This window comes from Lonchura striata, chromosome 24 (genome assembly GCF_046129695.1).
Source record: "Lonchura striata isolate bLonStr1 chromosome 24, bLonStr1.mat, whole genome shotgun sequence".
Taxonomy (NCBI): domain Eukaryota; kingdom Metazoa; phylum Chordata; class Aves; order Passeriformes; family Estrildidae; genus Lonchura; species Lonchura striata.
The window spans coordinates 3962559-4033251 of record NC_134626.1 but is presented as its reverse complement, the minus strand read 5'-3'; the positions used below and the strand labels follow the sequence as shown (position 1 = coordinate 4033251).

The following is a 70693-nucleotide window of genomic DNA, read 5'->3' as shown; positions in this document are numbered from 1 at the left end:
GCTGAGCCAAAGGTACCAAGGGCAGGGTTTCAGCAGGAGATGCCAAGGATGGTTCTAAAATTGCAAACCAACCAATCAAACTAAGCTATAACAACAAACCAGCCCCAGAAACAGCTCAGTGATCTGTGACTGGCCACGGCAGCAGCTACTGCAGAACATCCTGGAAATGCCTTCTGCAGGAGTGGGGAGGAGAGGAATCCCTCTTCAGAAACATGAAGAACTGCAGGGACTGAGCTGGATGAAGCAAACCTTTCACCGGGGCCATCGATTATTTGATTGTGTGTGGTTGATTGCACAGCTTTGGTGTCTAACTGCCACACATGGCATCCCCCTGGAATGGCATTTGGCTGCCAAAAGAATGAACAGGAGCCAGAAAAAAAACCCAGCTCAATCCAGATACTTTTGCCTGGTTATTTTTGATTGTCCTTCCAGTCTGCTTGCAGACCCTGTGGAGGAGGATAGGCTTTTTATTGACCAGATAGCTGTGGCTGTAATCTCTCTGAAAATGCACATTAAAGGAATTTTAAAATCGAGATTATCTCTGTGAGTAGTCCTTAATGACTCCTTCGCAGCTGTTACAATGCTTATGTAAATATTGCCAGTGAATATTTAAGGCTCTATTAAAGAGAAATTTACTGTGCTGTCCATAATTGAATCTCTACATAAATCCCACTGCACAGGTTGGCTCTCTGGAGACTCACTGCCTCCCTGTTCAGCTCAGTCCTTATGTGATTGTGGATATGATGCCTTGTAACATCCTCGGAGAGACACAAGCCCCTGGAGGGGACCTGCACCGCAACTCCAGCAACTTTAAAATCAAGAAGGGGGAAAAAGTTAAACTAGGAAGATGTATCAAAGTGTGATTGAATTCAGTATAAATTAATATTCCAGGTAGGAACAGGACATGTGTATGTATGCACAACTGCCATCAGCTCTTTTGTTCTGAAGCTGGGGGAGCATGAAAACAGAAATTCACCTCCTATCCGAGCTCAAACCTGCCAGAAGTAGCTGAGACATGAGAAGAGGCTTTGGCATTTCTCTGGGCTCATGAGGAGAAAGCCAAATGAATTCAGATTCATCTTTTCACTTGAAAAGCCACTTCTCTGCAGGACTGGAGCAGCAGATGGGTGGAGAACAGGAGCACCACGATCCTCCAGAGCATCTCCCACCACCCAGCATCGCAGTGCCCAGGACAGGAGCTGAACCAAGAGCTGAGGCACAGAAATTCCAGCTTTCCCAGCAATGCTCTGAAAGATCATTGCAATAAACTGAACAAGATGAAGTTCTCTGAACCAGATGGGCCTTTTCTTCTCCTTCTCCATTACCAGGTCTCAGTCTGCCCACACACAGCTGCCCCTGTGGCAGTGGCATCCCCTTGGTCTCCACCCACAACCACACGCCCCCAGGAGCTTAAAGAAAAGCAAAATCAAAGATCACAATGAGCTGAACCTTATTTTTCTTAATAATTATTATTATTGAACATTTACAAGCAAATATAGCATCAGGATCTTAGGAAGATTTAATGGAAAAAAATTAATTTTCCTAAACTAATGAAGTACTTGAGCTCCAGGGCAACAACTGCTAATGGTGCTTCTATCTCAGCTGAAGAGGCAAAAAAATTGTGTTTAATAGTAATTTTAAATATAGATTTGAGGTTCTTTCCCATAAATCATGAAGCCAGATAAGGACTGTGCATAATAACTTGTCAGATTACATAAACAAAACTGATTTCAAACACTTTAAAAAACACTTTTATTCCATTTGCAAGGCTGCATGCTTGTGAGGAGACTTCACATCTGCCTGAGCCACCACACACTTAACCCTTCACTCATGGCAAGTCTTCCTATTTAACAGCACCAAATATAGTCATCATCATAGCCTTAAAAAAAAAGAATTTCAGTTGTATGGAATTTGTCCAGGGAGGGATCCTGGCAGGTGTGCCCAAGGAGGAGAGCTGCTTCCTATGCAGGGGTGTTGGGCACCTGTGAGGAGCCAGAGGGGACCCTGTGTGACATCAGCCCAGCCAGATGTGCCATCAGATCCTGGGCTCAAAAGCAGCCAAAACCTCTGCTGGTGGCTCAGGGCTGCTTCCCCCCAGGTTTGCAGCCCCAGCAGCCTCCCAGTGCCTGCTCACAGGAGCATTGTCCCTCCACCACGAGCCCTGCATGGCAGGGAAACGCAGCATCCATCACTTTTATTCCCCGTGTGCTGCCCTGAGACACCTCTCAGCTGCTGCCCTGCTGAGCTATTACCCTGAATGTAAATAATGGCCCATGCTGTTCCACTCCTTCACAACAGGTAAGTTTTTAATGAAGTGAAAAAGTACTTTTTTCCTTTCTTGAATCCTTCTTCCCCCAAGGACCACAGCACTGCAGGCTGCACCTGTCAGCAGAGCTGCACCCACCGGCTCAGCATCTCCAGGGCTTTCACTGAGGGAGCAAACACTTCTCTCTGTTACACTGAAAACGTCAAGATGATCATTAACATCCTCCCTGAACCTCTGCTCCCTTCAGCAAATTGATGCTAGGAGGGAAAAAACCTCACTGACTTAGCACTTGAGAGTCTGTAGACAAATGCCGGGGGATTTGTACCATGAGCTCTCCAAATTCACCAAGTTCTGGTCTTGGACCATCTCTAAATCCCTGCTGCCAGGACAACCATCCATCCCCAGCTTGAGGGGCTGTTGATAACCATGAATCGCTACAGTTTGTGTTGAACTCAACATTCCTGTGAGGGAATGTCTGGGTTCCACCAGTGGCTTACACTGAACCCTCTGTCCCTGGCCAAGGAGCCTGTGCATGGAGGGAGTGGGGCCATAGCTGCCAGCAGAACCACCTTCAGAGGCCAGTGGCAACTGGGACTCCCTGGAAAGCCCAAAAAACACCTCCCTTCTCCAGAACAAGCAGAGGGACCGAATATCTCCATCCCAAATGCCCTACCCTTTTCAGTGCTTTATAAACTTTTTATCCAGCTGTAAAATTTCTAATTATCTGAGGTAACTAACCAACGTTGCATGAACTCAAACTGAGACTATTCCAGTCAAATACATAATTAAAAATTTCTGCTGTGCTGGTTCCTTCCCCCAGTTGCACAAATTACTGTGCAGGGTGCAGCACCACAGCTTGGTGATCCTGATTGTGGTAAATGCCAGGACCAGGAGGAGTGGGTTTCACCCTGTCTTTGCCCCCAGGGCAGTAGCACTGGCTCTCCTGGCAGCATCCTCAAGTCTCCCAGATGTCATTCCCTGCTCTCTCTGTCTGCACTTGCTTTGGAGAGGCACGGGCACTGGGAGCCCCAGGCTGCAGCCCAGGAGCAGGCTCAGCTGGCAGAGAGGGTGCCAGAATTCGAGCAGAGCACATCCTCAGCTCGCCCCTCCTCAGAATCCACCCTGGGAAAAATTGTTCTGTAAGGCCCCAGCAGCAGCTGGAGACTGGCAGTTTGGAAAGCCACAAAGAGGAGAGTCTGTGGCAGGGAGAAGCTGATGCTCCCAGCTTCTCCAAGCTATGCCTGTCCCAGCTGCTGGGCCCTCGGTGTTTGCATCTTACCGAGCATCAGGAAACTTCTGCGTCTCCTGAAGCTGTGCCAGAAAACCTGATATTCCTCCCTAATGATTCACCTGCCTCCACACTGCATCAAAGACATCGAGTGGGTCTCATAGCAACTGCCAGATTAGCACTTCTCCCTAAGCCAAGCTTAGCACCACGAGGGGAAGGGCTGGAAGGGAGTGTGTTGATGCCAGCTGGGAAACAGGAGCAATTCCCTCTGGCTGTCACATACCTGCTAGGGAGGAGCTGCCACTGGGACCTTAGAAAGGACAAGCAGGGGCTGAGCCCCAGGCAGCACTGGCTCCTTGTCTGGCTCCTAAATAACCTCTGCCCTGGCCTAACCAAGCCTGGAAGGCTCCTGTCCCACAGGCAGTTGCCTTCCTGCACATGCCTGTGAGAGGAGCTGACTTGCAGAGCTCTGCTTTGGCTCAGCTGCCTCCAGCTGTAGCCTCTGGCACATCCATGTGTGCCATGTTCAGGATTCCCTCGGCTTCCCACAGCCCATGTGAGCAGGGAGAGGGTCTGCAGAAGCTCCCTGTGCTTGTGTCCATGCTCCATGTGCACTTGTGCTTGATGTGGAGCATTGGGCCCTTGCGTTTGGGGGTGCTGACAGCAGATGTCAGCCCTGTTCAGCTGCAGGAAGGATTTAGAATCACAGAATCACAGAGGGGTTTGGGGTGCAAGGGGCCTTGAAGTTCATCTTGTTCCAACTCCTTTCCATGGGCAGGGACATCCTCCACTAAACCAGGTTGTTCCCTGGCTCCTTTTGCTCCAAGGGTGCTGCTGGAGCAGCCCCAGCCCGGACTGGCTGGAAGGGCTGGTGGCAGAGGGAGGCCAGCCATGCTAAGTGCTCCTGGCAGCCAACACATGGGTGGACAAGCACATCCTAATCCAGTCCAAATCCATTTTAGATCAAAGGCATTTGACTCTGTCTAATTGCAAAGAGCCATCCCACCTCCCTAGTCCAACCATAGGATTTCCCAGGCACAGCCATAATCCTGCTGCTGAGTGTGGGGCCTGCCTGTGGGTGCCACCAGCCTCATCTCCTTGGCAGTTCCATGGCAAGAGGGGACAAGTCCAGAGTAGTCCTGACAGTTTTTGTGGCTTTTTTGGAAAGGGCTGTGGAAATCCTGTCCTTCGGCTGTCGCTGCTGCTGCTGCTTTGCCCAAGCATTCCCAGCCTCTCCTTCATCTCTGGGATTTACCCTGCTATCTACAGCACTGATCAGCAATGCCAGGGAGCTGGCAGGACCTTGTGACCTCGTGCTTACTGTGCCACAGCTCTGGGGATTTTCCTGCCAGGGCAGCTGGATATGAAGACATCTCTAGTGGGAGGTTTAACAGCTCCTCACAACAGACTATTGGAGGGTGCTTTAAACCCCAGGGCCATTATCTGAGCCTAATTTTCCGTTCCAGCCCCTAACATTTCAATTTCCCCCTTCACTGATCTCTGGCTTTAATGGCTCTCCCAAGCTTTCCTTAAGTCGAGAAGTGCCCATTTGGTACCGTACCAATGCCTCATCTTCTTTCTTTCTTTCTCCTACCCCTTTCCCTTTTCTCATCCTTTTCACCTTGAAAACACAGCCTCAGTGTCCTCACTTCCCTGGGAATTGCAGCACTGGCCCTGCCCCTGCGGGCAATGCTGCATTGCTCCTCTCGGCTCCCTCAATGGGGCAGCAGCTGGAGCCTGGGAAGGAATTTCATGGAGCTTGGGAACCTTCCCTTCCCCTTTTCTTTCCTCTCTCTGCAAGCCAGGCTGGCACTCCACGAGCTGACACTTGATGCCTCTTGGCCACCAAACTGCTCCAAATCCATTCAGTGGGGCCCAGCAACACTCGGTGGTCTCCAGTGGCTTGGGGGGGCTCTCATCCCCCTGCTTTGTCTGCTCTGTCCATGTGCCCAGGGCTTTTGGCTGGTTGCCACCAGTGAGGCTGCACTGTCCAGTCTCTTCCCAGCCCCCTGGGGATAGGATGCTCGGGTTTTGGCAGCTTGGTGTCACTCAGCTGTCACTGCCTTTGTCCCTGCCTGCAGGCTGTCTCCCCGCTGGGAGAGGGGCTTCTCACCCACTCCAGTCTCCCTGGCACTAAGCAGTGCTGTGGGCTCTGGAGAGAGTTTTCCTGGGCTCTTGGCTGCTTCTTTTCCCATCCTGCAGAGTCGTTCCTCAGGCAGAGCCAGCTCTGTGCACAGCCCAGCACTGCTCTGCCCTTCCCTCTGCCCAAGGAGAGGTGACCTCAGTGCCTTTGGGAGTCAATTATTCAAAGCCAGACAGTTCTAAAACCTACCAGCACTCAGGGAAAGGGGGTTATTGGCATTTAAACTATTAGTCCTGGCACCTGGTTTTCAGCCACATTCTTTGCCACACTTGGAAAAATGCTGGACACTGAGCCAGGTTCTGGGACAAGGGACACTGAGTCAGCTTCTGGGACAAGGGACACTGAGCAAGCTTTTGCCCAGGTGATGTGGGACACGCAGTCACAGCAAAGCTTCAGCATGCCAATGTCTGCCCAGGAGGGACAGGTTTCGAGAGCTCCCGTCTCCTTAACCCCTGGGAGAATGCCAGGGCAAATATAGCAGCCCAAACATTAACAGCATCCATGGATGCAGAATGGCTTTGGCCAAGAGGCTCTTGGGGCTGATTGAAAGCAAATTGGTGATTGTGGGGCTTTTTCTCTCCCAGGGGCTGAGCATGGCTAACTGCTCCAATGGACAGCTTTATGGACTGTTACATGGATATGGCTCTTCCCATGGCTTCACAGACCCATTTCACAAATGGTGCTGGCTGCAATCCACTGCTCTGTGCCGAGCTGCTGGTTGGGACATTGTCGTGGAGGCTGAAGCAACGAGAAGGAAAATAAGGATGAGAAACAGGGAAAAACAAATGTCAAGCTGTGCTTTTTATAGTGTGAGGGCAGAGTACTGGCTGGGCTTTTAAGAAGAGAAGGATGGGCTGGTAATTGGAAAGGTGCTGGGGGGAGGGTGGCAGTGTGGCTCCTGTACCTGCAAGCACTCAGGACGCCTGGCCAGCCAGCCCTGGGCTGGGATGCTGCACTCTGACTGCCCACATTGAGCCTGGCTGTGACCAAAGGCACCGTGTCCCTCACAGTGCAGCCCAGGCATGGGCCAGCCCTGGCCACCCCACCCACAGAGCCTGCAAGGTTAGAGAGAGGAGACTCAGAGGAAAGGACCGAGCTGGATCCCAGTTTTCAGGCATGACGTTCCCCCCCTCACACAGCCCCCTGAATATCAGGCTAGCCCAGAGGTCCGAGGCTGTGAGGGGAGGAATATCAGGAGATGGCAAAGATTTCCAAAAGAGGCTCTTACCCCAGATATGTTGGTTCAGCTCTCTTTATTCTGTGGTGTCCATGTGGAGAGCGGGGCAAAAGAGAATGAACAGGAAATGTCAGGGGTCTGTGTAGACTTTGGACAGGGTGGGCTTCCCTGGCTCTCCACCAACCCCGTTGGGGCAGGAAGGAGGGGTGCAGGGTTATCTGATCAGAGTCACAGGGTCCTGGGGAAGGGGAAATAGAGTGCCCATTAGCTCACTATAACACAGGCAGGGTTGGCCCCATGTCACCACAAGCTGAGCAGTCTTCTGGCTTAGCAGAGAGCTTGGAAACACTCACTGGCAGCCAGAGGCTGAATTGGTGCTGCTTAACTGTGGCTTTTTCTGGGAAACTAAACCCTCAAGGCCACATGTGGCTATACCTGTTAGTGCTGTCCATCAGACATGTCAGGCGATGTGCTCCTGCCAGTGAATCCTGTGATCTATTCCTAAACACTGTGTTATCGGAGGCCAGAGTGAGTATCGGGCAGAGAAATCAACTGTTCCCTGAGCTAAGCCGACTGGAATCAATTGCTGGGGGGGAAAAGCTCAGTCAGCTACCCCCGAGCCCTCTGGCAGGTCAATAAATACACCTGGGAGGATGAGCTCGCCTGCGGTCGTGGATGTGTTTCCCCTGCTGTGCTCCAGAGCTGCTGACCTTGGTGTCACATGGACTTCACACTGCGATGTCACCTTGGTCCCAAGTGCCACCAGGGCTTTTGCTGCTGCTTCCCCTCCTGCTCTCATCCTGCTGTGGCAGAGGCAAGGAGCTGGCTCCCAGGACGCCCACCACCAGCTCCCGCCTCCGTCCTCTGCGCCAGTCACAGCACTTATTCACGCTTGAGAATTTGCAAGGGAAAGATAATAAACCCCCCAAGAAAGTCTGTCCCTGTTTTGGCCTGACAAGGAACTAAGATAAATGTCAGTTTTCAGTTAAAATCATGCTTGGAAGATGAGCAGGAACAACGGGGATTTCATTCTGCTACATTTATTAAACACAGAGAGACATGTCACTGCTGGCAGAGACAAGCAGGTCCCACAGCCCTGGGGCTCAGCCCCTACCAGTATCAGAAATACCCAAGATTAGATCCAATACAATTTGAAACATGGGAAGTGCATCCACATGTTCTTCCTGAGTCCTTAAGAGAAATCCCACTGGAAAGCCAGCTCACAGCACAAGTCACGAGCCGCTGCCTCCCTGCCCATCCCAGGTGGGCTGGTGGAGATTTTGGGCCGAGCCCACTCTGGATTGAGCCCACCATGGACAAACCCCACCACAGACTGAGCCCACCATGGGTTGTACTGATATGTGCCATGCAGGTCTCCTCCACTGCGGCATCCTCAGGGCTTTTCCTCTCCAAGCCCTCCTGCCATAACTCATCTCTGCAGAAAGGTGCTGCTGCCTCGAACTGCTCATTAGCCCAAATTGCCTGGCAGTAACAAATTTCTCTCTCAGCGCCCGTCATTCCCCGGGCCAAGAGCGGCGATGGAGCTGGGCATGTCAGCAGCTTGCTCTGCCACGGGGCACCGTGGGCTCAGCACGACCCATGGGCTGCTTCAGCAGTGATAAACCCTCTGTTCTGCAGCAGAACTTACTGAGGGGTCAGCTAATTCTGGTTTTAATAAGAGGTTTTGTTCAGGCTTGCTTGGTCTGTGCCATCCACCGGGAGCTGGACACGTGCTGGGGGCTGGTACCTGTCTGGAGAAGGGAAGCAGGGAGTAGGGATGAGCTGCTGGGCAGCTTTATCCATCAGTGTTCCCTCTGCTCTGCCTGGCACCACAGGTGGCCCCCCATTCCTGTCCCCCATTCCCTTGGGGACCTAAGGGCACTCAGAGGGGTGTAGAGCATGGAGATGCTGGCTGTGAGACCCATCAGCTGGGATGATGTACTTACACTTTTAATAAGAAAGAGCACTTGATACAGAACCGTTCCAGCATTTATTGAACCAAAGTGCCTTCCGCTGCTTCAGTGCAGAGCCCTGAAGCCTGTCCTGAATGATTTAAGAATGATCCATCTGGAAAATGATGCAGACAATTTGTTACATCCAGCCAGAGAGCCATAGAAACCACCATAACAAGCTTAAATGATTTCAGCATCACTACATCATCCAGCCCCAGCCAATCTTCCTCAGAGCCACTGCCGAGCTGGGGTTGCCTGTCCTGCATGGCTCCTCTTCCTGAAGCTGATGCTGCTCCTGCAGCCCATCCTGTTGCTGGATCCAGGCTTCTAGACAATACTTTGTGGAGCATGGGGGACCCCTTTCCACTTTACCACTGCTTGTCTCACCCCCCCCACCCTTCCAAATCCCTATTTTAAGACAAGAAGCTCCAAGCAGCTCACAAACCCTCCCGGTGGGCTCCTCTGGCTGCCAGCAGCATGGGTGCCTGTTGATGGTTACTACCTCGCCCTGGGTAAATTAAGGCTTTGGTTTTCAAAATAGCGTGTTGATTGAAGCTCAAAATATCCCCAGCAATTACTTCGCCCCGGTATAATTATAATAATTAAACTTGGATAATGCTTAGTCCTACTTTTTATCAGAACTGTGTGCTGCGGCACCAGTGTGTGGTGTTTTGTTTCCAGCCTCATTTTCCAGCCTCGCCCTGCCGAGCAGTGCTGGAAGGGACGTGAGCTGACAAAGCTCCAGTGCTGACAAGGGGATGGTGACCCTGTCACGGCCCCTGCAGCCCTGGGGACCACTTGTGGCACCATTTAACCCAGGGCATGGTGTGTGGTGGCCATGCCCTGGCCCTCGCTACGTGGTGGGACGAGCAGTAGGAGGAGATGCTCCCGGCTCCATGCTGGGGCAATGGGTGCTGGACGGAGTAGGGGTGCTAGTTCTTCCCTTTGGCTGCTTGCCTCGTCCCACTCCAATCCCTCTCCCACAGCTCAGCACTATATTTCTCCTCCACGCTCCCAGCAGCATCGCTTGGAACAGCTCAGGCTGGTGAGTACGTTTCCGGCTGTGATAAATAGCAGGGAAAGGAATGAGAACCTAACACTGTATTTCATGCCCTGAAATCCCACTTGCATCTGGAAATGAACAGAGTTCTCCGGCTGATATATGCAGCTCTGAGGCCATTCGCATCCTGTTCGCTTGTACACATTGTCTTGGTGATTTAAGCTGGCAATTTGGCCCTAAAATGAAGAGCAGCTCACTTTGTCCCTCCCCATTTTTCTATATATTTTCCTGCAGAATGGAGCTTTTGGAGATTTGGCTGGGCTGGGCTTGGGCATCCTCTGTGGCCTGGCACAGAGAGTTATGGAGGGTGCTGGCACTGCGGGAAGGCTGCTGCCACAGCCTGGGAATGCAAGTGGCAGGTGGCTCTGCTGGCCTCTGTGTTCCCAGGCCATCCCTCTTCAAAGCCAACATGGACACCAGTGAAGGCTTTAACCCCTTTCCAGGTCAGATGGCATTGTGAGGATGCCAGTCCCACAGTGCCCTGGGGAAGGGGGATGCTGTGGGAGCAAGGGGGGGCTATGGGAGCTGTCCCTGCTACCTGGCAAGAGTCCTCCTTGTGCTGCCCAGTCCCCACATCAGTCCATCCATCTGTCCATCCATCTGCTGAGCAGCACAGCAGGGCCGGCCTGAGTGTGACCCATCATCACCTGCTCCACACCCAATGTGCAAACCAGAGCCACCACTTACCTGCTCACGGCCAGGACTCCTCCTTGGGTAAAAGATGTGATTTCATAGCAGAGCTGTTTGTTTAAAGCATCTTTAGTGGTGTTTAATTAACTCCCCAACAGTCCTATTCAATGGCTTCCCTCTTCCAAGGGGCTGTCCCAAGGCTCACAGGGTCACCTCGAAGCCCTGGGGGACACTGGGTGAGCCTGGGGACCTGGCACCCTCCTGCCTGTGCCACAGGGTGTGGAGGTGGTGCTGCCGTGGTGGGGATGCACCGGACCCTCTTCCCAGGACGAAGGCTTCCCTGCTGCTCACCCAAGGTGTGCACAGCTGGGAACAGGGGGATTTCCTCTGGGAAGCCTCTGGACTCCTTGCTGAGACACGGATCCCACCAAACCAACCCTGTCCCCTCCCTAGGGACCGTGGCTGCGCGTGGAGGAACCCAGTCAGCAGCGGCTGCGCGGTTCTCATATCAGTTTTAATAGCAACATCAGAGTACTAAATATACAGAGGGCAGGGGGACGGGGTGGCATTTACAGTGCTTCCAAATACACGGCTTCCACGGACAGAGACAAATTAAAAACCGCTCAGGAAGAAAAGGCCCTTTTGGCACCACCCCAGCTCACGCTGCGGGCGGGTGGGGCAGCCACAATGCCAAAAGGTGACGGCGCTTCCACCGGGTGCCTCCTGGTGCAGGATTTTCCCAGGAAAAGAAAGAAGTACTCAGTGATGTAAAACCGGTTACAAAGTAAAACTGTCTCATGTTAGAAAACGGGTTTTGGCAAAATAAAAATAAAGTGTAAACTCCACTGTACATGTCCTATCAAACAAAAAAATAAACCCCTTGGAACCTAAAATAGAAGAATCTGGGTCAGAAATCTGTGCCCTTAGTGTACATTTTTGTGCAACATATACTTTTTTCAAAGTAAATATTCTCTCCACTCGTGACACTATTAAAAATGTACCTACAAATGCTGAGAGTAATTCTTAAAAATGTGTGAGAAGCGTTAGATGAGCTCGGGAGACCAAACCCACAGACTTGGAAATGGCAAGGGATTTCTTGCTGGTTTTGAAAAAATCGCGTACAGATTTAATATCTGGTTGAACGAAAATTCCAACCACATTCATCCTGAAATGGGTGGGCTGAGATAGGATAGATATATTTTTGTTCTATTTTATTTTTTTAAATTGTTTTTTTTTACAAAATATATATTATGTGTAGAATATCTACTATTTAACTACCGTTTCAGCTGAACTACCTTCCTTCGCAGCAAGCTGCCAGTGGAGAAGAGGTAACCTGAAATCCGTCCCCGCGCCGGCTCTGCCATCGCTACGGTGACCTCCTGGCAGGCTCGGTGCCCTTGACCCCATGGAGCACTGGTGCCCCATGGAGCACTGGTGTTCTCTGGAGCACGGCTCCTGCCACCACCACCGGCCGCCCTTTCTCCAGCTGGGAAGACAGAGTGAAGGTAAACCATCGGATCTGGAGAGACAGGCGGCTGCCCGGGACCACCTCTGCCCGGGCTGCCGTGGGGTGAAGCCGCCCTCGGCTTCCAAAGGTCAGGGGATTGAGGACCAAACCCTGCCCGCCCTACCTGTTGGTGCCATGACGTGGGAGCTCGGACCTGCAGCCCCAAACCTGCTCGGTTTGGTGCGGGGTGAAGCCCACCGGTGCCGGCGGCAGCAGCGGCACCGACCCCTGGCCCGGTGGGAGCGGCACATCCTGTGGCTCCTGCTCAGGGTTTGCAAGGGATGTGGAGGGAGGAGAGTCCTACACAGCCCTGGGAAGTTTGGGCTTGCTGCAGAGCCCAAGGAGAGACAACCCCTCCTTGCCATGGGTGGCTTGTGCCACACCACTTTCTCCCCTAAGACAGAGCCACAAGCGACACCTGTGACATGTCTGGGGAATGTGGCAGCCTCTTGGCTGCCATGGTGTGTTCCTCAGGGACTATTCAGGGGCTAAGGAATCTGGAAAATGAACTGAAAAGAAACAAGCAGCAGCGGGCTGAGGGCTTACAGCAAAGCAAGAAGCAAAATTTTTCTTTTTTCAAGCTTCCAGGACCTTGGGGTGAGACGATGTGCCCAACACATGACAGAGCTCCCATGGGAGTGTGTCTGAGAACACCACGCTTCCCTGCTTTTCCACGGTGGGAAGATCTACTCAATAGACTATGCCATGGAAATGCGACTTTCTATTCTCATTTCTTTCTTGTTTTTTGGCTTTCATCTATAGGAGGGAATGAAATCAACACAGTTCATTTCTCTTCACTGTGCAAGACCTTGGGACGCCTGGATCCTGCCTCGTACATCACTGCATCAGCAGCTCCATCCCAGCCCTTCCTCCTCCTCCTCTCCCTCCACCGCAGTGGCCCAGCATGGATGGGGGGAGGCTTCCTCTGATAAAGTGCAAGTGCTGTTGGTCCTTATAAATAAGGGAAGATTGTGCATCTACTTTTGTTCCCTGGTTCACTGCTCAGCTCCGGGGAGACCAGGACATGTCCTGCTGCAGACTGGGGGAGAAGCTCATGCAAGTCCTGCCCTCTGAAACCTGTGCCCGTCCTCAGGGTCACAGTGATTCTCCTTCCTTCTCTCTCTCTCTCTCTCACACACACACACACATTTACACATTTTCCCTTCCTCTTCCCCAGCTCCACAGGGAATTTGCTGTGAGCCAGGTGCCTCCATCACCACTGCTTGCACCAGTGCTGCCTGTGCTGCCCTAGCATCTCCCAGCTCTGCCTGACAACTTCCCTGTGGGCAGCAGGTTCCATCCATGCAGAAACACAGAATGCTGCTTCAGATGCCCTGCAATGAGGGAGCTGAGATATGTTTCTTGTCATACTACTACTGTGATTACACTGGAATACCTGTGGGAATGAAATAAATAGGAAGATCAAGGGGAGAAGCACAAGGAACATGGCTCAAAGCTGGTGTAGATGGATTCCCATGAAGTCACAAAGGGGAGAGCCTGTGGGCAAGGGCTGCAGCACTGACACCAGCGTCACAGGAAAGCCCCAGAACACTGAGATGACCCTGGAGCAGAGCTCAGACTCCACGCTTCCCAAGGACAGACACTCCCCATGTCTCCCAGGGACAGCTAAAGCTTTGGGGGCCACTGCTCTAGCAAGACACTGTCTCCTCTTCTCCTTGGAGGCATCCAGTGCTCTGGAAAGCTGGACATGAGCCACCCAGGAGATACTGCTCTGCCCAGGGGATGGTTTGGCTCAAGGCTGCAGATAATTGTCAGGGCTGGCAAGGAAGACTTCTGTCTGAGGCAGCGTCCAAAAATTCAGGACAAAAAATCCAGACTGTGCAATTCCATGGGAAAAGGACAGAAAAGGACATGGGAACAAGAGACCGCACACGTGGTTATGCGCAACACCACAGGGTTCTACTTTTTTTTTTTGTTTGTTTGTTTTTAAACTGCACGTTCATTATCATAAAGAAAAGAAGCTGAGTAGTCAGTGGGGGAGTAGAAACGTGGATCTGGACAATTCTAAAAAACCACTAGTATTTACCAAGGGCAGTTTACAAAAAGAACTGGAGGACTTTGGTCTGTTCTCTGCTGTAGTTTCCACCCTTTTAACATTAAAGGGGCCCAAGCGAGACCCATCCCAGTGTCTGATGTGCAGCACAGCATGGCAGCACCCGACTCCATGGAAAGACTTGGACAGAGGGTTTAGGGTCAGCACCCACAAACATTGCCCAATCCAGCAGGAGATGGATGGGCTTGGACGTGTTTCTAGATCAACACACCAAACCAGAGCCTGCAGGATCGTGCTTCCCTGGCAAAAATTCCCTTTAAACACTACTAAGAGATCTCCAGGATTGTGGACAGCTGGCTGTGTCTTCTTCTGCTGCAGCAGAGCCAGCCAAGACCAGGAGAACAAAGGAAGAGGCTCTCTCAGTCCCACAGCCCCAGGCTGGGGGAGGAGGACAAGAGCTCCTTCCTCTGGTTTCTCACAAAGGGCTGAGTAAGCTTTGGTGCTGTGGCCAATTTAGAAGCCATTTTCCAAAAAACCTTCCCACACCCCACTCCTAAAATTTTTCTTCTCTGCCAAGAGAGGCCCATCTTTTGGAAGTCCACTCCAAAAATCTGCCCTGTCCAGCCCCGAGGTGTCATGCTAGCACGGTGGAGATCACAGCTCTGAGGACACGGGGCAGGCCCAGGTTTTCCTGCTTCTTCCCATCGACCTTGATGATGTATCGGGATACAGAAGCCTGGAAATACCTTCAGCACCACCTTGAGCTGTGCTCTGGATGGTTTTGGGAAGCTTTTCCTCTGCTTCCCGCTGGCAGCACAGCCCCAGCTGTCTCCCACCACGGTCACGTCACTGGAAAAGCATTTCCAAAAAGAACCAAAATTATATATATATATGTATACATACATATATATGTCTATACATACACACACACAGGTATATATATGTATATATGTCTACCTATATATACACATATAGGTTGACAGGCAAGCTGCCAAAGTAGAAAACATCAGATCACCCAGTTTGCATGATGCGTGTTAAAGAAATGAGACTTTTAGCCCATGACATCTTCTTTAAAAATGAGTATTTAAGATCTTCAAAAATTGCTACAGTACAAAAAGTGTTTGTGTGTGTATATATATATATATATATATATATTTTCTCTCTACATATACCGTATGTATGGACCGGAATGGATGACCCCACCAGAAGAGATGCCCCACTTGTCCTCCAAACATTTCCAGGCATTATTGTCTCAGCTCTTTGCAAAGTCTTTGCATCGGTTCATGGCACATAATGGTATTATTGGCACAGGTTCAGAGTCACCGTCCATGGCCGGGCTCCAGGCGCTCATCCTTCCCTTTCCATCCTTTGCTGGTTCCTCCTCCTCCTCCACGGGATTCTTCACTTGCACACTTTCCTTTCTCTCCTCCCAAAAACGTGCTCCTTGACAACGCAGTTACCTATAGGCGTGTTCATTTTTATAAAAATATATTTGGCCCATAGAACGCTGCTCTTTGAGTCTCCTACTGGTAAACAGAAATGGTAGGTACAGGTAACCCATTATTTTTTTATATTTTTTACAGGTTCACCAATGGAATCCTGTTGAGGACAAGAAGAAAAAGAAAGATTAGGTCGCGACATGGAATTTGCACCAAGTCTTGCATCACTGCTAGGATGATCTCCCTAGAAGTTAGGGAGAAACAGCCTAGAAGTTTCCCCTCCTTCCCCCTTGGCTATGGAGCTGTGGGGTTCCTGGGGGAGCAGAGCATGGAGGGAGCAGGGTGTCAGTGACCTCCTCCTCCTTCTCCACAGCTGCTGGTCTGTGCTGGGGATTGGGACCACTACTCTCTCCTCAGGGCCTTTTCCAGAGTGGGATTTACTCCTGATCATCCCTGTATTCTGCAGCTTTCACACTCAGGCCTCGAGCAGCGAGTGCTCTGGCAGACGAGCAGATGATGACAAGCACTAACAAGATTTTCTAAAGTTAAATCTAAAGAATCAATAGGGAATTGGTTAAGCACCAAACCAGAGATCCTATCAAAGTCCTTAAGCTATTTATTTACCATCTACTGGAAGATGTCTTCCTCTGCAATCTTGGACCTTCCATGTGAAGACAATCACTCCCCATCACTGGCGTGTGGCCACTTGCTCTACATGTCCGTGACACTTCATGAGCTGTAGCACAGCTGGGTGTGCCAAAAGCAGCTGCCAGCAGGTACCCACACCCTGTACAGCCATGCTCAGGAAACACATTCCTAATCCACACATCCCTCATCTGTGCCCTCTGCCTGGCTGGGATCATCATCCAGAATGTGGCATGCTTTTTGTTCCAGGCTTCTTTCTCTAAAAACCTGCTATTTTAAAGCAAGATGCCCAAGACACCATCTCCAAGAACAACCCTGAAGTCTTAATTAGTGAGACAGATTTTCCAGAGTCCTTAATCTCCTGCGCCGGGGCTGTGCTGGGACTGCTGCTACTCCTCCAAAGACAAGCTGGGATCTTTTATGATGACTCATTATCTGTTAATGTTAACACAAACCATTTGCTGTTGTTAGGCAGAACGGGGCCAGCAGCAGCTGCTGCCGTGTTCGAGCGTGGTTTTACCAACAGCGCTGTCAGCTCTGTGCCACGACAGGGTCAGGCTGGTGTCACCAAGCTGTCCCCTCCCTGCCAGCAGTGCCCAGCATTCCGTGGCTCCTGCTGGGCACTGGTTAATGCACCACGGCAGGATGTAGGATCCGTATTGTATCCCAAAGAGCCTCTTTGTGCAAAGTAGGTCAGCGCTTGATCAACCTTACAGATTTTTTGTATAATCTCATTCCATGGGGTTTTTTCAGTCAAAGAGAGCAGGATTAAGGACAAGAATAATGTGGAATCTCAAACTTCATTTCAGAAAGCCCCAAAGCCAGGATGAAATCAAGCCAAACCAGCCATCCTGTGCTGTGGTGCCTGGACAAAGCCACTCAAGTCTTTGGCACACGTCCTGTGCTGGTCTGCAGAGTGTTGGTGCTCCTGCCTCTGCCTGGTGCTCCTCCAGCACCACTGCCACCAGGCAAGAGAAGTTGTCATCCCTCCCTTCAGGTAACTCCTGAGAGCTTCCACTGACTGCTCCACTCCTCACCTAGCCAGCCTAGGGCCACACTGAGGCTGCACTGCCCCACCAACCTGCTGCTGACTTCTCTGCCTGCAGGAGCAGCTGCTAGCAGCTGCTGCTGGGGTGTGACATCCACCAAGGAGCTGGTGCTCCAGTGGGGCCTGGCTGCTGGAACAGGCAATCTGCTGGAAAGCTCCACAGCTGCTTGCCACGGGCAGCATCGCCTGCTGTGGGGAGGACTGTGTCCTGGCAGGGACCATGCCTGAAGCACAGGAACCCTCCCCGTGGCTCCTGCTGGCACAGGAGGAATCTGACCCCAGGAAATAGCTTCAACATCTGCTCCCTGTGTACCTGGATGAGTTTTACCAGGTTTCCTGACACAACCATGGCACTGCCTGCAGCGCTCTGGGCTAGAGATGCTCTGCAGTGCTGTCCCTTGTATCTGCTGCCTCAACTGCTCAGCCCAGCCTGATGATGCTGTCAGCATCACCCACGGCCAGGGTGCCAGCTGGGCAGCACTATGGTCAGTCCCCACACCTGGCTGATGGACTGCCAGATGTGAAGTTCACATTAAATTCCGACTTGGCTCCCAGTGGTTATCTCCACAAAACATCTGCAGCACCTCTGTCCTGCCATCCATGTCCTGGGACATTCCACCTGGCCTGTGCCTCCAGCTCTGGCCCCACACCATCAGGAGCACTAATGTGCCAATGAGACAGCTCAGAGCTGTGAAGTGCTGTCAAACAAAATTTGTAAAACACTAGGAGAAAGGGGCTGTGAGGAGAAAGCTGCGTGTAGCCCCTCCAGCCAAAAAGCTGCACATGCTCCAGAGCATCCTTGTCTTCTGCTGTGGTGCAGTGGGTCAACAGCAACTGTCCCCTTCAGGTGACCTTGCTGTGGCTGTGGGTGCCAGCCAGGAAATTCTCATTCCCCTGGAAGCTGTGCAGCCCAGGCAGCTGCATCTCCTTTTCCACCAGCCTCTCCCCTAGAAACAAGAGCTGGAGAGGCGTCCTCCATGCCTCCACTCCTCTGCTTCCCTCCATCCCACTGCTCCTCTGGCACTTGGCAGCTGGTGACAGCACAAGGCAACCACGGTGGCAGGGACAGCCTAGCAGGGAGCTGATCTCAGTGCCACCTGCACCTTGCACAGTGACACAAGAAACTTGGAATGCTCATTTCACCTGAGGGATTTCCCACCAGCACCTGGGACACACCACTTATGCAAGTGTGTCCCAGAAACACCCTGGTGCAAACACACCTGTGCAGAGTAAATGTGCAGAGAACAGGTAGAACAGGTTTGGGATCAATCTCATTTTGTTATCCTTAATGAAACCAAACAGCAGCTTCCAGAACTGCATCCGTAATTGAAGTGCCATTACAGAGCTAATGCTCCAGGCACGAGCCCCATAGATTTTTCCAGAGCGCATCAATGTGCGTATCATGGATTCCATGAAAATGGATCAATGAGAATTTCAAGGATTTAATAAGGCGTAATGGAACGGCTGCAGGCTATTTAAAGAAATCTATGGAGGTGACCAGGGCACAGTCTTTGGCCTGGGGTTTCACAGGACCTGGGGCAGGAGCAGTGGGATCCACACAGGATTCCTACAGTGCTGCTCCTTCCTTCCCTCTGCCTGAGGCATGGAGAGCTGTAGATGGCATTGAGTGCAGCTGGCTTGCTCTATGTGTTATTACTTTTTTATTCACTTTAAGCCAATGGAAAGACATCCCAAACTACAAAACTGAGGGTGGAAAAGGCCAGGTGGGTTTATTGCTGAGGCTGGTGTTCCCTGCAGATCCCCCTTGCTCATTCTCCTGCTCCAGCTCTTGGCACCTGCTCCTGCCTGGGTTCCTTTGCCCTCTGTCCCTTGAGATAATGGCCACAACAACAAAGTTAGAGAAAAAACATGAGCATATCAGTGAATGGGGAGTGAGAGCCTTTCACCTTCACCATTGAAGCTGCCGCAACCAGAAGAGGCTCTGGGGGGGCAGTGGGGCCATGCCAGCTGAATCCCTGCTCTCTGCCCCACTGTGGTGGCACACACCTCACCTGCCCTGTCTAGACACTGCAGCCCCAGCATGGCCAAGATCATTAACTTTTTATTCCCTTCCATTCTAATCTAATTATATTTCTGTGTTCAATAGCTGTGCATAATGTTAAACAGGCTATTTCAAGTGAGCTGCAGCCAGGGAAGGCTGGAAAATTCATTTACACTGAATATATGATTCATTACAGCAGGGACTTGGGACAAAGCAATTAATTCACCTGAGCACGTGACTCAAGTGGGCACTGCTGCCCAGGGCAAGCTGGCACACACAGACATTTCCTGCCACTGCTATCAGCTGTGCCACCTTCAAAAGTGACTCAAGGAGGTGAAAATGGCTCAGGCCAACTCAACAAAAGAGAAGGAAATCCCCAAAGATTGTACTCTTGACACCAGAACAACATCACTGTACTCCTTCAGTCACAGCAACACCCCAGGTGTGACCAGCGCTGGGGACTGTGCTCAAAGGGTTGGCTTTGCAGAACAGCAGGAGGAGGAGGAGGAGGAGGAGGAGGAGGAGGAGGAGGAGGAGGAGGAGGAAGACCCCAGCACCCTTGCAGTGAGCATGGAAGTGTTCATGGCAGCAAGCATCACCAAATGAGCTTTCAGATGCTGGTGGAGCATGCATGCTGGACATGTGGGGCTCTGACGAGGCAGGCTGTCCATCATGCCACCAGAGGTTAATTACAGATCAGGCCATTTCCCAGCACGGAAATTACTGTGGCTTGCTGAGGGTTCAGAGGTGGGCTGGAACCATGGGATCAGGCTGATCAAGGCTACCCCAGGGACCCTTTGCTTTGGAGTCCTTGTCCATCCCTGTTAGCATGGACCTGTCTGCAATTAACCTCCCTGGAAAAGCCTCCCAGTGCCCCATCCATGAAATATGTCCAGTCACACTGAGGGAAGAGCAGGTGGCAGGATGGCACCAGGCAGGGTGGGATGGGCAGAGTGGGGGCCCAGGATGGATGCGGGATGGGCGCAGGGAGCGCGGTACGTACCAGGAAACAGCCCGCTGGCGTCTGCCCTGCCCCCAGAAGTCAAACAGGCTTCGGCCAGTCAGCAGGAGATTTCAAACCATTTCTCAGACACAAAGGCCACGGGAATAAGATGCCGGTCAGAAGAAGAGGGTCTGCAGTGAGCAGAAAGAGGGGCTGGTACACGCTGGTACGTAACACACACGGTGCAAGCCGGGGTGGCCTGCTGCACAGTCAGCTTTTTTACATCTGCTTTGAGTGGGCCGGGGTTCACCAGGCTGCCAGGAAATGCTCTGGGATAGAGGGTCCCACAAAGCATCCCTGGATGGCAGAAAAGCCATGATCTCTGCTAGCCATAACACAAACACTCTCTGTCACCTGGCTGGAGTTCGCGTCAAACCGAGGCTTGTGGACACCCAACAAAATGGTGTGACAATCCCTGCCAGTTCTCCACCTTCCAAGATGTGAAGAAACCCTGGAAAATGTGGATGAGCAGAACCCTGCACACATGCAAGAGATGCTGATTGAATAGGCATCAGTGCTGACTGAAAGGCATTAAATTGTTGGCTCCAGGCCTGTCCTTGGGGCAGGCAGATCTGGGCTGTGGCTGCCACACATGTCATGGTTCCTCAAGGCTGTCTGGAGCATCAGCTGCTCATTTTCTCCCTCAAAACTCTCTGCCTGGCTTCCCCTCTACCTTTGATGGGGACACACATTAACCATATAGTGAAACCACACCAGCACCCAGTGAAAGCACTCTGGAGACAGCCTGTAGTGTGGGAAACATCTCTTCCAACCCCACTGCTCCTGATTCCCCCCCGGGCAGGCAAGGGGCTGGCAGAGCACGGCCACATCCCTTGGCTGCCAATGGCGCTCCTTGTTAGTGCTCTGCCGTTGTTTTGCAGCAGCCAAACGGTTCATTTGGCTCTTGCTGCCTGCTCCTCCATTAATCACCTGCTTGTTTGCAGCCCGGCAGCTTTGCCGATGCCACAGAGGAGACAGCACAGGCGCTGGAAAAACTGATCCAGTGGCATTTTATTGTGCTGGCAGGAGCGGCAGCAGCTGGGAGCTAAATACCGTGCGGTGCTGAGCTCGCCCAGCCCTGCAAGCCAGGGGGTGCTGAGGCACCCACCCGGACTCACCGCCAGGACTGGGGCTCAGGGGGTCGGTCCCACACTGAACTACGAGTGGGTGAGCACATAAAAGGCAGGTGGCTCTGCCCAGTGCTATTGGAACATCACCCCTGAACACCAGGGCGGGACGGCGCTCCCCCCACTCCAGGAAAGCACGGCGCCCACCTCACCTGTTTCCATTGAAGGTCGTTTTGTAATCCCCGGGTGAGTGCAACGTGTCCTCTGCGTAGACGGGCACGGGGGTCCGCACGCACTCGTGGGAGCACTGCAGCGTCTCGTTGTAGGCGGTGAAGATGTCGAGGGCGCTGGGCACGCGGGCGGGGGCGAAGTCAGTCAGGTTCTGGCAGCTCTCCTCCTGCTGGTCCAGCTTGCGTTGGTGGCTGTTGCGCCGGGGCCGCCCGCTCTGTGCACAGCTGGCCCGGGGGGACAGAGAATCAGAGATCGTGGGGTGGTCTGGGTTGGAAAGGACCTTAGCAGCCCTCCCGTTCCACCCCCCTGCCATGGGCAGAGATGCCTTCCACTAGATCAGATTGTTCCAAGCCCTGTCCAACCTGGCCGTGGACTCTTCCAGGGATGGGGCAGCCACAGCTTCTCTGGGCAGTCCGTGCCAGGGCCTCACTACCCTCATCAGGAAGAAATTTTCCCTAAGACCTAATCTAAATCTTCCCTTTAGTTGAAAAACAATCCCCTTGTCCCATCCCACTGTGTAAAAAGTTGCCCTCCATCATTTTTATGGCCTGAAAGGCCAAAGCAGAAGGGACAGGAGGCACAGTGTGTATCCCTGAAACTTGGCAAGGGAACTCACCTGATTGACCAGTCATTGCAGATTGTTCCATACTAGATTAGAATTCAGAAATTCCAATTCCAATTCAGAATTGGAAAGATCAGACACAAGCAGCCATTTGGCTCAGTGCTTTTTTATAAGAACTAAATTTACATTTTAGACACAAGCTTTTTCCCATCAGACGAATGACTTAATGAGTCACACTTTTGTACCTGCAGGAAGCAAAAGCCTTCTCTTAAGTGAAAATATGTAGGTGAGAACAATGAAGTGAAACCCTTTCCATCTGGGAGACACCAACAGGTTGAAACTTCTCAGGATAAATGAGCTCAGGACCTGGTGTGACACAGCAGACGGATGGCTGGCAGGGCAGCCCTGCTCTCTGGGGGCTCCTCCAGCTCTGGAGGCTTCATAAAGATCTCGTGGCTGCACAACATTTCTGCCTCAGTACGTCAGAGACGAGGAGAACCCCAGCTCAACCCCGCCCTCAATCAGCCTGGTCCTATTTCAGGGTCTAGACACTGATTTAATTAAGATGCCACTTTTTCCGGATGGGGTTGACAGCGCCTTGCAGAATGCTGGAGTTTTGGGAGGTGGCAACTCCCGAGGGCGGTGGGAGCTGGGGGTGCCAGCGCTGCCTGTGGAGGGGCACCCCTGGGGACAGGAGCGTGGGGCTCTGCCAGGAGCAGTGCTGGCCAGGGTGACAACATCTGGCTGCTGGCTCTGCTCTGCTTGATGCAACTGAAAGCGACAGCCCTAAACCGACTGCTGTCTCCCCACAGCACGTGTGCAGGAGGAGCAGTGACAAGAGGGACGCTGGCTTGGCACGCAGCCATGGCTCACCCATCCTGCTCGAGGGGGACAAATGCCAGCCAAAGGATGGGGACAGTGACTGTGTCCCTGCTGGGGACAGGGCCAGCGCTGTGTGACGTGGGCCAGCCCTGCCGTGGAGCACCTGCACGTGGCCCAGGGTCACCCAATGAACTGAGGCACCTTGGTTAGAGTTGAGCAAACTCCCAGGCACTGTTTCTTCACCTTGGAGACACACCTGCGTGCTGGCCACACTCTCCTGCTGAGGATTTTCTCTGGTGATTTCTCAGTTTCACTTACTGTAAAGCATTTCTATTCTACACTGATCACTGGATTTATTTTTTCCCCTCTTTGGCTTCAGCAGAAGTTACCGAGCTGTTCTGCCAAGCTGTGGTCAGCCGGATCAATGACTCGTACAGCTCACTGCTGCGACTGGAGACAAATCCCACAAGTGTTTTATAAACTATTCTCCCTGCTCCTTCACTGAAACACTGCGGCAAACAGGGAAGTTTAGTGAATTAAATCCCACTCAAGATACAGGAGGAAGTGCTACTAGCTGCTCCCCAGAATAAGTTCAGCTGTGGGGTCAGAACCTCCGTGTTTTCAGTCAGCTGCTGCTTAGCATCACAGCTTTGCCAAGATGAAGATGCCTCCATAGCCCTGCAAAGGGCTTCTCCTCTCATCCCAGTTAGCCAGCAGGCTCCTCATCAACCCGGTGCTGTAATTGCCTCCTGGCTGCAGAAATCGATTTGCTGCAGCACCCATGCAGAGCTCGGCCAGGCCAGAGGGGAGAGCCACCGGCTGCTCTCCCCCAGCCCCGTGCTGCAGCCGTGCCGCTAAGCCAGCAACGCTGACCTCAAAGTAGGCCAGTTTCCCTGGGAAATAGGTAAAGTGAGGAGTGCCTGGAGCGAAAGCTAACCTATTTTGCCATACGCCCAGCCACACTGAGAGAATGAACCGGAGCAAATGAAGCTGGAGGAGCACAGCAGCGCCCTGGGGCTTGGGGCATGCTTCAAACCATGGCACCTGAGGTGCTTCGAAGATGCCCTTCTGTCCCTGGGGTCACAGGAAAGGGCAGGAGATGCAGGTGCTTGTGGGGATTTTAGGAACAGTGTCAAAACTCCTTAGGGAAGGTGGTGAAGGAGCTGCTGCTGGTGCTGGACAGATCCTGGGAACACCTGCTGTGTCCCAACACACGGCTCTGACCTCTGTGGGTGGCATCGTGCTGAGGCACTCAGCCCTGGAGCAGCAATGAGCACGTGTCCCTTGAGATTTGTCCACCCAGCCCCGACCATGTGCTTGTCCCCAAAGCCACTGGCCAGGTGGTGTGAGGTGGGGAAGCCACGGGGATGCAGCCAAACCGTGATGCACCAGCTTCCTTTGGAGGTTTAGCTGTAAACCCCCCATTTTCTCCTGTGATTCCTTTTCAAAATTTTCCTGGCAGGTACCACAGGCTTTGGCAACGCAGTGGGACGGGCACCTCCATCCCCACCCTGTCCCCATCCCACGCCACCCCCCAAGCCAAGCAGAGCAGGAGGGACCTTACCAATTTTTTAAGACAAGAGTTGTTATCAGCGCAGCTATGACCATGATGAGGGACACGGTAATAGTGATTATCTGATGGACAGCCAGACCTGCAGACAAAAGAGACAGTGAGGATGGGAACTGAGGGGGCCCCTGGCAGTGTCCCCCTCCCCACACAGCCCCCCACCACCCCCTCCCAGCCCTTGCCAAGGCGAGGCCACTCACAGCCCCCGGCAGCGGTGCCGCAATCCTCTCTCCTGCCTTACACAAAATAATCTGTAAGCCAGGCTCCTCATTTCCTATCCTCTCAAGTATGTTCCTTGTCAGCCCGAATTAGGCACGAAGAACGGAAGAGAAGTGAAGACGTCTCCCCTCTGGGACGGAAAGGGAGACGAGTGCAGCCTTGCACCGGGTGCGGGATTCACCAGGGATAATAATCACAGCACTGACGGCTGCTTGCTTTGCAGGTCGGGTGGGCTCATTTCCCCCTCTTCACCTTCCATGGGGTATCATTTTGGCTCGTGGATCATTCCTAATGAGCAGTTTGGAAACAAAAGCAGCTCGCTGTACACTATGTTTGTGATTTTGTGCTGCCTTACAGTTGCAATTTCATAATGAAATGATTTTTCCTGGCTGCAGCCCAAGGATGTGCTATTTTTCACAAACAGATGTTGCAGCTCCTGATGGATGGTAGTTTTAATAAATAAATAAGTCTTAGAATGACAGGAAAATAAGCAGTTTTATATATATATCTGTATGTGTCTGTGGCAAGGACGGCGTCAGTGCCAGGGCCACGGCTCAGCTGGAGCTGGGGGTGCCTGGGGGCCACTGGGCAGCACTGGGGCAGCCACTGCTCCTGGGGAAGGATTCACTCGTGGATCCCATGCTGGCAGGGTGGGCAGCAGCCAATTCCAGCCAGAGCCAGAGCTCACTCCTCAGCTGCTCCACCTCTGGGTTTCATCTCCCAGGGGAATTCACAGGGAAAATGCCACAGTGGGAGGCTCCTCACCTCCCACTGGCACCCCACCTCCTGAAGGTGAGGCCAGAGAAAGACTTCTGGCCCCATGATACGAGTTCCCAGAGGGTGGTGACGATGGCAGCATGTCCCGACGGGCCCGAGGAGCGCGGTGGCAGCTCGTGCCCAAGCTCGTGCCCACGTGTGGCAGGTCAGGAGTGACGCCCACCCTGGCAGCAGCCAGCCCGGCCACATCCTGCACAGCAGTCTTGGAGCAGCTCCCAGTGGGACGCTGCTGGAAAAGATAAAAGGAAAAGACTCTAAAAATAAAATCAAACCAGCCCAGTGCCCGATTCCTTTGAAAACAGAAGCGGAGTTGAGACCTTCTGCAACACTGGGAGCTGAGGCAGTGGTGGCAGGGAGAACCTAACGATGCAATTAATCCTTGCATTTACGTAATGGCAAAGGCATAGGCAGAACAGATTGCAGGTGGCTGAGCACTGGGAAGGATGGCAGCTCCTTGGAGCAGGACACATGGATTTTAAGAAAGGCTGGATAATTTTAGACTCCATCACACACATAAGTTGCCATATGTACTGGCACAGCAAAGTTCCTTTGCATCATGTATAAATTCTGCAGAAGCCAGGGGGATTTCAAGGGGACAGGAGATCTTTGTCTCAACGGTGGTGATGGAGAGAGGGAAGGGACCCAACAGGTGGTTCCACGATGGTTCCCTGGGAAGCCCTACAGCAATACCTGCTGCAATAAACACTATCAGGTCTTCATTCTTAATTTACAGGTATATCAAATCCTTTCTATTAGGCCCTCAAAACATGTAGGGCCATACAGAGCAAGACCAAGCAAATACCCAATCTGTGAGGGCTGGGGCACCCTTTGAGAGGGGAATGTCCTGTAAGGGACATAAAGCACCCTGGCAGGGGAGGTGAGATGGACAGAGATGCTGCCAAGGGCAAAGCAGTGGTTTAGACACAGCTCTCAAAGCCCAGACAGATGGAGGAAGGGGACTTGGAAGATAAAATTGCTCGTAGAGCAAAATCCTCCTCCTCCAGTGTAGGAAGCTGCCTGGCACAGGCATAACTCCCCATGAGAGCCTGTGCCCCCAGAGAGAGACCCCGGGAGCAGGGATTACAGTGCCTGGGTTTTGTTTGCTCATCTCCTCGGCAAAAGCTCTGATCCCAGCGGGTCACGGAACCCGGCGGCCGTGTAATTACACGTTATTAACCGTGGAAACGGGGAGCTGCAGGGAGGGACTCCCAGCACCGGCCCCTCTCACCTGCGAACACCTCGGCCCTGCCAGGGCTCCCCCTGCCAAGGCTTTTACCAGGCAATTTGACGCAGTGACCATTTAACTGGAGGGTAATTACAGGAGAAGTATTTAATGGAGCCGAAAGTGTGTCCAAGCCTCTGCGCTTCTGCTAGTGCAGCAGAATTCCACACGCCGCCTGCCAGGAGGGAAAGCTCTTCAAAGGCGCTCTCTGAACCCTCGGAAATGCTGAAATATCTCTGGGTTTTTCCACTCTTGTGCCGTCCGTGTGCACTCTGCTCTCACTGAGGCCTCTAAATCCCCCCCATGTGGGGAGAGGGGCCACAGAATCCCAGCAGGCAGCACAACCCAGCTCCCAGTTCCCCACATCCTGGGCAAAACCCCAATCTTCTCACAGCAAGCCAATGCCAGGGCTTTTTTTTTTTTTTTTATCTGTTATTTTAAAGACCATATATTTGCTGCTGAGATGAAAGTGCTGAGGTTTGGCCTTTCTGGCCACCTTTTGAAACGGCTCCCGGACAGCTCTGCATCAATGGAATTAATTCCATGAGAAAATCCATTCGAGACTAATGTCTTGCTACTGCAGGAGCGTGCAATGGCAGCGAACAGGAGATATAAGCTCTTAATTAAAAACAAAGAGAACCTCTATCCCCCAAGGCCTTTATTTCAACAGCTCTGGTTAAGGAGCCTGTATTTTTCATTTTCCCAATAAAAACAGCTACGAGCTGCAACTCTTTGAAGACCCTTGTCAAGGCCTTGAAGCTGCATAAAATTAGAAAAAGGAGAAAACAGCTCTATTTCATTTGAAAGGGAGAAAACAGGAATTACTCTAACAGGCAAGATATTGCTACCCCCAGTCTCTTCCCACACTTATGCTGTGTGGATCTCCTTCTCCTCAGTATCCCATCCTCATCCCTGCCACGAGTCCCCTTCCTCTGCTCTCACACGCCCTGAGCACCAGGATGCCAATGCCTCCTCCTGAGCATTGTGGAGAAGCTGGGGCAAAGCTGCTAAACTCAAGAGGCTTTATGGCTTCACCAGCCATCAGAGATCACATCTGAGCCCCAAAAACCCCTGATAAAGCTGCTTGTGGACAGAACAATTCAATCAGGAGCGTGGTGTGGCCTCCCTGCTGCCACCACCGGCCTTTCCCAGGGGGGATCAGCCAGATTTGGCCGTAACATTAACCCACTGCTGGTTAATAGCTTGTAAGGAAAATAATTTACAAAAGCCACAAGGGTCTGATACAGGGGAGGAGACACAGCAGAAATTTTCTTGAAAAGCATTATTACAGTACACAGCCAGTTCCTCTGCTGCCCAATCCACCACAAACAGCCTCGGCTCTGCTCTTCCCAACACCTTGCTGGCAAAGCTGAGGTCAGCAAAGCTGCTTGGTTTTTCACCTGGTAGATCACTGATCTCTCTGAAACCCAGCCCAGCAAGTGTTAGTCATCCTGAGGTGAAAATGCAGCTTTTCAGCAAGAAAACCACCAAGGTTCCTGGCAGCTTCCTGGTATTTTGAGCTGGACTGACGAAAGAAAGAAAATATCTTCCCGCTGCTGCTGCTGCAAAATGTTTTTGCCAAGAAGGAAAATCCTGGAGGTTTATGCTAAAGACACTGGGACTTATCTTCTCAGGTGTTACAGCAAATATCACCAAGCAATAAATACTTGGAGATCAGCAAGGAGAGTTTCTGGCTCACTGAGACGCACGTGGGAGGATGTGCACGGGCACGTTCGCCGGCCGCGCATCCGGGGAGTGTCCCCTCTGCTCAGCTGATGGCCACGCTCCTTTCTTGCTTCCACCACCATCCTCCACCCCTCAGGAGAACTGCAGCTGAAGAATGGCCCTACAAGGGATCCTTTGGGCAGCTCCCAGGAGGGGTAACTGTGGTGCCAGTCCAGGAGAAACCATCCAGCTCCTTCACCTCTTCTCCGTCCCTGAGCTGCGGCGTCTCCCCATGCCTCGGCACAGCGGATCAAAGAGGACACTCCATCCTCACTGCCCAGGGTTTTCTTTTAAACACATTTTATCTTTAATTAATTCCTTTGAAGCTTTTTGCATCTACTGTCTCCTCGCCTCCAGCAACCCCCTACTGCACCCTCTTTCTGGAGGCAGGGTCATCGCCAGCGGGAAGCGACGCCTCTGTTATTATTTATTCCTGACACACTGCTGGCTGGAGGTGGGGAGGGATGGCCTGGGGCCACCACCAGCTCGGATCCAGCTGCCCCCACCTTTCCCCAGGAGAAGCCCAGCCCTGGTGAAGGGGTGTCCCTGAGCAACAGCTCTGCCACAAGCTCACAGACCGCGGTGCCAAATGCGCCGCGACCGGTCATCAAATACCACTAAGAGCAGCAGACAGCACATGGAGTTTTCTGCCCTATAAAGCACTTAAAGGTTTAATTAAAGACGGCTTTATCCTAAAGCTCCTGAAAGGAGCCTCAGACAAACCAGCGAGTGCAATTCCTGCCTCGCACTGACAGCTCTGATTCATTCCACTCTTCTCTGCTTTGGCTGAGGCTGCGGGACCTGGGGATGCTCTGCCTTGGTGAAGGAGCCCAGCCCACGTGGAGAGTGCCCGGTGAAAGCTCCTCACAGCCCTTCCCACTTGCAGCAAGCTGGAATTTTAATGATTCCTCTCTTTCCCTGCTCCAGAGTAAAATGATTATGACAGCCCTGAAGAAGGAAGCACATTTTTGAAAAGCACAAGCATAAACTACGCCTGGGTGAACATCTTGCATGCCCAGCTGATGCCATCAGTGCTCTGCTGCGTGGCAGAGGTGGCACAGGGACAGGAACACCTGAGCCACAGGTCACCTGGACCCCCACAGCAGCACCCACTGGGCCAGTGCATGTGCCAGCCTCTGCTCTCATCCCAAGCATTACCTGCCATCACTCCTCTCTGCCTCTCCTGCCTAGGAGACAAGTAATTCCTATTCCAGGGGAATTTTTTAAAGCTTGTTTTTGCTGTCAGCGACTCACAGAGGCATTGTTTCTGGCTTTTTTCTCTCGCTCCTCAGCGAGGAGGAAGGGGGGCGAAAGGAGGATCTGACAGAGCAGAGCTGCTCCCATTGCTCATCTCAGTGAGCACTGCTGCCTCTGCTGAAGTGGGTCTTTTTACCACCCTGTGTGCACCCCAAGGACCCCAGGGTCCCACACAATCACCCAGAGGCAAAACACAGAGGGATACAAGGACACGGCACAGGAGGGATATGGGGGCAGGCAGCAGCACAACAACAGCAGCCTGCTCTGATGGAATTGAGTGTAGGGGATCTGCATGGCTCCAGGAGCCCTGGGACAGCTCTGCCGACTCCTGGAGTGACCCCAGCCCATGTGGGTGCCACACACAGGTGGTTTCACCCTGACCCCCGCCCCAGGCATGTGCTGGGGACAGCTGAGGGACCACAGGCAGAGAGAGCAGCACTGCGCCCACCGCGGGACCGGACAGGGACTGGCAATGCTCTCTGAGGCAAAAAAACTGTACAGGCGAGTTACCTCATCCTCATTTGTAGCCATATGTTTTTCCCGGCAGAGAACAAACACTTCCAGCCGCTACAGCTTATATAACAGAGCGGAGCAGGGCTGGGAAGCTGCACGGCTTCGCACAGGCGCCGCACCAGCAAAACTGGCACGGACCCTGCTCTGAGACAGAGCCGGCTGCTCACTCCCAAAACGCTGTCCCGAGGCACGGCAGGGGCATGGAGCTCCCACTGGGAGCCTGCTGAGAGCTCACTCGGATGCTCAGCCCAAGCACTGGAAGGAAAAGCGGATCTGGACCTCAGGAGCTTTTCCGCTGAGGGTGGATGAGCCGGGATCAAACAGGGCCTTTAGACCCGAGAAGAAGTTTATCGCATTCACTGCTTGAAGAGAAGTTAATTAGCAAAAACTCCGATCATGGAGAAAGGCCCTAATGAGAGCTAAAGCCTGCAGATTAAAGCAGTTGGCCCCCTGGGAGCTGCCGGGGCTGCAGCTCCTGTTGTTCTGCGGCCACGCAGGGCAGCAGCGGTGGCACTGGTGGGTGGGTGGCATCACTGTCAGCTCAACTTTGCCTAAACAAGGCAGCCCACTCCAGTAAGTCCCAGAGCCCCAGCACATGCCAGGAGCCATCCTCCTACAGCTGGTGTAGGCAGAGGGGCTCCTGCAGCTGGCTGATGGCAACAAGTCCACTGGATCCAACCCTCCTGGAGGGGATGATGCCACTGAGGCCAGAGCTGCGGACCACGGCAGGTCTGGGGAGACCAGGCTGATGCTCTCATCGTGCAGAGAGCAGCAAAATCCTCAGCCCTTATCAATACTCCCTCGCTGATCTATCCAGCCAATTTCAGCGTTTTGTAAAAGGAGTGTGGGCTGGGAGTTATTTTTCAGCTATAAATAACCCCTTTAAGTCAGGAACAACATCCTGGTTACATCGTGTCTTTTTGCCAAGCAGGGCAGGCTGGATAAATTAATTGGGATTAAGATTAGGCCATAAAATTCCTTTTCATTTTGACTAGAAAATCGCAGTGGGCTCAAAGCAGTCGATGCACAGTGAGTAAATTCTGTAAACTATCCACCGGTATCCCACGGTTTAATATCAGCAATAACAAATATAATTTGCAATAAATGGGAAGCAGCTTTCCCATCCATGTCCACGCAGCAGCCAGCGCTGGGGGAAGGCATTGCTGTGCCGAGCGTGATGCTCGGCGCGATTACGGGAGATGGGCTGTGGATGGAGACTGTAATGGGAAAACACAGCAAGTGGCTGGAAAACGCCTCGGATCAAAGCGATAATCAGCACTGCCGCTCTCCTCCGAGCGCCTGCTTAATGTCACACTAACTCCCGTCCCAGGCAGCGCTGCCACCGGGACACTCGTGCCGCGGCGAACGCGCTGCTCCGGCACCCGCCAGCCCTCCTGATGTCCCGCCACCTCGCTGTCCCTACCTGTGCTGTCTCCCAGCCCACGGGGCGGGCGAGCATCCTTGCCTCCGCTGCTGTGGCCGGCGGCCGGCTCGGCGGTGCCGGCGCGGCCGGGGCCGGCGCGGGGCCGCTCGGCGGCGGGCGCGGGGGCCGCGGTGCTGGCGGGCACGCGTGGCGGCGTGGCGGCCGTCACCCAGGTGGCAGCGGCGGCGGTGCTGGCGGCGGTGCTGGCGGCGGCGGCGGTGGTGGTGGTGGTGGCGAAGGCGCTGGGCAGCGTGCTGCTCTCCAGGGAGTCCTCCTCGCCCGTGGGGCCCCAGACGATGACCTCGGGCAGCGCCGTGGGCCGCCCGTCCCGCGGGGCGAAGCCGCGGAGGTGCCGCCGGCCCCGCCGGGAGCGCGGGCGGCGCGGCGGGCGGGCGGCGGGCGGCGGGGCGGCGGGCGGCGGGCGGCGGGAGCGGGGTCTCTGCAGAGGGGGCGCGGGGCCGCAGGTCCAGGGGGGCCCGGGTTGTGTCAGCTCCTGGCCGCTCGCCGTGCCCCACAGCGAGCCACGGGACAGTCTGTGCCGGAGCGCCGGCCGTGGCGAGAGCCTCCCCGCGGCGCCGGTGGCTGGGGGCTGGCAGCTGGCAAGGTCCATGGCTAGGTGGAACATGGCTATTAAAATCCAAGCATGGCTTCCGAGCGGGCAAGCTGACCTGTGGATAGACAGGGATGGTGTTAGAAGGGCAGCGGGGCAGCCCCGTTCTCCCTCTCGGTATGGCACACCCTAGATCTCTGAGCCCGGCCACCCAAAACATCCCCCAGCTCCACGGGTATCATTGTCCTCCCCGGTTCTCCAGCCAGAATCCCCCAAAACGGCAACACAGGGCATGCTCCACACCCTCCCCCTGAAAACTGCCACCACCAACATGGCAGGGTGAGGATCCCCCCTCACAACTGTGACTTTTCAGTTGGTTTGGGAACGATGGGAATGACCTGAGGATGGGTTTTACCAGGAAACTCTCTGAAGGAGCGGCCAGTGCCTGCTTTGCCCAAACTCAGCCCTTTTGGGTGAATTGTCCAAAGCAGACAGCACAGCTCCAGCAGCACAAGCTTTCACTCACTCCAGGGACACTTGAGATGCAGGGGTATTAGAGAGCCCATCCCTTGCTTCCCGAGCCCACAGGCAGCATGATGAATCCCTCAAAGGGCTGGAGCAGACGTGGGCTCTTGTGTTTGCACGTGTAGCCCATCTCCCACTGTGGCAGTCACCCACGCCGCAGCAGGAACATCCTCCCACGGAGCATGGCACATCCCCTGCCATGGCGTGCAGCACCCACGCTGAACATGACCCTGCAGCACAGGGAGGGCAGGAGGAGCAGCCCCTTTTGCTGCCCTTTCTGCCACAGAGCAGCTGGAACACCCCTGAGCTGCTGGCAGCTTCAGCAGTCAGAATTTTGCTTTAATGTCACCGTCACATCACGTCATGTCACAGCCCTCTCCCTTCCCCAGTGGCACCACACCAAGGCTCTGCTCCCCTCATGTCTCCTCTGCGATGCTGCCCCATGTAAAGAGGCAAGAAAATCTCTGATAGCAAATTTCTGTTGCCTTCTCCCCCCACTACCTCTCTGGGGAAAAAAAAAAAAAAATCATTAGGCCAAAGCCCAAAAATCTTTACTCCATTTTACTTAGCTTTTACAGGAGAAAGACTTTTGTCGAACTCAGCAGGAGTTAATGAGAGCTTTACATGGCTAAACGGGCTAATCCTCTGCAGCAGCGCCCGCACAGTCCTTGGGAGCACGACAGAATGTGTATCTGGTTGACAGAAGCATTTGTACACTCCCTCTGTGCGTGAGCAAGTGAAGCTAAAGGAGCTGACCTGGATACTCCCAGGCACAGGCTTTTTCTGCTCAGAGGATCTCTGCTTTTTTCCTAATTGGGTATTTTTTCAAAGCGTAACAACATTTATTTTGGGGAGGGAGAAGGCAACGCAAGGAAAGAGCGCAGAAGGAGAAAGGGAAGAGCCAGAAACAGACAACAGAAACCAAAATAGTTCAGGCTGGGGGAGGAAGGATTTCAAGGCTTCAAAAAAACCACCAACCACCCAAACCGTGGTGGTGGGTTTTTTTAGAGGCCGACAGAGTGGTGGCAGCACGAAGAGTGTCCCCCACGTGCTGTAGGCAGTGCCGTGCTTCCACTGGTGAGGAGCCCCAAGCTCATGCTCCAGCCGGATCATCAAGCACAGACTCACCTTTGCAACGCTCAGGATCACTCCTGTAGCACGTCAGGCTTGATTTCAGCCTCTGCCCAACCCCCCAACATCACCTGAAACGTCTCCTTGCAAAGAAGGAAAGGTGCTGGGCACCTCCTGACATGTCACTCACCCCAGGTGACACCCCTCGCACCATCTGTGCCCACCCCCAGACCTCATCCCCTTCCCAGCTCTCTGTGTTGCTCACGCTCAAGACTTTTATGAACAGCTGTTGAACAGAGCAAGGGAAGATGTGCCCAGCCCAAACTTGGTGCTTGCTGCATCCCAGCTACTGCCTGGAAACTTCTGAAAGGCAAAATGCCCATCCTTGGTGCTTGGAATTGGCAGCTCACAGGAAAAACAGATATTCCCCCTGTTTCCACCTCCTCCTGTCTCCTAGTGACATTTCAGGCTGCAGCGATGGCAGTGTGAACTTGCAGGGGCTTGCTCCTGCAGAACGTGCCTGACATGGCTGCATCATTCATAGCAGCATCAGGAGGATGTGTGGGCAGAGGCAACACCCAACCCTTGTCTTGCCCTGGGTCATGCTGGAAATCTGTGTCCCAGCACGGCCAGGAAGCGATGGTGACACCCAGCAGCAGTGTCCCTCACTGCTGTCACTGCTGCCCAGCTCAGAGGCTCTGGCGTGGGGATGGACACAGTAAGGGACACACAGATGGGGCAGATCCCACTCTGCCCCGAGGACAGCTTGGGTCACCGTCCCACCAGCGTCCTGTCAAGCAATGCCACACAAGGGGCTGCCACCCCAGGAGTGTTCTCCTTGCCACCACGCTGGCTGGCATGTCCCCAGGAGATGGCTTCAGGGACAGAAGCAGCCGGTCCGGTTACCTCGGAGGAATTTTGCGTGGCATGCGATCTTCTGAGGGCTTTGCAACAACAGATAAGAGCAAGTGTCCTTCAGAATAAATAGCAGCGTGTAGGAGTTGCCGTTGTCCTGGCAACGCAGCGTGATGCGCCCGGCGCGGCGGCGGGGATGGATGCGGCAGCGGCCAGAGGCAGGACCACCCGGCCCTCCCCTGCCTCCCCCACCCCAGCACCCTGCCAAGGCTGCCAGCAGGATGACACCTCCTGAAGGACACCCAGGGAGCGGGCATACCTCTCGCCCGCATCTCCTGCCTCCTTGTCCTTGCCCCAGAAAACCTGGGCTGTCCCAGGAGAGCCCGCTGCGGCTGGCACAGCACGGCCCGGCCCGGCACAGCGCCCCGGGAGTCCCCGAGCCTCCGCCTCCCTGTCGCCAGAACAGGCAGGAGAGCACCGCGAGCCTCTCGGGAGCTCCGGCACAAAGTCACCGCTGCTCGGAGGCCGTGAGGGCGTTCCTGCTTTGCCGAGACATCCAACAGCTCAAACACCTCTCCACCGGCACGAGCTGCTCCTCAGGGACAGCAGAGCGGAGGCAGAGGACCCTGAGCTGCTCCCAGTGCATGGAATAACTCCCTAACTGCACCCAAAGAGGGGCTCTGGCATAGGGAAGGGAACACATCATCCAGACCCACACACAGCATCCATCTGCCTCGGCTGGAGGTACATGTGGGCCAGAAGGGATCTATCAGGCAGGGCTGTGGTTACACTCCTCACTCGGGAATCAGGGCTTTCCTCACCCCTCTACAAGCACACACAACCTACTTTGCAAAGAAATTTGTGTAGCGTGGGCAATTTTCACATTACTTCTTTTCCCATCTTGGAGGTGAATGGGAATGTTATCCCAAAATATTGTTCAAACTCCAGGAAAAACTCAATAAAACTCTGAAAGTGGGTTAGATAAAGAAACACAGAGCGGATATATTTGAGGAAATGAAATCCTGTCCTTGATCTCGTCGTCCGAGGCCTTGGCTCCCACCAGCCACAAATCCACTCCCTCGGCTCTGTGGATGGTGAGGCGGCCGTGCTCACACACGGGCAATGGAACTCTTACAAATATTTACCTGCAACAAGCACGAGCGCAGATTTCATGGAAACAGCTGGGCTAATGACATGGATCAGGCACACCAGGCGCACCGGGACATTTCCTGAGCCAATCCGAGCCCATCCCAGTTCCAAAGGTGACGGAACAGTGGATGTTGCACTGGAGCCGCCACAGCCTCCCCACCCAATGCACCTTTCAGAGTCCTCCCCTGTATGAAACCCCTTCCAGGTGCAGTTGTGAGCTTTGAAGAGGAGGACAGTTGGCACTTGATGAGAGAGATTAATTTCAAGGATCCTGGAGGACACCACAGTCCTCGGCAGTGGGGAAGAGGCTGCTGTGAAACTTGGCTGCTCCCACCGATGCACACACGTAACCAACCACCATGTGCAGGGAGGGAAAGCAGGAGCATCCAGCATGGAGCAGGACAGAACAACCCCTACTCCAGGCCTGGGAACCCTCAGGGATGGCAGCACTTCAGGCAGCCCTGATACTGCAGACAGGACATGGATTAATCCAGAGCACCTGCTGTGCTCCCAGAAACCCCTGGCTCTGGTAATGTGTCTGAAAATTAACTGGGATCACGGCTCTGACAAACATCAAAACACCACCCGTCAGCACTAACCCACTTCCCCAAAGCCTAAAAGGCTCACTTGAGTGCAGTCCCTTTCAAAAGGTCCTTTTTTGCTCTCCAGCATCAGCCCCTTTCTCCCGTGCCTGTGGAGACACTTCACAGGAGCATTAACTGTAGAATAGGCTGATTTTTAATGCAGAATTATACAAATGGAGCCATTCTTCCATTTCACGCCTCCTGTTAGGTAATCTATCGGTATTGCACAGGGAATCAAGGTTATGTCCTTGTTGGGGTGATTTACGAACTCAGAGCATTTCATATCTCCAAACGCCAAGCGAGGCAGGGACAGAAATATTCCTGTGAATGCCTGGAGCAGGAGCTGTGGTCAGAGAGCTGGGGTGATGTTTTCTTGATCCAGGCAAGACAAGGCAGGAAAGCAGGCACCACACTCTAGGAAAAGCATCCTTGGCAGCATGGCTGTGTGTCCTACAAAGGCATTCGGAGCAGGGCAGGTTATGAGAGTACATGCAGGAACTCAGTGGCTCCATACGGAATAGAATGAGGCTGCATCCCAGTGGGTGACTTTCACACCGGAGCAGGAAAAAGAGGGGAAAACTTCAGTGGCAGATACTTGGCCCGTGACTGTGTGTCCTCGCCGAGGTGGGGACTGCAGCCACTGCTGCAGCCGCTCTCCTCTCCATCCCGGTGTCCTGTGTGATGATCCCTGCAGTGCAGTGACTGTCCTTTGTTGTCACAGCACCAACCATCACCATGGAAATGGAGCACCGCCACTCTGCACTCTGGGCTGGGCCAGGACTCTCCCCAGGGCTGGGAGGAGGGGAGATCCCATGTGAGGGCAGCATGGATGAGTGCCAACACTTGTGGCAAGTTATGACCTCGTGGACCACTCCCACATGGTGTCCACCATGTCCCACCCTGCACCCCAGGCATCAGCAGCACTATGGAGATGTCTCTCCTGAGCCGTGTTCTGCTACGGGATGAGTTTTTCTGATCCCAGACCCGATGGGAACTGGGAACATACAACACACTGCACCATCTGTAGCCCCAACCTCTTCCCAGACAATTATAAATTTGTGAAAATATGGCTGCCAAGCTCTTTAAAGCCAGGAATGGGACTTAAGGCACAAAGGCTGACACACAGTAGCGCCTAAGTAAATTAAATGTGCCACATCACTACCTATCTATATTACAGTCCTGAGCTTCAGGATTACCTACTAATAAAAGCGATATTTAAAACAAGTCCTAAGTTCCTCCGCTGCCCCCTTCTCCCCACAAGTAATTAAACTGACGCCGCTTCCCGCAGTGGAGGGGATGGGATTTATCATGGAGGGAAATCAGCAGAGGGTGAAATAGGTTGAATCCTCCCTGTCACACTGCTGCGGCCAGGCAGACAGCAAACACCCACTTCCCTGGGAAAACGGGGCAGAAAGAGCTTGGGTGGGGCTGGGAAGCCACGGGTCCCCCCAGGATGGAAATGCCAAGATAGAGGCAGCTGGAGCATCCCTGGCTGTGCTTGGGGAGCAGGGGGGTGGCCGTGGCGGGGGGAGCCACTCACTCTTCTGCCTCTGCCTTGAGCTCACCCAGCTGCAAATAAACAATTTTACCATTTGAATAGCCGCGAGTGCGGAAGGCATAATTAATACCCAGCGGTCCCATCAGCCAATGTGCTGATGCGGGAGGCGCAGCCCCTGCCAACGCCGCCAGCGCTCAGCTTTGGCTCCGCAGCGCTCTGCCCCGGCTGCTCTGCCTTGGCCAGAGGCAGAGGAAGGGCAAAGCCCCAGTGCAGGCACCTGGGGCTGGTGCTATGTTGCCTTCAGGGGAAGGCAAGGCGACCTGGCTGCAAGGAACAGCACGGCAGCCTGGTCTCGCACAGGCCACTCGGGCCACTAACACGCGCTAACACCAATGTGGTGGACGGTCAAATGGCTTTTATTATCTTATCTCATGGGTTTAAATAGTCTCGGGGGACTCTGCTACATCAGGGGGGTTGGTAGGGTTCCTAGGGTTAGTGAGGAGTGGAAAACTACTGGGTTAGGTGTGGTTACATGTTCTAGGGGTAGTAGATAACATGTTGTAGGGTGCGGGGGGAAGGGTTTTTGCTTTCCGTCACATCCCGAAATCTTCCATTTGCCTGTCCCTATCTACTACAGAGCTGGAGCCCACTAGTGCAGGAGCTGTCCAGTGCATCCCACACCACACCACGGGAAGAGTCAGGACGTGGCAGAGCAATGTGGGGAAGAGTCAGAAGGAGCGGGCAGAGAACAGGCCCGCGTGGCATTGCTGCGAAGGCACGAGCTGTGCCCAGCTGCTGCCAAAGCTGAGATGACCTTTAACCCTGAGTTTCAAGTTCCGTTCCCATTTTCAAATATTTTAAAACACACTGACAGGACAAAAGGCCCAGTGCCTCCAGCCAGTCTGAGGATGAGAGCTAACAGAGCTAACACAGCGAGCTGGCCAACACTGTCCATTATGGTCAGCCTGGCTTAGCTTGCTCTAGAGAGGGAAGGACATCTGCTTGAGAGAGTTTTTTCTGGTCTTCAGGGATTATTTCAGATAGGATTTGAAAAGTGCCAGACTGGGAAACCCAGAAGTTTGCATGCATCTTCAGACAAAAACACGTCCCTTAAAACTTTCTGTGCAAGACCAGTGCTTGGTAATTTACCTGCCACCGCTCTGGCAGCATCAGCTCTGTGCCTAGTCTGGCGCCCCTGGGAAGACTCAGTGTGCTGCAGGTTCATCTGCCAGTGTGGTGAGACAGGTCCCAGCCAAGCCAGGGGATGAACTGCCTCAAGTGCTCCCCAAGGGGGTCAACACAGTGGCAAGCTAAGGCCCTGCATCCCAGGGTACTGCTGGAGCATCCCTCCTGGCAGGGCAGATTGTGGGTGCTCCTGAAGCATCCCTCCCAGTGCGCATGGGGCCATCCCTCCCAGTGGGCATGGGGCAAGTACCACTGGAATATCTTCCCCCAGGAGCACAGCCTGGGTACCACCAGAGCATCCCTTACAGTGGGCATAGCTTGGATACCACTGGAGCATCCCCTGTAATAGGCACAGCCTGGGTACCACCAGAGCATCCCTCACAGTGGGTATAGCCCAGATACTACCAGAGCACCCCTCACAGCACACACAGTGTGGGTACTACAGGAGCAAACCCTCCCAGCAAACATGGGGTGGGAACCACTGAATCATCCCCCTCAGCACACACAGTGTGGGCACCACTGGAGAATCCCCCTCACCACAGACAGTGGGAGTACCACAGGAGCATCTCCCACAGCACACACAGTGTGGTTACCACTGGAGCATCCCTCCCAGCAAACATGGGGTGGGCACCACCAGAGCCTCTCCTTCCAGCACACACAGGGTGGGCACCACAGGAGCAAACCCTCCCAGCACACACAGTGTGGGCACCACAGGAGCAAACCCTCCCAGCACACACCGTGTGGGTACCACTGGAGCATCCCTCCCAGCACACACAGTGTGGGTACCACTGGAGCATCCCTCCCAGCACACACAATGTGGGTACCACTGGAGCATCCCTCCCAGCACACACAATGTGGGTACCACTGGAGCATCCCTCCCAGCACACACAATGTGGGTACCACTGGAGCATCCCTCCCAGCAAACACAGTGATGGTACTGCTGGAACATCCCCCTCAGCGGGCACAGCACGGCCATCGCTTCCCCCACCGCCGCCCGGCCGCCCCAGCCAGCAAACAGTGCGTGCATTTAGCGTGGCAGGGCTGGACAGTGGGGTGTTTCATCAACCCAGCAGCGATAACACTCGGCTTTTGTCCCTCCTGGATAAAGGGGGTTTGTGAGCACTGGCTTTCCAGCCCAAACTGGCACCTGTCGCCAACTTACCCCATTCGTCCCCCCCTCGAGTTCCGCACCAGCGCTGGGGACAAGGCAGCAGCAAGAGCTCCAGTTCAGACACAACTTTGCTGGGAAGTCTCAGATTTCCAGATCTACCAAAATCTTGTTGAAGAGCCGCAGTCTCAAGCCCTGCTCTTGCTGATATTAAAAACAGTCCATAAACCTAAGGAAATCAGGACTTTCCTCATAATTTTAGCTTCTAACTAAACTTCCTCATGTGTTCCAGCTCCTCACAGACACCACAGAATCGCTGCCCAGACTTTACATGCTGTTGGTGACCTGGCACACAAGACGGTGCTGCCTTCTCCCATCCCCATCACAGCAGTGGAAAACACTCCCCCATGTACCAAAATCAGTCTGCTGAGGGAACAGGACTGCAACATATGTAGGAGCACGTTAAAACCAGAGCTTAGAGATCATCCCTGGTGTTAGTTAATGCTGCCCACAATAAATAAGGCCAGCAGCTGAGCTGAGTGGCTCCCTGCTGTGGATACAGGCGCAGGCAGGACAATGCACTTCTCCTCAGCCGCCATCCAAGGAATTTCTGCTTTCCCTGCTTTGCTCATGAATTTTCTTCCATTGCCACAAATCTGCCTTCTGTACAATCAACTTCAGGATGATCAGACCTCCCCCTTGGATAAAAGGACTGCATTGGTGTGTCTGAGCAGGATGCAATGGCCAGTGCTGTTGGATGGGATGGGATGGGATGGGATGGGATGGGATGGGATGGGATGGGATGGGATGGGATGGGATGGGATGGGATGGGATGGGATGGGATGGGATGGGATGAGATGGAATGGGATGGGATGGCATGGCATGGCAGAGGTGAGGCTTTTCCCACCAGGATGGCAATAGTCCTGCCAGATCCCAGACTGGAGCCTTATGAAGGGTTTTGTTCCTCTGAATACGTATCCACAATGTGATTCCAAGAGACAGCAACTGAGTCAACCCAGCCCTTAGTGCTGAAGGACCTACAGCGAGGAAAACCATGGCACAAATCTACAGCTTATGCTGTCCTTTAACCCCAGCACTTTCCAGATAAATAACCCAGCGCTGATCGTATTTTCCAAATGAATGTGCTCAAGCATGTCATTACAATGAAAGCAGGAAACGCTTTGATGTAAAAAAAAAAAAAAGTTGGCTCAATACATCTAAAGCAGCAGCTTAACAAGCTTTAAAACAAAACAATTAAAAGAGGTCTGTGGTGTCTTTGTAACACGATGTGTCTTCGCGGGAGCTGCACATCAGAGCCCACTGTGGTATCCATCAACGGGAAACACCTCCAACCATGGAACACATCCAGGGAGAAAATACCTCATAATGGGATTTTTAAAGATGACCTCCCCAAGGGCTCCCAGGAGCAAAGACAAGCGTTGACCCGCTGGAAGCATCTGGACGACCAGCACAGGGTCCAGCCAACACTTCCCCATGGCAGAAGTTAGATGTCCACACAGGGAAGTCCAGTTAACTCAGGTCTTCCCTCCAGCACCACGCTCTCTGGGTGGAGCTGCTCTCAATTTGCCCTGCAGTGACTGAGATCCAAACCTTTCTTTCTCCTGGGAAGTCCCCGGCAGCCCGGAGATGCACAGCCTGCCCGGAAATCTCAGCAGTCATCCTCAAGAATGAACACAGGGAACACGTCAATAATTTCAAAAGCTCCATAAACTCTAACAGAAATGGAGAAGATGAGAGGAATGAAGACTCTGAAAAAAGAAAGAGGAACAGATGGCTTTTATGGAGCAAGAAATACAATAGGAAAAAATGGAGCAGCAGAGCTCTCTTTGAAGGTGTGAAACGTCAGTAGGGAAGCCTAGAGAAAGCCAAGGCGCAGGAGCTGGGAGCTCAGTGCAGGGCACTGCATTGCTCAGCCAAGGCTCTAGCTGGTGGTCCTGGGGAGCTCCCGGCCTCCCTGGCTCCTGAGACAGCACCAGCCCTGCCCAGCCCCTCCACAGGGACATCCTGCTGCCAGAGAAGGGTCAGCGTGACACGCAGCATGGAGAAAGAACAGCCCAAAAAGATGATGAAAAAGCCAAGCTAAAATAGAAAGCAAAGGCAGCGGGGATGAACTCCGGGGCAAAGACTCTTGATCCTGTCACAGAAAGTTCTAAATCCCTTTTAGAGCCAAGCAATTTCTTTTCCATGGAGAAGAGCCGTTCTCCCTGCAGTGGCCATCTCACTGTGCATACAGCAACCAGGCAGCTCACAGGCTCTCCCACTGCAGCTATGGCAAAATCCTGATGATGAGGATTTGCCTCCAGCACCTCAAGAACACTGTGCCATTGTGGGGCACAGCCCCTTGAAGCCCAGCTGCCAGAGTGTCAGAGATCACTGTGCTCTGCATCTCATTAAAAAAACCCAATAATCCCCTTTGAGAGAGAGATTAAACTTTTGCAGCATTATCTCCAATGTGTTGGCAGCAGGGGATGACCTCCTGCATCCCTCAGTATCTCAACTTCCTTCAAAGGCACCTGTGCCAGCAGCCTTACTTCCATCCTCATCCATCAAAATTAGCAAAATTGATTTTGCCAGAGAATATGTCACTTTTGACAGGAGCCCAGAGTAAGTCCTGAGTGTGTCACGTCAGATGATGCTAAAGTAGAGCCTCTTTCAAAGACAAGAAACAAGAAGATGAATAACTCATCCTTATCCTTTCCATGAAAAACTTCATAAGAAAACCCATGAATGACAGATACTTGCAGAAAAAAAAAGGTTGATTCATTTTTGGAGTTCTTTCTGAAATAACACTTGCCGGCATCTGGAACGGTCACACTTTCCCTGCATAAACGCCCCGCCGCTGCAGGCTCAGCCAAGCTTTGGCTCTGTCTGGGAAGAGGCAGAGCCAACCACGCTCCCAGCGTGCTTCATCTCCGGGCATTCATCACCCACGTTCCGGTGGGTCCTTAAGTGGATGTCCTCGTCCATGTCAATTAACTGATGCTTCATTACTCGAGTCCTGCAAAGGGAGCGGAGATGCTATCGCAGGCTCCGGGAGCAGGGTTGGGGTCACGCGCGGGACTCAGGCAATTACGGAACGCGTCCCTGAGGAAGCCGCGTGTGCTTGTGCTTGCCAGGCAGGCAATTCCCAGAGGGGACAACCTGGGCTGCCCCCGACCTTGTCACATCTTCAACCTGAATGGCGTGCAGTCAAGTGGCAACATCAATTAGCGGCGTTTGCTCTCACCGGCGCCTTGAACGCTGCTGCTGAGCAGCGAGTCCCCAGCCTTGCCATGCTGAGCACAGCAGCTCTACACAGCTCCTCAGCTGGCATCATGCATCTACATTCTCCATTTATATGGCTGCAAAACACAGCTGGAGTTTCTCCTGACCATCCCAGGATGCTGCAGGAGGCACAGCCAAAACCCTCGTGGAGAAGAGCCATCAATTCTCGCCAAGCTGTAGCTGAAAGCCACAGATCCGCTCTGCTGTGAGGCACAGCACGGTCCCTCACACGGTGTGTGCTGTGCTGCCGTTGTCCTGTGGCACACAGTCATCTCTGTGCCAGCATATCCCCATCTCCATCCTTCTCTTGTGCTAGAGCACGTGCCCTCTGGTGAGCTCGTGTTTCCACCTCAATCATCCAGACTTGCCTCTTGATGGAAGCGCCTCGACTCTCCCAGGCTACGTGTTGTTTTTGAAGCAGCTTCTGCTCAGCCTTTATTTGGAAATCAGTGGAGCTGGAAGTGCTGGCGTCGCAGCCAGCCAAGCAAAGCTTCACCACTCCTGCCTCGCCACAGCTAAGCCTCATCCCATGGATGCTTCAGCCAGGGTCCGGAGCAGCTCCGCAGCCAAGGCGCTGCTTCTTGTCCCTGCCAGCCTCTGCAGCAGGAGCTGAAGAGTCCTTTCCATACCCACAGAGATGCTTTGCCAGGGAACAGCTTCTGCTCCCAATGGCTCTGGCTGGTGGGGACACAGCAGCCACTGGCAGAGGACACCGTGCCCCTGGGATGCTCCAGCACTGCCAGGAAAGCGGAGCTGCTGAGAAAGACCTTCAGAGCAAACTTCAACAAAAATCGTCGCATGTCAAAGCGTATCTCCTGCCTACGCATCATTTCCAAGTCACAAGGAGACATTTTGCAGATTTGAGTTGGAAATGAGCACTTTGTGAATGACTGGCTTTATTTATTTTTATAAGTCCTCAGGCGAGTCCCGGTGGGTGTTTGGCCCCCTGCCCCAGGCACTCGGCGCCTGCTGACCCCACCCCTGCTCATCTCCATGGAGCTGCTCATCCACCTCCAACCAAGCTGGGTTGCTCCTCCTTTTTTCGGTGTTGCTTGGGTCCATAAATGCCAAATCACTCACTGATGGGAGGACACTCCCACACCGCTGCACTTGGGGCAGGTCTCCACCCTGTCCCAAGAGCATCACACCCAGCATCCCTGGCCCCGTGTGAGCACGCATGGCACAGCACCCAGGCCTGTCAGCACTCCACAGGCAGTGTGGGCGCTTTGCCTCCACCTTGGGCAGAGTTTAAGGAGCACTCGGGGGCAATGGAGCCAAAATGCCCATTGGTCCCCACTGTGTCCACAGTGAAGCTCAGAGCTGCACCAACAGAGGCTTCAGTGCAGCTTCGCCCTGCAGAGCCGCTGAGGCCAGAGAAAGTAACTGATAAACCCAGAAGGCAGAAGAGATTCAGCAGCAGACAAAACCTCATTTCACAAGGAATCCTCATAAAACCAAATTAATGTTGAAGGATGAAGGCAGGTAAACCTCCCACAGTTAAGTTCAGGCCACTGAGACTCAGTTTAAATCTCTCAGCAGTTCTGATTTAATCAATGCATTTCCAAGTGAAATTAGATGAAGTACATCTCCATCACAGGAAATTATATAAGCTATCAAAGTCTGTAGGTGCAAGTCCCAGTAAGAAGAGCCACAAGAAATATTCATATCTACTCAAATTCCATTTTTAAGGAGTCACTTCAGGTCCAGAGTTTAACATTCTTTTAGTGAAAAAAATCACTCTGATGAAAACAGCGAGCCAAGGCAAGGAAGGGCCAAGCAACAGGTTTGGGAACAGCCCCACATAACTCATGGTGACTGCAGGGATGCTGGCCTAGGCCAGGAACCCCTCCCAGCAGCACCACCCAATGTGGGAGGGAAGGAAGATGGAAGGGAGGAAAGATGGAAGGAAGAACAGAAGTAAAAAACCTTTTTGTTTTCAAGGAGGGAGTGAAAGCACCAACAATGTCACACTGTCCACTGATCCCACTCAACACACTCAGCCTCCAGGAATTATCCTGCTAGAAGAGCATTGCTATCAAACCCAAACTCTGTTGGGTTTGAGCTGCTGTTGCTCACTTGGTCACCACCAGCCCTCAAGGACAACAACAGGAACCACAACACAGAGCAGAGCAGCTCCTGCTCAGCACACTGAGGTTCCAGTAATCTTGGTAATCTTTCCTCCCAGCCCTTCTCCCATTAGCTATATTTAAAAGCTGAGGCATGCATACATTTTCATAATAAACCTCAGATCTGCTGGAAGTTCCGCGGCTTATTCACACCCTGTGGAGCTGCCCCTGGGATCCGCCTGCAGCGCTCACCACTGCCCCGTATCCATCCATACCTATGGACACTGAGGTAAATAAAGCATGGTGGGACAGCCTGAGCATCAGACCGGGTGAGGGAAGGTGGGAACACAGCTGGAGATCTGCCCTCTGCCTGGCTGCCCTTCCCTGTGACAAGCTGGGCTCTGAAGGGACATTAGCAACTCCTTCTTTCCAGCAGATGACCATTATGTGGGGCAGAGCCAAGCCGTGGTGCTCTGGGCCGGCAGCTCGCCCGTCCCGTGTCCTGCCTGCCAAAGGGGCACAGCAGCTGCCACACGGGGCAGCCCCCAGGCACCCTGGGCAAGCAGCAGCACCACGACAGCTCCCACCTGCCACCCCACTGGAGACACCACAGCGACAAGGAGGTGGCTCCGGTGTAATTAGAACAATTATTCACGCTCTGGGAAGCGGCTGCTCCCCTCACCTCATCTGGGAAATTGCTGTCAGCACAGAGGTACAAACCGCTGCATAAAAGTGCAGTTTATTCAAGCATTATTGTGCCTGTTAAGTATCATAGGCAGTGACACCAGATGAATTTCTGTGGCAATCAATCCACCCGGGAGCAGCAAGCTCAGCCCCTGTGTGGATGCAGGATGAGTAAGGACTCCTCAGTGGAGGCCATTAACTCCCACTGCTTACTGCTCTCATTACTTCCCAGACTGCAAGGCTTGCATCTTTGACGAGCGGCTGAATCTACATTTGACAGTGTGAACCTGATGAGTGAAATTCATGGAAAATGTTTTCTTTGGCAGTAAGTACAAGGCCCATAAAGTTTCCACAGAGCCAATGTGCAAGGATGTATGCTTTTAATGAGTTGTTTTATACAATCACCGAGAAATTTCAAACGGTGGTTTTACTCCTACTGCAAATCACTCCAGAGCTCCGTGCTGTAAAAACCGTGGCATATTGTTTAAAACATTATATTCATAGCTATGGAGGGGAAGTCCTCGGCAGCGCTGGCAGCCTGGCACGCTGCAGAAAGCTGCCGTGCCCTCGCAGGCGGGCGCAGGCACTGACGCAGGCGTGTGCACGCACACGTATGTCTGTGCACACTCAGGGAGTGACAGAGCCACTGCCACCTCCCAAAAGAACAGATTTCACCCCGCAACACCCACACCTGCCAAGAACAGAGCGGGGCTGGAGCATCGCTGGGACCTCGCAGGGGCTTTCAGGGCAGCGCTGCTCGCTCAGCCCCGCTCCGAACCGGGGAGCAGCAGCTCCCCTTCACAAAAACCGAATAATTCTGAGAATGCACAGGTCCTGCCCTGCCCGGCAGAGCAGCGCAGCTCACCGCGAGGTCAGGCACTGCCACCGCCCCGGGCGAAAGGGATCCGACTTGAAAGGAGCAGCTTGGTACCATCTCCCCGCCGCGGGCAGCCGCTCCAGGCACAGGCTGCGCGGGGTGAAACGGGCGCTGCGAAGCTCCGCTGCTTCTCCTGAAGCTATTTTTCTAGTAGTCGTCGAGAAAACGAGGAGAAATGACATGGGAAATGTCAGAAATAAAGCCAGAAGCAATTAGAGTAAGAGAGAAGGGAGAGCAGCAGGCAAGGTTAGCAGTAAAGTTATCTCTTATTAAAAATAAAACACGGAGGGACTGGAAGATGATGAGGTGGCAGAAAGGACAGCGTGGTGCTGGGGATCCAGGATGCAGAGCACAGAAATTCGCAAGGCGAATGAACTGAGGAGGGAAGCAAGCAGAGGGCTCCTGTTTCCATTGCTAAACTCTCCTCAAAAATAACAAAGCAGAGGGCGTCCTCTGTTCCCAGGATTACAGCCTTCTGCCGCGCAAGCCTTGGGAACCGGCCCTCCAGCTCCACTGGGCTTTCACCTGACACGAAATAAATCCAAACGCGTGGCACCCTGAGAAAACCCTGAGGTGCTTTTGCCGGGAGGAATTCCTAAGGTCACTACATCACCACAGACTCTGTCCTTCCCACACGCAAGCAGCGCATCCTCGGCTGACGGATGGACCGACATCTCCAGCGGCAGCGCGAAGTGCTCGTGTGCCCGGGCTGTGGGGTGCACCAGCCAGAGGCACGGGACAAAGAAGGGGAGCACTGGAAGCCAGCTCGACACGTGCCTCTGGAATATGCGGCGCGGCACGGGAGTGTAAAAGAGAAGCCAAAGGCCTCCCCCAGCTGCTCAGCACAGACAAAACCTCAGTTCAGGTTTCACCCTCCAGGACTCCATCCACAGCCCGGACAGAGGGACAAAGCCTCCAGCGATTCCCACGGGTGGCGGACAAAGGCTTCTCGCATCCCACTCGCTCTCCGTGGATTCGGGGGGCCCTGCCTGCCTCCCTCCGTGCCCCCGAGCTGCAGCCATGTTCTGCCAGAGCGCGGGGGCGCGGGGGGCGGCGCGGGCTCCCCGAGGTGCTGCGTGGGGTAGGGCTACACCCACCACCCGCTCACCCCGCAGCTCCCCTGCCCACACAGTCCTGCTCCCCAGGGAGCAGCCACAGGCCCCGCTGCGAGCTGCGGGAGCGGGGTGGCCGCTCGGGACTCCTCGCCTTGCGACCCCTCTCTCCCCAGCAGCAGGTGATGCGCCAGAAGCACCGTCCCGCTCGGTGGAGGGACGTCTGGAGTTTGACCCCTGCCCAACACAACCGCTGAGTCCCAGGGCTTTCCAAATACAAAACCGGGTTGGGGAGAACAGAACAGATCGTGGATTTCACTTTTCCTTAGGGTCTCACTTGTTTAACCCGCTGCTGCTTTCACTCGATTCCACTGAGACGGGCTCAAACCACCAAAACCCAGGTACTACTGGGGCTCCGGGGCCGCACATAGGCAGGGGCCGGAGCCAGGGCTTTCCAGCCACAGCACCATGGAAATAACAAGATTTCGGCTCAGATGACTTCGCAGCGGTAATGAAAATGTGTTACGTAACACTTTGCCTCCGTCTCCTCTGCTTTGCAATTCTCGATTAATCTCCCAAACACATCCATCCATCTATCCGTCCATCCATCCATCCATCCATCCATCCGTCTATCCATCCATCTGCCCGCACCCCGGACGACCCCCCAGCCCCTTCCCCCAAGCCGGGGCAGCCAAGAGAGACTGAGCAGCAGGAGAGGGGACGCTGACCGCGGATTCATCTCCCGGGCAGGGCGGGCGAGCGGGGCGGGGGAACCGGGTGGGGGGAGCCCGGCACCGCGCGGAGCGCGGACCGGCCGCCTCCCCGGGCGCCGGCAGCGCCGGCTGCACCGAGCGCTTCCCGCTCCTCTTCACACACCGCTCTTCATCCCGCACCCGCTCCGCTCCCCAGCCCTCTCCGCACTCCAAGTTCATGGCTTAACTCCGCCGCTCCCCGAGCGCGCCCGCCGGCGGGATGCTCTAAGCGCTGGCCCGCGGGGCCATCACTCCCCGGTCCTACCTGCTTCCCGGGAGCCGTCGCATCCACATCGTCACGTCTCGGCCCGGCCCGGCCCGGCGGGGCTCAGCGCCTCAGCGCTCCATCCGGGCGCGCCGCCCCGCGCCCGCGGCGGCGCTCAGCGGCGGGGCAGGCGGCGGCCGGCGGGGCGGGCATGCCCGGCGGCGGGGCGAGGACGGGGGGTCTGTGCTCCGGTGCTCCGGCCCCTCAGCGCCGGCGGGGCAGCTGCGCGCCCGCGGAGGCTGCGCGCCCCATGCGCGTCTCGGCGCGGCTCGGCGCGGTGCGGCTCACCGGGGCTCGGCTCGGCTCGGCTCGGCTCGGCGCGGCGGGGCTGGGCGCGCTCGCGTCTCTGCGCGCACCCGCGGGGCGGGGGCGGGGGGCCGCGGCGCGGGGAAGTTGCGCGGGGCGGAGGCGGGGGCGGAGCGCGGCCCCTCCGCGCCGCGGCCGAGCGGGGGTGGACCCGGCTCGGCACCTGCACCCAGACCCGGCTGCGACTCCGTCTCCGTTGGGGAATCGCCGGGCAGTGCCAGGACCCCGCCGGGGAACGGCCCGTCCCTCCTCGGGACGCCGGCTCCGGCAGCCGTTTCCTTCCCCGGACCCGCCGGCGGCCCCGGGGAGCGAAGCCCCCGCTCCGCCGGTGGGCACCGGCACAGCGGCTCCGCACCCCGGATCCGCGATGTCCCGCACAGTCCGTGCCGACCAGCGGGCAGCAGGGCAGCGCGGGTTCAGCCCGTGCTTTGCGGGCGGGGCGAGGGGTCCCCCGCAGCTCGGCAGCCCCGGGGAGCCCCGGCCCGCTGCCCGGTGGAGCGGGCCCGGCTGCTTCTGCAGCGGGCTCCACCAGCCGGCCGAGCGGGCATCCTGCTCCCGGAGCGGGCCTCCCGCTCCCGAGCCAACCCTGGCAGAGTTTCCATCCCGCTCCGCGCAGCTGGCCCGCGGGTACAGTGTCGGGCCAGCGGGAGCGCGGGTCCGCCACCGCCGCCTCGGGCCCCCGCACCGAGAGATACGCAGCCACCAGCGAATTCCCTTCGGCTGGAAGTGCCTTTCGTGCTCCGTGCTCGCCCAAAGACAGCCGAGCACAAAGGGGAGCGTGCGGGGAGAGGCGCTGGTTATTTTGGGAGGTGTTTCATCAGAGCCTGATGCGTTCTCTCTCTTTCCGGGGGTGCTGCCAGTAAGGAGCGACATTATTCCTGGTGTACTGTAAGAAAAGTGTGTCTCTCAAAAGCCGGGCTGCTTTCCTGTTCAGCTGCTGCAATAAAATAAGTTTTTGTATGCATTTGGGGATAGATTCTTCAAAGCTGCTCCTGGCTACGAGTGAGGAGCAGAAACATGGTGCACAGAGCTAGCACTGCTGGGGTGTCCCTTCACAGGGACAAACCACCTGCGAGGAAGGGGCACACCAGGGACCACGGCTTGCTTGGCTCTGAACAGTCAGAGCAGAAAGCAAGGCTTGTGTAGAGATGAGTCTCTGCTGCCTTTCTGACTCACTGCGTTTCTTTTCTGCCTCCAGAGAAACTTATTCCTCAGAGAGAAGCCTGCTGTGAGCGGGCAGCTGGATGGAAGGTCAGCACTGTCCCTTGGACACCTTGCCAGCCCCTGCTGCTCGCCTGTGCTCCTGCTGGATCAGCTCCAGCTGCTGCTGGAGGTGCTGGAGTTCAGCATCCAAATCCCCACATTCCTTCCTCGGAGCTGGGCTCCAGGTCAGAAGGAACCTCATGTGGGAAGGATGAAATGTCAGGGGCTGAACTGTGGACCAGCTTGTGCTGGGAGGTGGCAGCTGCCTGGGAACAGACATCTCCCATCCCAGCCCAGACAGAACCAAGGCTACAAAAGTACCTAAATAACGGCCAGGCTGTGCTTGGTTTTCACTAAGCACGATCCTCACTTGTTGGGGTGGTTAGGGCTTGGTTCCCTCACAGCCACCAGTGAATCCCACCCTCGCTGGTGCCACAAAGCTGATTGTCCCCTCCTCACCTCCTGGAGTGAGGCCAGTTATAAACTGGCTGTGGCTCTGTCAAATCTGCCTCCCCAGGGTATTCATGGCAAAACATCCCATGATCACAATGCTCACAGCTGCTGATTAAAGCAGCTTTGCCACAGAGAGGTAACAAAACGCAGGGTTCACCTGGGCACACCTTCCTGGGGGCTGCATGTGCAGGGACTTGAAAGAAAGCTCAGCTTTATTGTAAGCCCATGGACTTTATCAGCCATTAAACCCAGCTCACTAACATGAAAGATTTTGAGAGAGAAGAAGGGAAGAGCATGTGATTGTCTCTTAGGAGGCTGAGAGAGATACTGGAACGCAGTTAAGTAAAAGACACTCAATTAAGGCTTAAATAAACCCAAATAAGCCGACGCTAATGGGAGCTATCTTGCATCTCAAACAAATCCTCTTAACTCGGCCCCACTTAAAAAAATATTATTTCCCCATTTGTGCCACGTGTGTGGAGCTAGTGGGCAATTGCAGGGAGGACCATGCTGGGGATCTGGGGCCTCGCAGTGCGGGTTGAGCTTCTGAATTTTTTGCTATAAATATCTGTTATAATCTGTACACCTCAGTCAGGTAAAAGCCCCCATGCCCTCATCATCAGCCTTCCTCTGGCCCTGAACCTCTTCTCAAGCTCTGGCCTCAATTCCACATTGCATCATCACCAGCCAGAAGCTTCCAGAAACAAAACAGATCAAAGGAGAGATGAAGTTTTCGACAGCTCCAAAGCAGGTGTTCAGGCAAAGCTTTTCTAAGCAGGCAATTATTTGGGTTCAGGGCTCGTTTGGGATGCTTGGAGCAGAAACCTCCCAGGGAATGAGATACCTGGTGAGAGTGTGTGCATCCTTGCTGCCCTCCAGAGAGGCCTGACTGTCACCAGCCCAGCGACATGTGCAGCACTCGCTCTGTGCCTGCCCAGAGCAGCCAGCACAGCGTTTTTGGTGCTGTTTGGAAAGGCAGGCGGTGCCACTCGGCAATCTTGGCCCCCTTTGTCTCACTCATCTTCTCAGCAGCGCTGCTGCCTGCCACGGGCAGGCGACGGAGCAGCCCCGCTGCGGGAGCAGGAACCATGAATTATCCCCCATTTAAGTAGGAGGGAAGGAAGTCATTAGCGAATTCATTTGTCTAACTTGTTCTTCTCAGAGTCATCACTCAGAGAGAGTAAAGTTCCTGATGCTGGTGCAAAGCTGCAGGCGCTGGCTGGGGCTGGCTGCTGTGCTGTGGTGCACAGATGCTCTGGCAGATCTGTGTTTGGGGAGAAAAGAGGGTTTTTTTTTCCCTGCAATTGGGTCTGCACTTCCCAGGTTGTCCATAACAGCCCCTGTGTGTTCAGCCAGGCACCCACTGTGAGCTGGGCCAGGTGTGAGCACCCCAAGGGTGCCGTGAACCGCAGCAGGGGAACGCTGCCAGCTGCACTTCATCCACCGTGTTCTGAGGCAAAATCTGTTAATTTGCCTCTGAGTGGAGAGAAAGACACTGTCCCAGCTACACTTGCCAAGGAGGAGTGAAAATTGTCTCTTCAGTAGAAGTAGGTTGTCATTACCCATTTTCCTTTTCATACGGGAGAAGCAGAAGTGTTACTTGGAGCTTGTGAAGCACAGAGGAGTATAATGCAATTTCTGCCTCCTTGTAGCATTGTCCTTTCGTTTTTCAGACCAGTGCTGACAGGGAATAGGATTCTGGAAAGCACCCTGGGGATTGTATACAGTGAGCAGCTCTCTTGAGGCTTGCATTCCCTTCAGAAAGCATCCCCCACAGCCCCAAACTCCTGAAATGGTCTAAACCAGATTGCCTAGCAAGGCAGGCTGGACCCACAGAAAGAGAATCATAAGGCAGGAGATTTGGAGGGGAGGGCTGACATGGGGAAAAGCTGGATGGGATTTCATGGGCCCATTCTGCAAGCCCAGAAGAGTCATCCAAAGCCCCAGAGCCTCCCAGCTGTGGGGTCTGCCTGCCTGGGGGTGTCAGCCAGCCTTGCAGCCACAGCTCACCTTTCCAGCGAGGTGTGCTGCCTGTGTCCCCAGAGTCCTTCCCCAAGGAGGGGAGGCAGAGCCCACCTCACATCCCCAGCTCCAGGAGCCCAGTGGTCTCAGACAGTCCTGGGGCCCTGAGGGAGGGAAGGAGCTGAAAATGGGGTAACTGAGGCTGTTGTTAATAGGCCCCTTGGGGCAAATCAGAGTGAAATGACACTAAATGACCAGTGTTTTTTATGTATATATATGTATTAGAGGTTTATTTTAAAACTATTTGGTTGCAATGGAAAGGGGATGTGAAGGAATTTTGGTTATTATTAATAAAAAATATAGCAATATAAAAGTATAAAGGTATCACTTAAGAAAATGTATAAGGAAAAGAAAGAGAAAGAAGGGATAAAAGTAGATAGCAGAAAGATCTCAGCATCCAGGGATTCAGTGACAAGACTTGATTGTTGCAATTTAGATGTCTGCTGTTCCAAGTGAAGGTCTAAGTCTTGATCTGTTGGGGTGGGGAAAGCCCACAAATCCCAGAGTCCAATGTGTTAATACAGGCTCAGGTTCAGGTGGGAATGCCAGGTACCTCCCCTGATGGGAATTTTCACTGAGTGTTGCAACACTGTGGGTCTTGCGCAGTCCTCCAGTGGAAGGCCCCAGGAATGAGTCTGAAGGGGCTTTGGGGGTCTTTGATAATTTATTCCCCTTTAAGACATGACAGCTGCTTCTCAAGCCCCCTCAGCAGGGACAAAAACCCTCAGGCCTATGTGTGAATGTCCTGATTACTTCCCCAGGGAGGCAGAGTTCTACACTGAGCTGGTTGGGCAAGGGAGGACACTGCCCTGATTAAAAAAAAAATATCCCACCTCATAGGATCTGCTTCTTAACAGCCTCTTCAAAAAAAAAAAAAATATCCCACCTCGTAGGATCTGCTTCTTAACAGCCTCTTTCTTTATCTGGCTCCAAACCCAGCTTGTTGCCAAGCAAATGTTGGTCACTGTCCAGTGGTGGGTGCTGACCCCCTCTGAACCTGGGCTGCTCTGATGCAAATCAGAAGTTTAGCTACCACACCCCCAAAACCTTCCCTTCTTCCTTTCGACCGTGGGCTGCCAACCTGGCACCTGATGCTTTGAAAATGGTGCATTGTTTCAGTCAATAACCTTCAACATTTCTGTCTCTCGCAGAGCTGCTCCCCAAAGCTCACATCTTCTGTAGTATTTGTCTGGCCAGGCTGCTCTCATGCAGTTTCTTCCGTTTTCAAGCTAAACATTGCTAATCAGCTTCTTCAAGCTCCAACATATGTCCTATAAATATCCCTTGTGGAAGCAAAATCTGTCTCGTGTGTGTATGCAAGACAAAAGAAAAAATTAGAAAGCGTGAAGCCCTGACTTAGCAGCCCGGCAGCAGAGCTGCGCTAAAGCCTCGGATCCTAATGAAAGCAGGGAACATGCCTTCCCCCTCCATACCCCTCCTCCAGCCCCAGGGTGAGCCAAATCCCCAAAATCTCCATCCCTGATACCCCCAGAGCTTGCCCAAGTTCTGGTCCTCACCCTTCAGTGCCTGCAGGCCCCTTAGGAGCCACCCATGGGCCACTGTGGACTGGGTGGGGATGGAGCTGGGGAATGCTTTGTCCTTGGAGCTGAGCAGGGAGCTCAGTGCTGCTTCTTCTTGGTATTCAGGAGCAGCCCTGAGGTTCTTCTACACCTCTGATTTCCAGCTCTGGCTTAAGAAATTTATGAGCCCCTGGTTGGGCTGAGGCTGGCGTGGGATGCCATGATGCTCAGCGTGCCTGCGTGTGGGGTGGGATGGGGACACGCTGCTCATGTCACATATCTCCAGCTACAGGAATCCTGAAGGCAGGCCCAGGACTGTGTTGATGAAACTGCTCTGGCTCTGCCGCTCTTCCAGCATGGATGATAGGAGTGCGGGCTGATAGGAATGAGCTCAAATCAATCATCTGTCACTCACTGGCTTCCCTGGCCAGGCTGCAAAGCCCTGAGTGAAGCAGGACCCTGAGGACAGATGAGTGAGCATCTTAATCATCCTCTGCACAGGCAGCAGGAATGCAGCTGCCCACCCTGAGCGTTGTCCTCAAGTACCTTTTGGTTCGATGGAGGCACAGGCAGTTGTTGGATTCATCTCTGGCACGTGGGCTGCAGAGCCAGGGTTGTCTGGCAGGGAGCTGAGAGCCCAGGGGGGCCAAGCAGAGTCTGGAGAGCCCAGGAGGATGAGACAGGGGATGGAGAGACCAGGAGCACTGGCTGGGGTCAAAAGCAGACGCCTAAGAAACAGCACTTGCAGGAGCCTGGGAATGGTGCTTTTGCCAGCAGGAGAGGTCCCTGCCTTTGTTACCTCTGCTGAGAAATCCTGGGTATCATTCAGGGGTGACACTGGCCTCAGCATTGCCGTGGTTTCCCCAGGTTTGCCATCAAGCTGCTGCAAGCTGAAGCAGGCGTCTCTCCTTCACGGTGGCTGTCAGCTGGGAGACATTGACAGCCCAGAGAAGTGAAGCTGAAGCAAAGGTCTCCTTTGCCCTGTGAAGGAGAGGAGCCCTCACGGGCACCTCAGGGGAAAGGGAAGTTAATCCCATCCTGGTGTGCTACAGAGGGTGAAATAAAGAAACCTATTCTGCTTCCTAGGACCCTCACCTGCGCTGAATTTTGGGGTTTCACCTCGATGGGGTGAACAGTGCTGACAGGCTGAGCCCTGCACTTCCCATGCCAAGAGGTTTCTGCAAGAGCAGAGGTCTGATACTAAGCTCGGCTTATCTCCAACTCCAGCAGCAGTGTCCTCATGCTGCATTCCTGGCTGATGAACTTTCCCAGCTCCCCATTGCTGGGAGGTGGGAGTGGGATGAAATTATAGCACTGGGTTTCATGAACAGTGTGTGGCTCTTAAACCCTGCAAGCGTCTCTAGCAGGGCTGTTACAGATCCCCTTTGCTTTGGCCGTGTTTGTCTCATCAATCTCAGTGATGTTGACAATTGGGCACGGTTTAATTCTGCAAATCTGAGGAATGATCAGACCAATTTAGTTCACATTTAAAGCATTTGTGTTCACATGCTGGAAAGCTTTTTTTCTTCCTTGCTCCTTGCCCAAGGCCCTTATTATCTGCTGGTGCTATTTATCAATGCACAGCAGGTATATTACAAGAAGGTCTCTTTCTTAAAGCAATACAAAATAATCATTCCCGTTCCTCGTCTGCTCAGCAAGAAAAGTGGCTCTCTTGCCTGTCAGCATTCCCGAGCCACAGCATTTTTATATTACTGCGGGAGAAGTGATTTAACTCAGTAATAAATAGCAATAGTTTGATAAAATAAAAGGAGCGTGTCAATGAACACGGTGCTCCCCTCCAGCTGAGTGGCTTTGTGTCCTGCCCTGTGTGTGGGACGCTGCAGGAACCCCAGCAGCCACAGAACTCAGCCCTTCTCCAGCTCCAAGCTTGCAGTGGGATGCACCTGGGACTGGGAAACCTTCTATCAAGCAGATAGAAGATTCTATCTATGTTATTGGGGCAGAAAAGTTCAATTTTTGCTCCTGAAGGGCAGGAGTTAGAGGACCAGTCTTTAATAATGGCTTGTGCTTCTGAAAAAAATCCTCCTCCTCCCCCTCCCACGTACTGTGGCTCCTCATCCCCTCCCCAGTACTGATTTGTCTGGGTTTAGCTGGTTTTATCCCATTTCACTGACACAGTTGCACTGGATGCTGCCACTTCACAGCAGCGACTGGAGCTGTCTGAGCCGGGTGCTTCTTCCTCTGGCGTGTAATTAAATCCCCAGAGAAGAGGCTGGGAATGCCTGCACACCTGGAAAGCACTGTGCAAAGCACAGTTAGGGAGGAAGATCAGGTGGTCCTGGGAGCTGGGGAGAAGCAGATTATGTGGAGAGCCCAGAATGCCAACCTGTGTGCCCTGGAACCTGTGGGAATCCAGAGCATCCCTCTGGCTGCTCTGGGACCCTGGCAGGGGTCAGGAACACCCCTGGACAGAGCCCCCAGAGACACTGGCTGTGATCTCTGTCTATGGAAAAGAGCTTTCAATCTTACAGCATGAATTACAAGCTCTGAGTGTTTGATAGAAGTAATAATTAAGTGTGGCACAGGTGCAAAATTAAAATTTTAGGATTCTAGATGAGGGGTCCAAAGGGGACAAGATGGAGGAAATTGGGTGTGCCTTGTCCTTTTTCTCCTTCTTCATGCCCTCCATGTCTCACTGTGGTGTTGGCATTTTTCTGTTGGTTCAGGCTGGGGACACACTGTCCAACGTAGGTGACAGATATTGGCACATTATTGTAAATCCAGCCCAGGGAGTTTCTGGTATTTAATGTTTGTAACATCCCACTGAGGGCAGAGCCCCACACGCTGCCCTGCAGGACAGGACAGACAGAACACGTTATAGATAAGCAAGAATAAACAACCTTGAAAGCAGCACAGACGAATTATGACTTCTGCTTTGGCAGCGGGGCAGAAAGACAGAGACTTTCTACAATCTCAGGATCATTTAAATACCACAGATTCCGAGAGGACCCGGGCTGGCTCCTCAGGACGGGCTCTGTGGGAACCCTGGGAGAGGCAGAGCCCAGGCTCTGCCCTTGGAACGACAGGCTCTGCAGAGCAAAGGGGTGATTTAACATGCTGCCATTCCTTGAGCGCCGGGACCGTGTGTTTGTTTGGCTTTCTCCTCCCCCAGGGACTCAGGTGTAATATCACCTTCCCATTAATTTATATGAGAACATTTCTAAATAGTAAACTGCCAATAAATTAGTAATGCTGATCTATAAAAGGGGAAAAAATGGCCTGTTGTGAGTTTATAGCCCTGTGGAAAAGACATTAAACAGAGGCTTCCTAAGCATGAGCACTGGGAGGAGCTGAGGGGGGGAGAGCTCTGGGCTGAGACCCGCCTGGACGCGTTTTGTCTGGCTGGTTTTTAAACCTGCTCCCTGCAGCATCCCTTTGTGAGAACCAGGCACAAGGAAAAAAGCCCAAAACGATTCCCAATGACCAATCCAAAGGTGATGAAAAATGAAAGAGAGGATGATGCGGCCTGGAGAGAACAAACAAACTACCTGGAGCAAATAGTTTCTTTTAAGATGCTAACAAATTTGCTCCAGAGGCCTGTGGGAAAAAGTCCCCTACCAACTACCACAAAGCCAAACCTTTCTCTTATTTATAGAATAATTGTGATGATTGATTAGCTGGGATCAGAACTATATTTACGGCATGGAAGTTTTCAGCAATATTTCAAGTAATTTACCTCCTCACACAACTCCCTGGCGCTGTCATCCCTGCTTCACTTTTTCTCCCTGTGAAGCCTGCTTGCTCCAGGATTTATGGCTTTGTTTGTGGGAAGAGAAGGTGTCTTGCTCCAGAGAACAGCAGCAAAACAAGAGCTCAAGGGTAAAACCCTGGTGCTGCAGCTGCCAGCACAGGCGAGGGTGGCCCTGCCTGGCTCTCAGGGTGGGGGATGACCCTTGGCATGGCACTGTCCTCTGGCAGAAGGACACGGCTTCTCCTCAGTCCCGTACTCCAGGGCTCTGGGTGTTGCAGCAGCATCCTGACCATCCCACGAGGCTCCCGGGCTCCTTTGCCCCTACAGGCATGGGGCAGTGTGGATGGATGTTGGAATCTGTGCTATTGATGATCCCAATATTGTAAAAAGTCTCTGTCTCTCAGCCCCGCTGCCAAAGCAGAAGCCATAATTGGTCTGTGCTGGTTCCAAGGTTGTTTATTCTGTTTATCTCTCACATGTTCTGCTGCCCTGCCCAGCTCTGTCCTGCAGGGCAGTGTGTGGGGCTCTGCCCTCAGTGGGATGTGACAAACATTAAATACCAGAAACTCCCTGGGCTGGATTTACAATAATGTGCCAATATCTGTCACCTACGTTGGACAGTGTGTCCCCAGCCTAAACCAACAGAAAAATGCCAACACCACAGTGAGACATGGAGGGCATGAAGAAGGAGAAAAAGGACAAACCACACTCAATTTCCTCCATCTTGTCCCCTTTGAACCCCTTATTCTAGAATCCTAAAATTTTAATTTTGCACCTGTGCCACACTTAATTATTACTCATATCAAACACTCAGAGCTTGTAGTTCATGCTGTAAGATTGAAAACTCTTTTCCATGGCCAGAGATCACAGCCAATGTCTCTGGGGGCTCTGTCCAGGGGTGTTCCTGACCCCTGCCAGGGTCCCAGAGCAGCCAGAGGGAAGCTCTGGGTTCCCACAGACGGAGAGGTGACAGCAGCCAGCATTCCAGCCTCTGCAGGGCTGCGGGGAGCCGGGCTCGCTGTCTCCAGAGCAGCCAGGGCAAACCTCTGCACGTCCTCCTGCCCCTCATCCACCCAGCTCCTGTGGATACATTTGCTGGCTTCAACACAGAGAGGAAGGAAACACGCCTGGGTGAATAACAAATGAATTTGGGAGAAATGCCTAAATATTTGGGTTATTCCACAAACGAAGTACTTAACACTTTTTTCCTTTTTTTTTTTTTTCTGTGTGTGTGTGTTTGCCACAGCTGCAGCTTTTTTCTAGGTGAGCAGCAATGAGGGGAGGAAAGCAGTGGGGAGGGCAGGGCAGGGCAGGAGTTTTGGGCTCCCTGTGTTTGCCTCCAAAGGGATGCCCACTTGCTCCTGGAGTCAGTGCCAGAGGCTGTGAGGTGTTGGCAGCCTGCCCTGAGGCTGCAGACAGACAGGCAGACAGACAGACAGATGGGCAGGATGTGCTCACCAGCCTGGAGATGCCCACGGCGTCTCTTGCCTCTTCCCTGCTGCTTTTCCACAGCCTCCAGCCTGAGCTGCACAGTTTTATTTAAGCCCTTCTCCGCTCCTGCCTTGTCTCCATTTCTTTATCTCACAATAAAAGTAAGCTGTTATTTCCCTTGTGCTCCAACTGCCCTCATTCATCCCCTGGTACCCGCAGGGCCAGCAGCCAGAGACGGTGCCAGCACTTGAATACTGAGGGGAAAAATCACATCCTGCAGGCTGGAGGCTGTGGCAGCAGCGCTCTGGCCACAGAATTTCCCAGGTATTTTCCCGGGAAAGGCTGTGAGAAAATGAGAGAAAAGAATGAAAAACAATCCTTATCTCCACTTGTTACTGTTGTGCATGTGTAGAATGTGTCATGGAGGTTTGTTTACCCAAAGGTGATTTCTTAGTTGGACACTGGATGGTGTTTAGATTGATTGAACAATTAGGTCAAAGCTGTATCAAATTAACTGTAAAAGTTATTGAATGTCTTAATAAATATAATGTAAGATATGATATGATATGATATGATATGATATGATATGATATGATATGATATGATATGATATATAATATAATATAATATAATATAATATAATATAATATAATATAATATAAATATAATGCATTTGATCAGCCTTCTACAATCATAGAGTCAATGCTAATTTTTACCCAGCTGGGAGCCTGAGGTGACAGGATGCCCTTGGAAGTGAGGGAAGCTTGGTGCTGCTGGAAATGGAAGCTGCTGGAGCCAGGTCCTGCTGCAAACCAAGTGATCCCCATTAGGTCATGTTTGCCTCCCTGACCTGTCTGGGGAGGTTTAATTCTGCTTTTAAAAGTGGTATTTCACCACCTGAAACACTGGATTTACTACAAAGCTGCGATCTCAAACTTCATGAAAGGGGATTAAGCCACCCCCCCAGCAGCTCAGCCACCACCAGGCAATGTCAGCTCCCTCCTTCTGAGGGCCAGGACCTGGACAAGGAGGCACGAGGCAATTAACCACCTTTAATTGGCTGCTGAGCCCCTCTCCTGCCCCTTAAAAACCTCCTGTGGGAACCAGCTTCTGATGGGGTTTACTCTACACCTCCTTGGAGGAACATGAGTTCTGTGTGCCAAGGACCAGACACAGAGGCTGACACTGTCAGCATTAGTGCCCCAGGACCAGGAACAGCTCCATTATGGTTTGGGAATTAGATGTAGCTGGGAGCAGCCAGAATATCACTTGGCTCATTTGTTAACACAACATCTATAAAAAGAATCCTCAAGCAAGCCCGTTCTCAGGGCCCCAGAAGACAGAAAGAAGGATGGCCCTTGTCCCAAAAGCATTTGTTTTCATTAAGTGGGTAGAAGGGCCTTGATGGAAGCAGGGAGCTTGATTGTCAGGTGACCTTGTTGGCTCTGGAAAAGTCAAAAGCATTCAAACTGGAATTAGCGAACCAGCTTGAAAAGAAATAAAAAACCCCATTTTTCAAAAAGAAATAAAACCCAGCCTAAGTCTACACTTCCACATGCCTCAGCATCTGTCCAAACTCTGGCTTTCCCCCAAAGCCCACCCACAGAAGTAGTGCTGGTGTTGTGTGAAAAAGACCTTGGCAAACCAGAGAACTTTTGGAAGTCCTTGCACAGCTGGAGACCTGGACACTGGAATTTCCTTCATAAAGGGCAACCCATGGAGAGAAATGTTTAATTCCTTAGGCTTCTTTGTTTTGTGTTTGGTCTCAAGGCACCAAAATTAAAGGAACTTTCTCACTAAAATGATTTGGGAATTTATGACTTTTTATATGATGCTTTCCAGCAGCATTTCCTTGACATCCATCTTTACATCTACTTTTCCCAGAAGCAGAACCTCCCCAGTCTCTTCCTGGAGTTACAACCTTTCCCCAGCCCTAAAGCACCCAGAAAGGTTTGCTGCACAGACAGCAGCCTGCCAAGGGAGCTGTTGGATGCTCCTGCTCCTCGGCAGGCTGGTGGGGACTTCCCAGGAGCTGGCTGGGATCCGAGTGTCCGTCCCTGGCCGCTGGCAGAGCAGCCTGAGGAGTGAGGTGGGTGCTGAGGGTGCAGAGCCTGGCCTTGCTGCCAGCACTCATCTCTGCTAGCCTTTGTCAGCTCTGCCTCCCAAACCTCTTGGCAATGAAGTTGTTCAAGGCAGTTTAAATCACTTTTCAGAATAGGTAAAGCAGCCCCCCAGTCCTTTTGCCTCCTCCTTATCAGTCCTCTTCCCTGATAACCTTCAAGGTCCTGGCTGCTGTCCCCCTGTCCCCATTAGACCTGTCTAATTATCACTCCAAGCTTATGTGCTCTTTGATTAGTCCACCCTTATCCACCCCTGCTTGCTCTGCTCCTAATCTCTACCTCAGGTGGCTCCTGGAGGAGCCTGGAATGCCCTGCTGTGGTTGCTGGCAGGATCCTCGTCCCAGCAGGAGATGGGGAGCAGGGAGAAGCTTTTCTTAGAACCAGAGAAACATTTAAGTTGGAAAAGACCTCTTAGGATCATCGAATCCATCCAGTTTTGCTCAGGCTGAGAGGATTGGCACAGTGCGGAGGGATGAGTGACCTCCAAAGGATCTACATGCCAGGCATGGGGTGAAGATGGGGGCACAGAGCCTGCTGCTTGTCCTCTCCATGTATCTCTGGGACACTTCCCTCCTTCCCTCTGTTGGAAAATCACTGACAAACATTCCCTTTTCCCCATTTCTTTGGGTCCAGGTTGCAGCACTGGCCCTGAGCATCCTCTCTGAGTGGCTGCTCCTCCTGCTCTGGTTCCTGTGGGATCCTTCTCCTTTGTCACAGGCACCAGCAGTCCATGGAAGTAGCTCTGAGCTGCTCAGAGCCCTGTCCTTGCTCACAGCAGCTGCAGGGCTGTGCACAGTGAGAGAAAAGGTGCCCCACCGGAGGCTCTGCCATCTCGTCCCTCTGATGCTGGAGATTGTTTTGATAAGCTCCTTGTTTCCCAGGCACAGAGCACAGAACTATTTTTCTTGCACTGAGCAGACAAGATGTTGAAATGTTTTTTCCTGTGATAACTGAAAGTGGAAGGAATCCTGCCTGCGATTCTTGTCAAGTCGAGGGATCTCTTTGTAGTTCAGTGAATCATTTCATCCCCAATGTTAATTTAAAAGCAAACAAACAGAGCTGAATGCATTTGATAGTAGAATTATTTCCAGTACATTTCAGGTTTTGTTGCTGTGTGTTGTACAACACCACGGCACAGAGCACTGTGTGGTGGAACCAGGGGACTGGAGGCTGGGCTGTGCCCCACTGCACCCCACTGCACCCCAGTGTGCCCCACTGAATCCCACTGCACCCACATCCTGCCCGTGCTGGGAGAGCAGAGCACCCACAGCTCCCCAGGAGCATCCCAGGTGCATCCTCTGGGAAAAGCTCTCACCCCTGGCACAGCCACAACAGCAAACCAGGAGTTAAAAACTCCCCTTGAAAACAGGAGCTGCAAAACATCAGCCTCGTTCCACCTCAAAAGAGCAAGAATGAATCGGAAAAGGGCAAAGAGCGTGAAAGGCTGAATTGTAATAAAAACGGTGTTTAAATGTGCCACCGAGAATTAATCGCTCCTTTCTTTGGAGCTTCCCCATTGAGGGCTATTCCTAGGAATTTGTGGGAGGAAGCTGGGACAAGGAACCAGTTTTGTTTTGCGGGTAGGCTATATCAGGTGTGGAACTGCCCTGGTTCAGGGGCACGCGATTGCGGAGGGGCGGCCGGGGTGCTCATCCCCTGCTTGGGGGCTCTCGGAGGGGACAGGGACTCCTGGAGGGCAATTCCTGCTCTCATGGAGGCTGGTGGCCCCAGTGGCTCCCTGGCACTGATGGAGACTTTCCCACCTGGCAGGATCCAGGTGAGAAGTGCCCCAGCACTGGGAGAGCAGGAGGTGGCCGCTGTGCCAGCCCAGCACGGTGGGCACCCAGCTGCACTCCAGGCACTGCCTGGCACTGGGAATGCTTCTCCCTGTGAGTCAGGGACCAGCAATAAGGCTTCCCAGCGAGGGGCAAAGTGCTCCATCTGCTCCACGCATCCTGAAGGACTCAGTGATGTCTTTTGTCTGCCCGGAGTAGCAGCGGGCACAGAGACCCCACGGTGCCATGCTGGGTCCCAGCCGCCCCCTGGCAGAGCTGCAGGGTGAGCAGCGAGGTGGGCTGTTACAGTGAGCTCATGGGCACTCTATTTCCCCTTCCTCAGGACCCTGTGACTCTGATCAGATATCCCTGGACCCTCCTTCCTGCCCCAACGGGGTTGGTGGAGAACCAGGGAAGCCCACCCTGTCCAAAGTGTGACAGACCCCTGACATTTCCTGTTCTGCTCTTTTGCCCCACTCTCCACATGGACACCACAGAATAAAGAGAGCTGCACCAACGAATATTATGATAAGAGCCTCTTTTGGAAATCTTTGCCATCTCCTGATATTCCTCCCCTCACAGCCTCGGACCTCTGGGCTAGCCTGATATTCAGGGGGCTGTGTGAGGGAGGGAACGTCTGTGGGCAACAGCAGAGAGCCCAGGGACCTGATGCTTTTCTTCCTCCCCATCACTTCACCTCCTCTTCCCACTCTGTTCCCTGAGTTTTCCACAGTGCCCACCAGCCACTTGCTGTGTGTGGCAGTGGCACAGCCGGGATCAGTGGGAGGAGCAGCAGCAGCAGATCCTTGTCACCAAAGCCCCGCTCCCCGCAAGCCCAGGGAGTGTCACCTTTTCAGACACACAAAATCAATGCTGTCCTACATCCCAAAACCTTTAAACATCAGACAGGCAATTTGTCTTTGCTGACGGTGGCTGAGCATTGAAAGGAGCCTGACCAGATTAAATAAACCAGCAATAGCAATTTGAGGTCATTTTCATCATGTTAATGCGTTCCATGCCTATGGTAAAAAAGGAGTCAAGGAGATAGGCTTGGATCAGCTCCACAGTGGCATTGCTTTTCTCTTGAGAAGCTGATTTGGTGATAAATGCAACAGACTGGGAGTGATGGGAGAAGAGTCAGTGATGGGAGAAGAGTCAGCGATGGGTCTGGGCACACACAGCATGGCTGGGTCCTGCCAGGGGTGGCACAGCTGGGTGGGGACATGATGTGGCCTCTGGGCTGCTCCTCTCCTCAGCCAAGGAGCCAATGGGAGGAGAAATATTTGATACTTGTCTTTCCCCCCGCCTTATAATCAAGAAATAAACAGAGTCAGAGCTTTATAAGTCTCTTTGAGTGTTTCGGTGCCATGATGCAGCTCAGTGTGTCCAGTTCTAGCCCCTCAGTTTGGGAAGGACATTGAGATGTCTGAGCATGTGCAGAGGAGGCTGGAGAGGGGCTGGGAACACAAACCCTAGGAGGAATAACTGAGGGAGCTGAGGGTGCTCAGCCTGGAGAAAAGAAGACTCAGAGGTGACCTCATCACCCTCTACACTCCCTGAAAGGTGGCTGTGGCCAGCTGGGGTTGGGCTCTTTCTCCAGGAACTGACAGAACCAGGGGACACAGCCTTAAGTTCCACCAAGGGAAATATATGTTGGATATTAGGAAAAAAAAATTCATGCAAAGAATGATAAAGTTCTGGAATGGTTTGCCCGGGGAGGTGGTGGAGTCACCAGCCCTGGGTGTGTTTAACAAAGCCTGGATGTGGCACTGGGTGCCAGGGTTGAGTTGAGATGTTGGGGCTGGGTTGGACTTGATGATCTTGAAGGTCTCTTCCAACCTTGTGATTCTGTGAATATCTTCTGAGAAGTTTGGGTAAGGAGCTCTGTGATTATGCACACAGCACACCTCCCTCCTCCTCCTCCGAACCAGGAGAAAGGCAGGGAGGAGCTGAAAGTCTGGATATTCCTTAGAAACAGAAGGCAAATTTGAGATAACATGAAAAACATCATTTGACAATATCTGAAAGCCTTTTGTAAGCACTTCCCAGGAATATTTTACGGCCTCAGCTTCATTAGTAGCAATACCTGCAGGAAGGCACCTCTCAGCGTGAGCGCTCAGTGTTCAGCGCTTGCAAATGTTGTATTACAGATTCCGCTGTAAAGCACACAACGTGTGCTGGGAGATAACTCCCATCAAGAGTGGGAAGAGCTGCGTGTGGCTTGTGGGATTCCCCAGCTTCGCCAGGCTGAGAAACCCCTCAGAACTCCCTGTCAAGGGAGATTGGATTTTTGGAGAAGGGATGTGGCTGTAGCTCCGCAGAGTGGCATTTGCACGGAGCAAAGGGCAGCTCATGGGTTCTGGGGGAGGAAAAGGCACTCTGGCACTCTCCTGTGTGCCACCAGCCCTGAGCATGCAGTATGATTCACAATGATTCCTGCAGAAATTTGGGAATCACATCTGATAGCATCACTGCCTTCTCCCCAGCGACTCATGAAGACCAAGAGAAACAGAACTCACCAAATTTGTGACTGCTTGCAGGGGTTTAATTGAAGCCATGTACCAGCAGAGGCTGCCTGGGGCTGTGTGGCAGGACAGTGGGAGGCCAGTGAGGATCTGGGTCCCAGCCCTTCCCCAGCTCCCTGGGCAATTTGTCCTCAAGGTTTCCCTGCTTCAGCACATTGCCAGGAGAGACAGTGACAGATATGGGAGAAGAGCTCCACATAACCTCGATTACCCAAGGATAATGAGGCCCAGTGCACCCACATGCTATCAGTAATATTTGTATCTATTCAGCTTTTTCGGAGCTAAAGGTAACCATTTATATCCATTAAAAGCAGACAACTGGATGGCAAGCAGAGCTCAGCTCTGGCTGCCTCTTGATGGGCAGCATCTATCACACCTCGTGTCCTCAGAGATCTCCTCCACGGTGCCACTGGGCTCTGCCAATGTCACGACTCCCTGGAGAGCTGCTGTGACATGCCAGCTTTGAGGCCACCCCACTGCCCGTCTGTGAGCCCAGCCCATGCCCAGTGGTGCCACCACTGTCCCACCCAGCTGTGATTGCCACATTTAATGCCCTTCATCCCTCAGCAGACGATGCCAGGACCATCCCTGCCCATTGGCTGTCACTTCTGTGTCACCTCCCCCAAAGTGTTCTCACTGTGGAGCCACAGCCCGAGCCACAGCCCCCACTGGGCCGTGTCCCCATGGATGCTGCGTGGTCCTGGTCCTGCTTAGCACCTTTCCAGCTCCTTCCTGTGGCCCTATTTTGATATGGAACCAGGCAATCCTTTCCTTTGCCTTCACAGTTTCTACCCCATCACTATAACCCTTGATACTCTACTTTGAATTAGTTGGGAAGTATTGTTAAGTGATCTTCCCAACAAACTCCTGCTTGATGGCTTTATCACAATGAATTGGGCCAGATGGTTTATAGTCAGACCCCTCCAGCACCTGTGCAGAATGGTCCTGGCTAGAAAAAATACTGGATTTTCTCCCATATTCATTTAGCTGGATGAAGAAGTGACTTTTTTAGCCTATAAAAATAGAAAATTACATGTATTGCTGCTAATTCCTTTTATGAATTGAAGATGGTGTAAGAAATAATAAACAGAACTCACAGTGCAGAATGCTGCAGTGACCTCAACAAGTAGAGGAGTTGGTGATGAAAACAGACCATGAAATCGCCAGCCCAGGTACTGCTGTCACTTTTGTTTTTTCCTGGAGGTCACTGAGTGTTTGATCAACCCTTGTAGACTGTCCTGGTGCAACACACAACTCCCTCAGGTAAATATTTGGCCAGTGGATGAGGTTTGCAAGTCTCCTACCTGTCCCAGTGCAGCCTGAGGTGCTGGCTCCCGCATCCCATCCTGATTGTTATTCCACCGGTGGCAGGGCTGGGGGGATGGCAATAACTGCCTGGAAGTGGTGTTGCGTTCCTCCTGGAGAAGGTAATTACTTCAGCAGAAGAAATTAAGCATCATAATGAAGTGACCATAAAAAGAGGCCCCTCGCTCACTCCCCACATCACAAATATTGCAGATGTTGCAGCCAGCCCAGCAGGCTACGAGTGCAGCGACTCTGCCAACACCATTGTGGCTCCAGGGTACCCGTGGACGGTTTGGATGGAACCACACCATAAACTTGCCCCTTTCTGCCTTCACAAGCTTCTCAGCTTTCTCCTAATTTCCAGGGTCTTGGCTGCCTTTATTTCCATGTTTTGAAAGTGTGTGAGGGGCTCAGCAGCCCTGTGTGTGGCTTTAAAGCCTGCTCTGAATCTCCAAAACCTGGGAAGGGAGGATAAATCCTCTTCTAGAGGAGCCACACATACCTGAGCCTTGGTTTTGCAATGCAGCAGGACAGATCACTTTACCAAAATGGGCAAAAGCACTAAAGATGTATGAAGGCTATTTTATCAGCTGGAGCCTTGCAGCAATGTGAACTGGGACAGAGCTGGCTGTGACTTCCTCTTTTCCCCTTTTTCTCCAAGGTTCACAAAATCCTGCTCAAAGCATCTTCCTTTTCTTCCCAGACTGAGTTTTCTTCCTCAGCCTGTCACTCCTGCTGGGATGCTGCTGCAACCATCACCAATGCATCAACCCCTGCCTCACCAGTTCCAAGGAAATGAGTTTTGTTCACTCTGGAAGTGCCAAATGAGTTTTGTTCACTCTAGAGGTGCCCTCGAGGAAGGGCCAGCAGCCCCTTTGCTGCTGGGAGTCCACTCGAGCAGGGCTTTGCCCATTCATCATCTCCTTGGACTTTACAAGAGAATCTGTCCACTTAAAACAGGATTATTTCTGGGTGGCAAACTGCAAAGTTAATTTGGCTCTAATCCCTTTGAAAAGAACCAGTAATTGGAGTGATAATCACACTCTTGGTGGGCTCCCCTTACCAGGGCAGATGAGCCTGACCTTCTGCCTGGCACAGCAGGGACAACACGAGCACGACACTGGGGAGGGCACCAGGATGAGCAAATCCCCTCCCCGAGGGGCCATAGTGCTGGGTTGGGACCCCCAGGCACCCCCAGAGCAGCGTGACCCTCCTGCCTGCCCCATGTCCCTTGCTGCCTGCTTCCAGAGAAATAGCCTGAGAATAAACTGCTTTAATCATACAATCCCCACTTCCTATTTCTAATAATATTATCATCATGATATTAAGCCAGTTAATTCTTTCTCTCAATTTATTTGCTTTTGTTTTCGTACTCCCATGTTGTAATTTTCAATTTAATTAGTTTCAGTGTTTCTGAGGGCAATAGGTCTTGGTTTATCTTTGGAGCTAATAGTCCTAATTGTTTACCCTTTCTTTGGCAATATCTCATTAACTTTATGGGCCATCATTTCCATGGCACCTCCAGAATTAATTCCCTCACTCTTTGAACCATCTTCCTAAAATCTTCACGGCTTTTTGCTTCCTTAATCCTGCCTGACCTTGCCCATCCTCGCTGGCTGCTCTTGTGGCTCAGCACTGCTGTGTCCCACCAGGGCCCAGGGCAGAAGGTGGAGGATGGACCTCCCTGTACAGAGAAACCTTTGGCTCCTTCCCTGACCTTGGGCAGAGCCCTGCGTAGGCCACCTGGTCACTGTGGTCAGCTCTCCTCTCTTTGTGTCCTCCCACAAGTGCTCCTGCTCCTCTAGACTGGTTTGGGTCATTGTTTCTATCTTTAAGTCTGGAGGACTGATGGAGAGGTCTGGATATTCCCCTCAGCTTCAGCAACTGCAAAATTCCTCTCATCTCTCGAGCAAAGGAAAAGCTGCTGGGAAGCCAAGGGCATCCCATGGCTCTGAGGCAGCTGGTGAGGTGCAGATTCATCAGCCCTCCACTGGCCCCTCCAGCGAGCTCCATGGTTGGATTTGGGAGAGGTGGCCTTGCCATTGGACACCCCTCACTCTGGGCAGAGCTCAGACAGCTCCCTACCCCAGCTCCCCCATAAATCAACTTTGTGACTTTGTGTTCACAGATGAGACGTTTTTGGCCGCAGAGGCGAGCCACAGATGATATCTCCCACTGGTTGTTCCACCTCGCTTGAATGATGTGTACCAGGAGATGGGGCTGAATTCTCAGCTCAAATCATGCTTGGAGGGTGGGCTTGGAACCTGGAGGGGCCCATTGGGCTGCAATGATTGCAATGCCATGGGAGTTTTCTGCACATTCCCAGTTCCACAGTCAGCCTCACCCTTGGGTCCGGTCTCTCTGGTGTCAGAGGGTGGCACACCCTGAGCCCCCTGGCTGCCCACCAGCTGGAGGGGAAAAGCAGCACAGGCTTTCCCAGCTGTGGGAGGGTGCCAGGAATGTCCCTGGGTTCCAGCTGCCTGCTCAGCACCAGAAAATGATTTCCCATTAAGCAGACAGGGAGGGATCTGCTGGTGGCCGCTGCGAGGGCACCTGAATTATTGATTGGAACACGGCTCCAGCCGAGGCGCTGGAGGCAGCGGGAGCAGCTCCTTCCCAGCAAACCTCACCCAGCTCGTGACAAATCCACTGACCAAACCCCCAGGTGCTGCCTGCTCTGCACAGCCCAGGCTGCACAGGGAGAGCTCACCGAGGGCAAAAGCCATGGCAGGGAAAAGACGGCTGGAATTGTCCCCTGCGGTCACAGGCGTTTAGATAAATGGCTTTGAGGAGCAGCTGAGGGAAGGAGAGCATTCCTAAAGCTCCTCAGTCTGTTACAAGAGGATTTTGCTGGGGCTGAGGCTGCTGCTGGCGTGCAAAGTGCTCGGGGGGGAACAAACACACGTTTGTGCAACATATGGACAGACACACACGAAGTACAAAGCAGCCATATGGGCACACGCTGCTGCCAAGTTCACTTCTCCCATGCTTTCCTTTGGTTATTTTTCATCTTCCATGGGCTGCTCCAGAAGTGCTGGGTCTCCATCCTGCACATCCCAGGCCCAGCACTGACTCCCACCTCACTTTCTGCAGTCCAATCCGAGCGTTTTCTGGATGCTTCCATTCCTTAAATTTCATTGTGTTTGCCTGCCAGCTTGCACAGGGTTTCAAAATAGGCTTCTCGAGGGTTGGTGGGTGGGCAGGCAGATCTGATCCAAGCTGGGAGAGGTGGCAGTGCTGGGGAGGTGCGTGGAGAGCGAGCCAGATGTGGCAGCAGAGGCTTCTGGAAGGGAGCCCATGGCAAGTGGCAGCATTT

General features: G+C 53.2%; 1 protein-coding gene across 1 annotated transcript; it reads right to left on the bottom strand.

Annotated features, from left to right (window-relative positions):
• Positions 1 to 10952: 10952 nt before the first annotated feature.
• On the bottom strand, positions 10953 to 49113 carry AJAP1 (adherens junctions associated protein 1). The gene is made up of 6 exons (XM_031506666.2): positions 49006 to 49113; positions 31500 to 32167; positions 24361 to 24448; positions 21394 to 21636; positions 20115 to 20245; positions 10953 to 15576 (listed from the first exon to the last, which is right to left on the bottom strand). The coding sequence occupies exons 1-5, from the start codon at positions 49032 to 49034 to the stop codon at positions 20173 to 20175; spliced, it is 1101 nt and encodes a 366-aa protein (XP_031362526.2). The 5' UTR covers positions 49035 to 49113; the 3' UTR covers positions 10953 to 15576; positions 20115 to 20172.
• Positions 49114 to 70693: the final 21580 nt, after the last annotated feature.

Coding starts and splice junctions, on each gene's coding strand:
- AJAP1 (XM_031506666.2), bottom strand. CDS start 49,034: ATGTGGATGCGACGGCTCCCGGGAAGCAG. Junction 32,168..49,005: donor CGACGGCTCCCGGGAAGCAG/GTAGGACCGGGG, acceptor GTCTATCCACAG/GTCAGCTTGCCCGCTCGGAA. Junction 20,246..21,393: donor ACGACCTTCAATGGAAACAG/GTGAGGTGGGCG, acceptor TGCTCACTGCAG/ACCCTCTTCTTCTGACCGGC.